At 37.1% G+C, this 72089-nt stretch overlaps 3 protein-coding genes and 1 long non-coding RNA gene across 5 annotated transcripts in view; all 4 read right to left on the reverse strand.

Annotated features, from left to right (window-relative positions):
* The window catches only part of LOC105449918, a 57205-nt gene extending 49945 nt beyond the window's left edge, over window positions 1–7260 (reverse strand). Inside the window, exon 1 of the mRNA XM_011689377.1 lies at window positions 6963–7260. Within this exon, the coding sequence (XP_011687679.1) occupies window positions 6963–7053 (91 nt within the window). The 5' untranslated portion in view covers window positions 7054–7260. The remainder of the gene's footprint in view (window positions 1–6962) is intronic.
* Window positions 7261–30831: 23571 nt separating this feature from the next.
* On the reverse strand, window positions 30832–34056 carry LOC105449917. Its single transcript, XM_011689376.1, has 2 exons — window positions 33583–34056; window positions 30832–31786 (listed from the first exon to the last, which is right to left on the reverse strand). The coding sequence occupies exons 1-2, from the start codon at window positions 33919–33921 to the stop codon at window positions 31460–31462; spliced, it is 666 nt and encodes a 221-aa protein (XP_011687678.1). The 5' UTR covers window positions 33922–34056; the 3' UTR covers window positions 30832–31459.
* A 2477-nt stretch (window positions 34057–36533) lies between these two features.
* LOC105449916 lies at window positions 36534–57848 on the reverse strand. Of its 2 annotated transcripts, none has more exons than XM_011689374.1 (4): window positions 57167–57848; window positions 40601–40881; window positions 39362–39628; window positions 36534–39059 (listed from the first exon to the last, which is right to left on the reverse strand). In XM_011689374.1, exons 1-4 carry the CDS (start codon window positions 57219–57221, stop codon window positions 38625–38627), a joined length of 1038 nt encoding a protein of 345 aa, XP_011687676.1. In that variant the 5' UTR covers window positions 57222–57848; the 3' UTR covers window positions 36534–38624. The 2 variants fall into 2 exon arrangements, with proteins under 2 accessions (XP_011687676.1, XP_011687677.1); XM_011689375.1 differs by lacking the exon at window positions 57167–57848 and adding an exon at window positions 48379–48460.
* A 5905-nt stretch (window positions 57849–63753) lies between these two features.
* LOC105449915 lies at window positions 63754–65817 on the reverse strand. The gene is made up of 3 exons (XR_974387.1): window positions 65649–65817; window positions 65216–65401; window positions 63754–63958 (listed from the first exon to the last, which is right to left on the reverse strand). It is a non-coding gene; the product is annotated as an uncharacterized LOC105449915 (long non-coding RNA).
* Between the last annotated feature and the right edge of the window lie 6272 nt (window positions 65818–72089).

The raw sequence follows: 72089 nt of genomic DNA on the forward strand, positions 1-72089 counted from the left end.
TGTATGCAGGAAGCTTATGTTTTACTTAGGTATGCAAAGACGAACAAGGAAATGTACGTAATCTCTCTATTTCACCCGGAGACAGCGCTTTTGCTTTTTTTTTGCTACGTATCGGCGCATTTCCATCGCCGAAAATGGTGAACGTCGGTAAAACTAGTCAATCGGCATCCTATTGCGTTCGCGTGAATTGCACGTTTCTATTTATCCAAACACGTAGGTAAACTGCAATTGCATTCTACATCGTAACAGCAAGTCTACGTACTGTATTATTATGTGTATTTTTTGAAGTTAACTTTTTTAATTTTTTTTTATAACCAGAACATTTGGAACATTTAGTTTGGTACATTTTTTAATTTGCATATAAATATGTTTATTAGTAACATTATTAAAATAATTAGAAATATATAATTTTATTAATTTTTTTTTAATGTGCAAGTGTAAGCACTCATATGAGAAATGATAGTACAATACAATAATAAGAGCAGAAAAATATCCAAATTATTATTTTAAAAATTTAAAGAATATTATTTTTTTCGTTTATAATAAGTACGTCGGATTAGTCATTTATCAAGGAAATCAAGTGGACAATTACGAACTGCATTCTAGCCTATATGCGACCAAACGTCGTGTAGTTTATACGCGTTCACCATGCGTAATTACTTATTAGGTGCAATGTAAGTCCGACCTAGAAAACCGGCATCGGGGCCGACAGGCGATATTGGTCGCGGTTAGAACCTCTATGGATCGTTGCCACATGCAACTTATCGGTATATATGTATATCGCTAAATAAAACGTGCAAGAATTCGCTACCGGCAAACGCGCGTATTTCTCGGGTATTTACTTACTTCGCATGGAAACGCAAAGAAAACGCGTTAACAACGTCGTGTATTGCGATTTATCGTGGATAAGTCATTCCTTGTTTAGGAATAAGGCTTATTATTAGTGCTTTAATTTCGAAGGCCTTTACAAGCGGCGGATAGAGCATCCAATTACAGTTAAGCTGGCGATGCAATTAAGCAGCCGAGAAAACAGAAATATCGTTATTCTCTCTTTGCAGTCATTTTTTTTTATCTCACTCTTGGTACTACGTGTTACGATACGCGCGAGGAACTTTATCGCGTTGAGACACGGCATATAAAGTAACCAGATAAAGTACTGTTTAGTGTAACTAATTTAATACTAATTGCAGGAAGAAATTTATATATGTTTAGATCAGTTGTTATATTATTATTATTATACCTATATCGTAAAATTCTAATGAATTACATTAGTAAATTACACAAGAACAGAATAAAGTAATATTATATACTATGTTAATACGTAATAATTTATTTTATAAATTACTCCGGTAATAACTTATTGCCTGCTGTGTCAATTAGGTAAAACATATGATTGAAAGACCAACCAAATGTTTGCTCCATTAAAGAAACGATTATATGCAAGATGTTGCATTGCTCTTAGTGCAATATACATATATGTTACATAACTGTTATAATAACGAATAACGATTCTCTCATACATAAAGTATCGAGAACTGCGAAAGCCGTATCTCAAGTAACTCGACTTATCGTAGCGCGACGGTAACGCGCGGCTGGTGCACGTGACCACGTGCAGCGTATTGCACTGCTCGTCACGTGCATCGGACAGTGCACCGGCCGCCACGCTCTCGTGCACGTGAATTCTGCATAAAAGCGAACGAGAATAAACGTACTTATTGCGGAAATTTCTATTATAGGTGCTGTACAGCGTAAGGGAAGTGTAATGATTCACACAAGAAAGCCAGTATTAGTTTTATATACATATAGAAAATCTTCTGTATATTATGTGCAATGTCTGTAAACGCGAACACATGCAATACTTACATTAGCGATTAAGGATAGAAAAATATTATTTTACTATTAAATTAATATTAACGTAAAATAACAAGAGTTACAAAAGTTTACCGCAAATGAATTTAATTAAAAATTTAATTTAAAAAAAATTTAATTAAAAAAAATTACAAGTTTAATTTACTTATATATACCTATTTATTTGGCAAATAGAGTTAATTGGAAATAAGTTGATTTATTGGAAACAATAAATCTCATTAAAATATGCGCAACCACTTTTATAAGTTGGATTGTATCGCGAGTTATACATCGCAGTGTGCAACAGGAAATAGTTTTGCAGTTCCCATGTCTACTCTAGATGTAAATGGAATAACAATGAGGTTTTCGTATCGATTTCACAAACGCAGTGAGTAGAAAGGAGAAGAAAGAGGGCTAGCTTGCGGTGCAATCGGTGATGGCGGACCAATCACGATTCAATAATTGCCGAGAAAGAATTCGCCGTTCTTATGATAAAACAAAAACTACATCAGCAAAGGAACGAGGTGGAGTCGATCTCCATTTTAAAATGCGCCATCAATCACCGTGCAGTTGCTGTATTGACAGTTTAACAATGTTAATTGCTCGAATTAAGTTGAATCACGCGGTCCTTTGGGGGTCCTTTCTTTACCGGCTTAATTAACATATTCGAATTACCGTAAATCTGTCTGACGTGCGGTCGCGCACGTTGATACTAATAACATTGATTATGGTCGAACTACCGTAGAAAGTTGGCGTTTAAATTCACATACTTATCGCCACTATTAAGTAAACGGTAGTATTAGCAGGCGCTTTAAAAATCCCATGGGTACTGAATCATGATCATGGATTGTGGAAAGTTGAACTAAAAAGGACTTGTATTTATCTAGATATTATTAAGAAAGATAGTAAATGTAGACGCGACCTAATGAAATCATTGATTAATTGTTCTTGTATACTAAAGCGTCACTAAAACCATAACTTTTTTTTCTTTAGAGCTAATTAATATTTTAAGATATTTATCGTACTTTCATATTTACCGATTTATCCTTTATATAAATAGTTATTATATCAATCTATAAATTAATAGAGAATAAGACATAAGTTTTCACTTATTAAATAATTCAGTAATATAAATGATTCGTTAAATAAGGCATCATAAAAATTTGATATTTAACAAGCGTGAAAAATACAAAAACATTTATTTTTATTCACACTTATGCATACAAAGCGTTTGATTATTTAAATTATTATACTTATTGTTAGAAATATACAGCAGTTAATTTATATTTTAAAAAGTTTGGCAATTTTATTTTGCTAATCGTGTATGATCTCGCGGCAATTCCTCTAACTGCAATACTAGGACAAAGTCATGCTGCATCCGGGGAATGGAAGGTCAGTTTACTAAGGCCAGTTTACGCACTTTTATCGTATACGCACGTTTCTCTAATCATTTCTTGCGTAAATTATTTTTGCGGCGCAGCACGTGTTATGATTTATGTAGGTGCATTTCAACTGTGCTCTCGATGAATAATGACGCATCAATTACTTTTGTACGCAGTAAAACCGTGGGACTTTAATGCGTAACTAATCCGCGGTTTTGCTGATAGCTTACCCGGTGCTTTCAACCAGCAATACAACAAAAGCGAAAGAACAACGTTAATAAAAATTATAATTTCTTGAACGTGCCCACGCCGCAATACTTCATTTCTTTGTATTTTCCGAATGGAGAAAGTGCTTGTATCAAACGATTGTATCGGCGGAAGTTGCAGTCGACGAAAAATTTAAGCGATACGATATCGCAGACTATATGAATATTATATCGAGATTAGTCATGCGCTAGTTAATTCACCCTGGGCACCTTATATGTAGGATATTATAAATTTAACTCTCGGCTCTCCTTACACCAGCGCGCTAGATACGAGAAAGCGAATCAGTGTCAATGACAGACGTGTCGCCGTTCCATTTTTTGCCGCGAGAATGTCATTATTCGATACGCTGCAATCTCACCTGAATTTCTCACACTTTCTCCGTCTCCACTAGTAGTTTGCAAGTTCAACGACGTGCTGTATCTACTTGTTTTACAACTAGTTAGTTGCTTGTTCAAGGTTAATTTAAAACATGCAGTGTCAATGTCAAAGTGTTGGTAGAATCTTATTCTTCCCAGAAGAGAATTACTTTATTCGCATCTTTTTCTGTCATAATAAATATATTGTCTTCTTCTTTTCAGAAGATAATTATTTTTAATTCGCATCTTTTTCCATTATATTGAATATATACCTGATCAAAGAGATAAGAGTGAAAGATTCAGAATATTTTTTAGACTTTTAATTAGAATTAAAAGTGAAACTTCATCATGCAATTCTTTTTGAAAATAAATTGAACATATAGTTGCGAGCGATCTATAAATTATTATCTTCACAAACATCATCTTTGTGGCACGAGGGATGATATCGCGGAATTCGAGGAATTTCTGAGGAATCGAAATCTTCGCGTTGGCGAACGGGTTTTATCGCGACCTTGCCGGTGGACCGGCGCCGCGGTGAACAGACGGAGCTGACCGAGAAGACGTCGCACGGTCGTTAATTGACAGAATGTGGACGGTCGCGTGATTCGAGGCGAGCGGCTAACGCATGCACGTGACTCGATCGGACTTTTCCCTCGATGGCATTAATCCGTACGGAGGAAAGGCGTATGAGCGCAGTTCTCTTTCTCCATCTTTCTTGTGCTCGCGCCGATCGGCAATAACCAGCACGTGCAAAAGCACGTGTTATCACGTGCGGCACGTGATATTCGCTCTCGTGCGCGAGTACAGGAATTGTTATTATCGTCCATGCCCTAGTGTCTACGCAACGGCATTGATTTTACGGCACGCGTGTAGGTGTGAGCGCTACAATTATTAGACGGTTGCGAGATCGCATTTGCGACACAACTACGCTATGAAGGATTGATCTTACTATAGAATCAATTTGCAAAAATGTATGCATAGACTCTTTCATATATTCTATAGATACATTCTTTAATTTTTTCAAAGATCCGATCTTTATTTAATCTTAAAATAGATTTTTCTTCTTACAAGAATACCAGCTAAGTTCCAATTGCTTTCAAGTATGAATCTAACATATTGGAAAAATTTTATAAATTAAAGCTCTCAAAAATAATTAACAAAATGTTGCTTGTAACTTAGATTTCATGTAAACTATGTTTATGAAATTTTAAATTAGAAATTAAATAAAATGATTAAATTAAACATTATAAAGTTGTAAAAAATCGACATTATATTTATGAAAAAATCTATGAACAAAATGAAGTATGTGGAATTAGAAACAATTTGCATAGAGAATGAATTTTAAATATCAAAGTCACAACGTAATCGATTTCATAAATGAATATTATTGAGCTTATTAAATTTAACATTCTTTTGTCATACGTCTTAATATTCAATATAAATGCAGCACGTATTTAAATTTTAAACCTTCAAATTATTGTCATTTGAGAAATTAATACCTCTTCAATACATAGTTATTTATTAATTTAATAATCACTAAATTTGTTACAAAAAGTTGAGAAATTTATTTTTTGTTTAAATTTTTTCTTCAAAAAAAAAATGTTTTGATTATAAAACGGTACTTTCTGATTGCAATATACAAATCCCGCTACGTCTGGCGACCCTGCTTCTACGTCAGTGTTTCTAACAAAAATGCAGCAAAGTTGCAGTCCTTGTAGGCAGTGGTATTCACGTACAGCGACGGCTGTATGTACGCGTAGGCGGTGAATCTCGTGAACGTAGTTCGCGACGAGTCGGGACTCACGTGCTTATGCAGACAGCCGTTTTGCAGGCCTTTTCGCGGTTTCCCATACATTTGAACGATACGTGTTGTAATACCTATTTTACCGATGTTTATTCGACAAATGTCAGAGTCCTGGATACGAAGCAAAAAGAGAATGATGTTTTGAAAAGATCGCTCGTGGGATATAGTGGCAGAAGCGAGAAATCTGCATTGCAGCAGTTTTGAGCGCTGTCACGTCTCAGAGAGACGGCATACTCTCCGAGGTTATCAGGATTAGCATCTGTAGAAGGAAGTGTTCCACTTTCGTGAATGAAGGCTGGAGGAAGGTGGAGACATAATTATGCGGGATAAAGCCAGACGTAATAACTATAATAGAACAAAATGCAAAGAAAGATAGCGCAGTAGCGGGAGCAACTCAGATTACCATTCTCGAAGAATTATGATGAAATTGCAAAATGTTCTCATCTTCAGCATAATAGCATAAGTCGTATGAAAGAAAATATTCCGTAATTATCACAGAGTGTCAGCACATTAGTCTGTACTTCATGTTTTCTTAAATTACGTGACAGTTTATGTAAAGAAATTACAGCTATTATTTCTCCTTTTAAATTAATTTTAAAGATTTATTTCGAATAATACTTTAGTTAATTAATTTTTTTGCCTATGAAAAATAATTTAAAAAGTTTTTTAAATATATGTGTTATTTTTATTGATAATTAAACTTTACATTAGAATAAAACCGTCACACTTATATTGAATTGAAATAAAATGAAAATTAATAATATAAATAGGTAAATTATTCTCTATTGTTAAGAATGATTGAATGTAGATTCAGCTACGTAATGGTGAGAAAAAATAACGAAATGTCTTCGAACACGCCTTATTACGAGTTGTGTAAAGTTCAGCCATGAACTTTAAATTATCTCTAGCTTTGCCGTTTAGTCGTTACTAATGTGACTGACGAGATAGAGGCGCGATTTTTTTTCTTAACTTGTATTTTTGTTATTCACACGAATATACACTAATAAATTATGTGTTAACAACTGGTATTAATTGACAACAAATTAATGCTGGGAATGTTTATTAAATTAATTTTTCACAAAAGACATATGAGAAATTCTTGTATTTTCGTATGGATACTCATACAGGATATTCGAATTACATCATGAATTCTTATACAATTATTCAAATTTTGTTGATGGTACATAGAAGAATAATGTCCTACTTGGAATAATTAAAGAAAAATAATTAGGAATGAAGCGAAGCCTATTTAAAACGATAGAAAATGAAAAATCATGTAAACATGCAATAATATTAGAAACGTACCTGGCATTAATCTTTCCTGTGGGGGATGTCCTAAAATTTCGGTACCAGCGAATAACAGAATAGTCAAGATTCCAACAAGATGCATCCTCATGATCACTCCCGATCTAAGCTATCCTGATCACAATCAACAGGAAATTCGCGAACACGTGAACGGCGAACTTAAGCACGACGCGGTCAATTTTCAAAATTATTTTGTTTCAACATGCGAATTTACGCGAGAAATTCTCAGGTGTTAAATCTAAGTCCGCCGTACTGTTTGTCGGCAGAGCTCCTATCGCTGTCGGACGGTGCGGTAGTCTGGAGGGCCGCCTGGCGCTTTCACTGGCTTTATACGTGCGCACGAAAGCACCTCTTCTGAAAGAGGGGATTCTATACTGCTCTCATGCACGTCGCTGGACGTATCACGAGTCATCGTGGAGAATCATGAAATTTCGTGGCACTTACATTTACAGTATATTACATTACAGTATAGTACATTTATATATGTATTTTTAACTTGAGAATTGGAATAAAATAAAGAACATTATTTTTCTAATTGCTCCAAAAGTAAAAAATTAATATATGCAAGCAAATGATACTAGATTTTAAATGCTATATTAGAATTATTAACAAATTTTTGTCATTCTTTGTAATTAAAGTTTTAGTTTTATTTGACAGTAAAAAAATTATTGTATTATTGGAATGATTACAGTGAATTTTTGTTCTAATTGCTAACATTGAACAGTGAAAAAAATGCGATAAAACATGTCATATTCTGATATCTGAAATATTATGATAAAATAATGGAAATTTGTTTTAAACACAGAAAAATATGCGGATACATAGTTAGACAATTTGATAATGACTCATTTAAGCGTTTTAATTTGTGTTTGAGCACTGTCAATTTAACAATTAATCTTCCGCTGCATGTTATTGCGATTGCTTTTCTTTCTAATAGGCGTAGTAAACTCGATTTACTGCAAATTACTCAATAACTTATTTAGGGCCGAGTTTGATGTCGTATAATCAACGATATAAATTGAAGGAGAAGTTTATTGCGTCGTTTTATAGTTAACAAACGATCTTCAACTTCATTATTTTTTTAAATATCTGGATATAAATAGGCGTTTTACACTACTTATGTAACTGCTTCCGATTAGTGGTGAACCGGAGTAATTGGTGAAACCGAAAGCAAATACGCGAAAACATAATTACAAGCGCAGAATTGCAGGCATATGTTCCGCACTATCGATTACATGGTCGATGAGTCGTCGATCGTATAGTTAGCCACAATGCCGGTGTCATTACCAAAGCAACCACTCATTATCGCACGCTATTCTATGATTAATCGCCGATATAACCGGGAAATGAGTGATGAAAGATAGACTAAAATTTTTACGAGTTCTTTTATTTACCGTTTGAATTGTCATTATTACTCTCACTGAAACGATATACATATTCGCGTGAGAAAATACAATTCATGAACATACAATACGCTATTTTTAGATCTTTCTAAAATGTGTCATGGGAACGTTGCATAATGCAACGAACAACAAATGACGATAAATTATATGCTACATATACCATATAGAAATTCACTTTTAATTGACAAAAATAGTTTACTAAAAATAATGAATAACGAAATGCACTTAATGTCTGTCGTTCTTCGTAATGAATGCCTACGTCAATATTCAAGATTTTCTCACGTTTTGAAAAGAATCCGATCTGGTTTAATTTTTGCAAAAAGTGTATATGCTTTATAGTGTTAGGTCATGAAACAAACCTGCAGTTTGATTCATTGTCTATTGCACCTTGCCGGTCAGTCGCTGTCCTAGATGAATCATTACTGCACCCGAGATCATTATCCTTGGTCGTTGGAAATAATTCGTTCGCATGTTTCGAAAGCTTCGACAATCCTCCCGAGTTATACGTTTTATATTGCTTAATGCATAACTCTCCGAGGCGCCAATCTAATTCATAAGCTTGAAGTACTCGGGTCACTTTCATGATCGTGCATCAATGTCGTAAAGTAGATATGTGCACTAGTAAATGGCCTTAATGACGATATTGTTTTATATGTAATTTATAATTAGATATTTTATTTTTGCTAAAAGAATTATTAATGTTTGTCACATGCCTACTTTTGGTATCCGTTAATTAAGTAGATATCAATTAGAATTTAAATTTTTGAGGGAAGAAGGTAATTAATATCTAAATTACGTATTTTGTGAAATGCAATCTACGAAATGAGATTTCATGCAAATATGTGGGAGAAGAGGATACCGAGAAAGGTCTATAAACCGGTTTCTGCACTTCCTCGATTTAGCAAGCCTCATTATTTTGAAGTCGGGCAAGATTTTGTTTATCGTTAATCATTCTCGACTGCAGGAAGAAGAGAGATCCTCGAATGATTTTCGTCAAGTTACGAGAGGTTACAAGCACGTTATTTATTACTAGGTGTTCACACGTCTTAATCTGTAACCTCATTAAGCATAGGGACGCTAAAAATAAAACGAAACAAATTCGCATTAGATTTATTACTGCTTTAAAAACTGATGGAAACAAATCCGTAAATTCGTTTTGGAATTAGTTATGCTCTCGTAGTGATTATTTAGAAAACACTCCGTATAACTACTAATTACTTTTTGGAAACGGAATTGTATACGAGTAACATAGTATTCGCATAAGTGATAAGTATAAGATAGCAATCAGTAGAAACGTGAAAGTAGTCATAATAAATCGTACATATTAAGTCGATGTGTGGATTATATCATAGTAATGTTTTATATTTTTATTTTTTATCATCGGTATGGTGATAGTTGCTGTTGCAACCTGAGCCGTGCGTATTGAGCCGAATCAGATTGATCGATCTTGGATTGACGCAAATTCCAAGTTACGCTAAAATCCAATTACGCTTGATTATCGCAACAATTCTATATCTAAACTGTTTATTGGATTGGGTAGTAATATGTTACTATCAGGATAACAAAGGATTATATCTTACGAATCGTCTCCGGATTGACAGGTTCACGGTTCTTACAGCAGCGCGAAGGCACTTAATTCGCCTCTCTGAACTTATAAACGATCTATTGCAGCTCCCTACAACTGCTTTGCCATCGCAAGAATGTTTCTTATACGGATGAAAAGTAAATGAAGCTATTTCATAATATGTACATGCTCGGTTTCAAGCAATGTATTTTTACGAAATACGAATAGTTGTAATCATTAGATTATTATGATTGAGTCTGCAATAATCTCGTAAGTGCATTTCCTTATGATCTATTTTAACTCTCGTTAAATTCGAATTTGATCGAAGAGAAGGTTGACATAAATATAAGTTGGTACAAAAGTTGCTGAAACAATTTTTTATCACGTTGACAGATGTGCAATTTAAAATAATTTAAAATATAAAAACTTGGCATTTTATCACACAGCAATGAAAATTATATTATGTTTGATATAAATATGTCCAATTCTTATCAAATTAAAACAAATTATATATTAATCGGAATATTTGTTTGTATTTACAGCACAATAGATATTTACTCAAACTGGAAATGTGTCGAAACATTATATGATTCAGAGATATGGAAGGTATATAATTATATGTTAATAAACTTTCAAGAAAAAAAAATAGGAGAAAAATCGATAAAATCGCAATGTTAATTAATAATGTCTGATTTTGGACGCTGATTTAATTTAAATGGTATTTCTCAGCAGCCTCCTTTCTCTCGAGTCGATAATGTCTCGGTAAGACTATGAGTTCGTGCTGATACCTGACACATTAATCTCGGGTGGTGCAAACATCCTTAATAATTAGCCACGCTAAGGGAAGTGTCGACACACACACTCGGCAATGCTCGGCGCCTCTCCCGTTCTAACGTTTTTCCTTTTAATTGCATTCCCACATTGCGATTCTTTCGCAATAGCCCGAGTGTGTCAAAGTACTTGATCCAGATCTTAAGTAGCGCAAAAATCGTGGCAACAAAATTAAAGCTTTAGTTTGTTTAGCGATTTCTTTTCTTGATTTCAAACGCACGCCGTGTGATTCTTATTCCGGAAAGTTTACGAGCATACTCGAGATACGTCACTTCGGGCAGTTTATTCAAACGAATAAGCATTCCTTTTACTAAACGTCCATCGATCATTAATCAGTATAAACGTAAAAAAATTTTTATCGGCTTTTAATGACTTCTGTAGTTCAAATTCTGGCGCAATTTAAGTTGGTGCAATATCGACGCAGCTATGTGGCACTCCGCTTTCTGATAGCTTATTTAAATCTTTGCGATTCATTCAACTTGAATTGTGCAACGATTTCCATAAGGAATAAGTCGTTAATACAATTAATATGTGTCTGTCACTGCTAATAGACAAATCCTGAATGTCCGAGGAAATTCATATATGTATAAATATTGCACTTTTAAGATTAGACTGATAAAAATTTCTTTGTTCTGAAAGAAATTAAAAAGAAAGACTATTCTATGAATTGCATCCATGATTTTTTTACCTAAATATGACTATCATATTATTTCGAAGCTGTTTTCTTATTAAGCCATAATAATTATATTTAAACATGATCATTTTGTTATATTAATATTTATTAATATATTTATATAATTGATTAAAACGGTATAATTTTTAAAGAAATTTACAGTAGTAAAGTTTCGAGTTAATTTTTTTTTGTATTAAAAAAACTTAAGCCATTATATTATAGGTTATCTTATTATGCATTTTTATTAGAAATTTATTAAAATTCTTTGCTGAAATGAGGCAATCTTCTATTATTAATCTCTCATAAAATATTTACAAGCTTTTGAAATGATGTGACTTGTAATATGAGATAGTAGGGGTGGAGTAACCATCTACATATTTGCGGAATTAAAATTTTTTTCCGGATACTATAGAGTAGTGTAGACCAGTTAACGTTTTTCGACCCGGAAGAATTTTGTATTGTTTTCAAGCTAAATTCCTCCAAGAAGTCATTAAATATTCACGAGACTTTGCAGTGCACGACAATATTGCATATTTATGTGTCTATTTTGATTTTTTTTTATATTTCTAAGGACATTTTAAATATACGTTAATCTTTATAGATATTAATTGATATTTTGCGTGGGAGTGGTCGACGATTTCAATGCTTCATGTAACAGAAAAAACGTGCGCATATGTTTTACGACGAATTGATCGATCGATTTGTTTCTCAGTATCGCTTGCGGCTCGATGTTAACGCAAAGTGGCTGTTGATTTATTGCTGAATAATTAATAAATATTTATCAATAATAAATATTAAAGTCTTGTTGGATAATCTTTATGGCGTGTTAAGTCAAGTCATTATAAAGTTCTCAAAATGATTTAGAAAGTCGGCTTTCGACTCCTAAGGACTGTCACCTGGATTTATTTGCCGATTAAAAAACGTTCTTGCTAAAAATACAGATTGCACGTTGTTAATGGCCATTATATAGATAGTAAATATCGTTTAATCGCATTGACGCAGTTTTCGGAACATGCTACACAAGGTTTGCGAACAAAATGTGATGTCGACTAACAGCTGCTCATATTGCTCATATTCACGTAATTAATTTCATTTTTCGCAATTTTTCTAGATACTATCTAATTAAAACGCAAGAACGTGCATAATTGGCATGTTGCGCGATAATGCGAGTTTTTACGTTCGATCATTGTTTATTGCAGAGGCGTAGATTTAATTTCTCTCCGCGGAATACCACCTTTCCTTCGTTCGTGTTGGAGGTGCACGTCGGAACTCGGCTAATTAGCTAATCAATTATCAAGACGTTTCAGAAAACGCTGCTATATCGCACTTCTGGCGAGACATGCCATCGAACCAGGCTCCGCGTTATTAATTATCTTAACGAGAAACTTGCACGATTTCGCGGTTACCGCGGCGGCGTTTACCATTTACTGCCATCAGAGAAAGAACTGCAGGTGATACACGTAGGCAGATCTATGCGAGGCGATTGATGAAACTGCGGAACATTCTAAATCCCAGACATCTTACACGAGCATGCATTTTGTAATACGAGTTCTCTTAATCTGTTTTACAGTTAATGCAAATTCTCATTTAACATATATCACTTTAGTAATTTTCAGTCTTAAAAGCTAAAAATAGAGGCTATAAAATGTATGCTAATTTGAGAATAAATAGCATTTCCGCAATATGACTAGATTTGACAGTTGTAATACATTAGATTATAAAATGAATATTTCTTTATCTTAAATATGAAAACTTTATTTTAACTTTATCTTAATTTTAGCTTTTACAATTAATATTAAAAGGGAGGATGGCAGGAGGAGAGAGAACATATTTTGTTACATCTAAATAATTCCTTAATTAAATAAAATTTAAGAGTATATGTTTAAGTTAAACAAAATTTTTTTTAAACAACTTACACCGTTTAACCGACTGATGCCTTTAAATGCTAGCCTATTTACCGCTTCTTAACCGTAGTCAGTAATTTTGCCATTCAGACAGGTTCATTAAAGCAACATGGCATGAAGTCACGATCGAGTGCAATTACTCCTTTCATAGCGACTACAATGAGCCGTTACATGATAATAGATACCTAACATCTTTGAAGCTAGCACCTCACCCCTTCAAAGTTTCGATGTAATTGAGAGAATTCTAACTCTTCCCTAAAGAGTTATAGAGTTTCTCATGTAGCTTCTTATTTTTATACAACAGTTAAATGGAAAATAATTTCGATCATATACGCATGTTGGCTACTAATTAGAGACAGACACGTCAATTATGATCGAATTTAATCTCAGTTTATCAATCATGTTTTCTGCAAAGACATGCGAAACTTGTTCTTTTGCATTTCATAATTATCCAAACGCTATGAATACTTAGTACTTATTTATAGCTTAATGAATAGTCGACTATTAATCATGCCAGAAATGCTACTTCTGTGTAAAATGTCGGTAGCACATGTTAGATGTCTGTCAAACAATTTAAAAATATATAATATTATGTACTGAACAAAAATCCCATCTACTTGTAATTATAACCAATTAATAATGTCTTTCAAACGCATACGAATTTCTTGAAGTATTTTATTACAATCTTTTGAATAAGTCTTTTTTGTGATCAGAAAAGATGCGAACATATTGCACTTTATTATGGAGACATGTAACATAATTTACAATTAGGACTGAAAATTTATTTTTATGAAATTCTGTACCAATATATTAAATACTTTAAGAATATCGTTGATTAGGAATACATAGGTGTACTACTACAAGTAATGGCGTAAAATGAATACATTCTGTTACCCTATATGGTGGTCAAAGCAAAGAGATCTGCAGATTATCGAAGATTATCGTATATAAGAGATTCACTTATCCTTAATCCACACACTGTAATAGAGCTCATCTTTGCTTGCCAATTAATACCGATTATTATTAGAAAGTTTAAAAGGTAACTGTCTCATTAATGTCTCAAGGTAAAATAAGGTTCGCCACGATAATCGCGTGATTTCGAAATTGCATACGAATGACGAGTGGGAAACTCAATTATCGTGGGCTAAATACAAGTCGGTAAATAATACAAGTCGCGATAATTCGAACTTTCTCTCTTTCCCTCTCTTTTTCATTCTATCTACACCTCGCCAGAACTGATAAAAATGGAAAATCTATGGAACTTATATGTGATTGTAAGCTAGGCGCAACTTCCATGTATAGCCGTTTGCCCGGATTGATCTGTGATTGATATACCACTAGCATATTTCAGCCGCACTCAAAGACAGACATTCCGTGTGTTCGATCTACCGTGATCGATTATTACTTCGCCTATTAATCCTCCGTGCGATCCAGGCCTCGATTTCGTTTTCCCGAAGGGAAATAACGACCGGACTGTAGCGAACTAATGAATTTTGATACGTTGACCAGCCGTACTCGAATGACATTGTGTATCTGTGTGAATAATGCATTACCATAATATTTATCTCATTGCTTACGCATTATTAATGGTCGTGAAAATGTTCGCTATGACTATTATCTGGTTGTACACCTCTCGAGAGGCCTTGGCTATTTTAATAATTATCACCCATGTCTAGTGTTTCACGCTTTTGCTTTCAAGTCTTGTGAGTTTCTTGAAGAATATTTTTTTATGTCAGTCGTTATATATAAAAAATGTAGTAAGGATGATAAGTGAATATTATAACATAGTGCATATAGGTATAATATATTACAGATTTATTAAAAATTGAAAAATTAAAGAAGAACATTTAAGTATCTCTGTCATAAATAATGAGAAAGTACGGAGTGATATAATTTTATATAAAAATTTTGAAAGTCTTTGTTGTGTTTTTATTTTTATTTTTTTTAAATATATTATGTTTTACATTCTGTTTTTGTATGCACTCAATTGTATAATTTTAATTTACATTTTGTTCTGATCCTTCACCATAATTACTTTAATTACTTGTCCTTTGTCGTTCAATGCTCCTGCATATGATTCATATGAACAAATGTCATTGTCATCTTGAGAACTGCCACAATAGAGGTGGAAATAATGATGATGTGACCTTAGACGCGGAAGTTTCTTCTAAAATATGTGCTCTACGACGCGTAACTTTCTAGTTATGCTACAGTCCGCGAAATAAAATAATTTTACAATTTTCTATAAATAGAATAGTTTTTGGGGTAATTAATGATTTTAATTACATAAAGAAAAATGAATTACTGATTAAGAGAAAGTTAAACGAATTTCGTATAAATGTAAAAAATTGTGGATAATTTAAATTTCTTTTCGCGTAACATTATTGTTTAAATTACATAAAAATAAGATTGTGAAACAAAGTCAAGACAAAGAAGAATCTTTTTGGTTAATGCAATCGATGTACCTTTATATCTTTGTTCTAGATCTGTTAGTGCGGGTCCCTTGTTGTTACCAAAGTGTAATTGCGCGTACAAAGAGTTGTGAACTGTTGCAATGACAAATCGATCGTTACACGCATTTTAAAGATTGTAAGTCAATATTTATCACTTGTGATTATTATTAATGAATACGATGGCAATGTATTGTACATGTTACAATTATCTATGGAATCGATTGCATCGATTTTGTTAGTTATCTTAAGTTTCAAACTTATTTAGATTACTTAGGAATTTAGAATCATTTATGAACTTACATTTTCTATTCGAAGTTTTCCTGAAGAAATTATATAACAGGACATTTCAACATTTTGCAACTTCGTAGAAAATGTAGGATATTTTTTACATATGCGATTGTATAATTAAATTAAAGCAGACATAGTACAATACGCAACTTTAACGATATCTTTTAGTACCATCTAGTTAGTATCTCATATTGTTGAGAAAATATCATCTCATGAGAAGTACCATCTTATATTGTGCGATAAAAAACTTTGTTTTATAACGCTTTCATCACATGTGCCTCATAACATCTATGTCGTAAGCTGCTTTAACAAAATCAGATGCTCTATTTATTATACAATTATAATTATTGATATGAATTATGTTTTCCATAGAACCATTTCTTGTAATGAACGTATAACAATTAGGCTGTTTTTTTTACAGAAAAATTTCTATGAGAAACATACTTAGAATTTCTTAATGCTTTTATAATTAATGGACACACAAGCAGATATAGGAAATTATTTTACATTGCATACTCAAAAGATATTTATAACTTTGAAAGAGATGGTTTTTTTAAAACATATCTATATATACAGCAATTATATTCTACATGGATGATATTTTACATGAATTATGTACCTCCTTTTCTTTGTAAATATGTATTTCGATAAAATTTTCAATCAATAGTACTTTTTATTAGACATGATCTTGTCTAGACGTGATTATGACGAATATAAACATAAACTTGTATATCGTACGACGTCGGAAAAAGAAACGTAACTCGAGTATGCAAATTGATTATTGCGAAACTGAAACCCGCGGAAAATCTTTCTATTTCTAATTGCAATCCAATCGTTCCACGTTAGTACTTTGGCTTTATATTTTTGTATAGCTTGTACATATAAAATCGATCGCGGTAAAAGTGAATAGTATACCGATATCATAAATGGGTCAGAGTGTCTCGCTTGCTCATTCGGGTAGATCACACGTGTCGAATCGAAGAAGTTATTAGCTATCGATTTCGAAGTACGCGTGTTTTCAAATGCTGATAAAGATTACAGTACAACGAACAATCGTATAAGCCGATGAATATTAAATGCGATCGATCCTCGAGCGAGTGTGCCTACATTGCGCAAGGCTGAGCCACGCTAACAATGGCTATAGTGTTTTGTGGGCCGATATTCGTCCGGTATTTACCGTTCGCTTCCTTCGTTCGACACAGTTAACGCTCTTTAGTCCCAGGGATCCTTCGCATTCCAACTCAGACTGGTTCGTCGATGAAGGTCGAGCCGTGTCGTTCTCCAGTTGCCAAATGCGAGGCAATCGTTTCAAAGCACGTGCTCCGATTAATTCTTGATCTTGATGTTAATCACAACCTGATCTCGTTCGACGTACTAAAATTTTACTACGTAACCTTGAAAGTTACAACACATACCGTTATAAAGCGCAATAAAATGGCATGGCAGCCTGATGGAATTAGATTTGATAAATTCTTGGCATCAATGAGTACGTACTGCTTGACCTGATTGGACTTGCCTGTATTTTCTTCAGCACGAGTCTGACTCACAATTCGATATCGCTCTATCATCGGTTGGTTTGTCTGTCAAAACAACGCCCAATACATATAATATATGTAATTGCTCGCGGGTTAGTAATCCGGGATAAGAGAGTGACAGTATCGTAAGGCAATCACAAGAACGAGTATTACTCACTCGACAAGGTGTTCCATTGTAACCAGGCTGATGACAAAATAGCAAGATTAATCTTGCTATTTGCCTGTCTGTCTTTAAATGTTATTTTATCTATTACTAATTTTTCAGCACGTATTAGCCGTATCTTATCTCTTGACATATATTTTAAATTAATGATATAATAAATATGCAGCATTTTTTGTGAATAACACGACGTTTATTTATTTGCACGCATCTGGTTACAGCACGATGGTGCTTTCGTATTAAATAAAGTTGTAGTAGCAGAGGGACATAAATGTCGAATCGCAAGCCGGCGTAACAGTAGTAAATCGAATGTCATTACCATTCATGCCTTGCTTGGTGATTTGATATCGATGAATCTTGCCACTTGCGCAATAATGTTTCCGGAGTTTACATAATGCACGCAAGTGCGTGCCTACCTGCTTACTTGTAAGAGTTATCTGGCATGTGGGGCGACAATGATTTTACCTACGCAATCCTCGCTATTGTTCGCGGATAATCTTATGTAATTCCTCGGTCGTCTCACATCGCCGTTACATCGCTCGGAATGTAAGCTGATTAAAGCGCTTCAACGAGTCACCAATACATCGTGAGATTGTCTAATTAAAGATGTAAAAGATTTCCGTATCGCTGTATCCGTTATTACAAATAGTTTTTATATGAATATTTTCCAACGAGTTACATCCGAGTGCGCGCGCGCAGGCGCGCACGTTAGTGTGAAGTACATGAGTATAATGCTTTCACTGTACATACGTTGATTGCTTCCATCGTAGAGAGCGGTCGACGGGTCACAGATGTTACTCGACAAGGTAAGGCATAACTTTCTTCTTGAGAAATGATGACGACTACTTCTCAATCGCATCTGACTAACAAATGTCTAACTGACTCTTCAAAAGCGGTCGCATTTACAAAGGAATATAGCAACGTTCATTTCGTCAGGGATTCTCTTTTTATTAAATGACACAAGTGAACGGAAATCCTGTTCGAAGTTTTTTTTTTAAATCTCGTTTGCATATATCAAAAGGAGGATTTGAAAGGCATGAGCCTGAATTAAAGCATTTGGTTGGTAAAGTTACTAATTTATCTCAGTACGTGTACTAAAAGCTGAAATATTTGTAAATTCAGAATGATTTACAGGATTTAATGATGCTAAATGAGTTGTATGAGAACTTGAGTTATTAAGATCTTTTAATAAAACGGTAGCGAAAGCGACAGCGAAATATTTTATAATTCAATTATTCAGTATAATGTCTTAATATAATTCATAGTCGGATTTATCAATGCGTTTACACGGAATATAAAAAGCTTCTTAACTTGAAGATTCGATTACGCAATTTGTACAGAAACCTTCTTAAATTTTATTCAAATAATTTATGATCGTATTGGAATTATTATATACATAAATGTTTTCATTTATTTTTTTTTAAGAAGTTTGAAGACGTTGCTGCAAAAATAAATATTGTTATATAGATTTTATGCAATATGAGAGAGTAATTTTTTATGAAACTGTATTATTTCTTACTACAGCTTTATTTGTATTTAATTATGATTAAATCAACACGTTGAAGATCGATAAAAAGAGAAGAGTGAATGCGTTGAGATTAGATCTTCTGCGTTTCAATATATTTTTTATGATTAAAGGTAATTTGATTTCCACAATGAATATCAAGATATCTTGACACTGTTTTGAAAGTAATTAAAGTTCTAATGAATTAATTAGAAAACTTGCAAGTGAATCGGAATAATTATAAAATATTTCACAATATAATCTCTAATTAGCTATTTCTTAGCTATAAATAGTAATTACTAGTTAGAAAATTACTATTGATTCTTAACTAGGTCGTATTCTGCTTGTATTTTCAACATCTAAATGCAACAAGCATTTCTAGTTTAGTTTCTAGTTTCAGTTTCACTCACGTGACTTTAAGCGACTTGTGGCTTGTGCACGTTCGGCGGAGAAGGTGCACGTGCCTTTATCGACTCGCCATTAAAGCAGCCGTAGTGAATCCGGCGCTGAATAGGTCAATGCACATCTCTCACCATTGTATACCTTATCTAGCAGCCACGCGTGAGCTGCTTGAGTCGTGTATTAATGGCATATCGTGTCATTGCTCGAAGGCACCTGTGTATTTAACGTTCCCATGCATCTCATACATTGAATTCTTGTCGCGTGAACTTTCCAGACCTTTTCGAAGTAGCGTCGTTACTACATAGGTATCGTCGTATTGATGTCAAACGGCGATCTTTAGTCTTCTGAAGAAAAAATAAATTGTGTTAACTAAATAATCTGTCGCAAGTGTTGTTTCGGATGATTGACAAAGAAAGAATTATTCTCTATATAAGCGACGGTAATTAATACACGGTTTACTTTTCATTTTTGCACACAATTTACATGTACTGGCAAATAATTTGTTGTATTTGATTAGAAATTGCATTGTATTGTATGACATCAACATATTAACGTAATTTTTTATTATAAGAGTGGAATTTACAAATTAATTCACCAAGATAAAATAATTTTATTTTCATGTATTCGTAGCACATATTTAGATTGCACTCTTTTATATAGTTAAATGTATTTTACTGGAGAAAAACGATATAATTAAATTTTTAATTGCGATTTGATGGAATTTTATAGAAATACAAAGCGACTGTAGTATCATAAATATACACAAATATCAATCTGGCGTCAGCAAAAAGGAGCAGCATTAACTATGTAAGGAATATCAATGATAACAAGATATATGTATATTTTATGATTTGTCTTTGGATATACGGTCGTATAAATTATAGCGTGATATAAAACACAGTCGATTCGAGTTTCGAGCGAGGAATGTGCGTAATATAAAAGCACGGGGAGACTTGAGAAGGCGCAGGTTGCGATCCGCGCGAGGCATAATTAGCAATTGCGCGATACAGAAATAGAGGGTGGCCGTAAAGCGTCGCTAAGCTGCGCCCAAGCAATAACTTCTGTCTTCGGCGAGAGATTAGCTCGATGACGTATACATCTTGCGTACGCCGCCACTTACGCGCTTATTATTCCCGCACGCGAATGTATGTCTGCTCACGCGTCATTTGTCGATGACTAGAAACGTAAAAACTGGCTGCGAGCTCGTAAAAGATCGGCAGTACTTAACGCGACGCTCTGTCGAGAAGGATGTATTTTCATCTTCAGCTAGATTGAGATACCGAAACGTACTCTATTCCAGGCCGTGACGTGACACTTTATAGCAGATTTAGATGCCACTTAAAATTAAATTTACGAGCTCGAGTGGCGGATAAATTAAATTATTGGCAAGTCGCGCGTAACTTTATCGAGATAGATTTCCACACATTGTGCCGGAGACAGAGAAATTTTCAAACGCACGCGTCAATGAATTGGAGAAAGTGAAAGTGACGATTAATGAGATAAATTCGTCTTACTACGCTGCGTAAATTTCCAATGAGAAAGGTGTAATCACGGACAGTGATACACGATGTCTCAAATCGCCAAACGATCCGTATTTTCTTCGCCAAACCAACGTAACCAACGCGCTTCCTTCATTAACCCACAGCCTCCACACGTGCAGCAAACGCCACGACTCCTTTTCTCCGGCTTTCCATTTTGTTCTCACGTGCGTGTCCAATTGACAAACTTATTGCTAGTAAATCAGCGCAGCGCCTGTCGATCAATACAACTCCATCGATCGCCGCCGTCTTCGCGGACGAGGGGAGAAGAGTCTCGACTCCGCGCTTCCTAGTTTCTCCTTGAAAACGGGACGGTCGATGCTCCTCCGACGCTCCGTACCTTTCCACGAGTGTCTCATCGGCATAATGGCGATATTATAACGCCGCCGACGCGACGACGACGAGGATGCGGCGAGGCAGGTACCAGCCAACTCGTGCCCTTGCATTCCCGACAATCGCCGTCCCAAATGCCAGGACGCTCCCTCTTCCACTCGTCTTTCACCCGCGTGCTGAGTCGAGCGCTGAAGTACAATGCAGCCACGGCGCTCAACACCGGTCGTCGACATGCGCCAAGATACAGGCGGTCTTTGTTTATTGCATCGTTCCCCCGATAGGTTTGCATAATTGCGCTCACGTGCGGGAATGTATTTTCCCGTCGAGGGTCCGTTAACGCGCAATGCGTACAAATCGCTTGACGTACGTACTCTTTAGGAACGGCTCCTTCGCAAATTCTTTAATAATTATCCAAGATAATTTCTACCTTAAATGCTCAATCACAGTCATAATTACACTTTGATGTAATCGTTAATCACCTCACGCGGATATCTTAATTATTTTTTAATATTTATTATTTTTTAATCTTCAACTGAATGAACAAGTAGCTCGCGAGACTAATGGGTTTCGGTGAGTTTCTCATTTTGATGTACATCTTCGATTATAATGCAAAAGCATAGCGGTAAAACGCTGCAATTACGTCTAATGCGCTTACATGAAGTGCACGATATTTCTTCGGAACAATGAGAGATCTATTACCTACGTGATCTGATCTTGAAACAGATGCATCAATTAGATGGATCGTTGGTATAATGATCAAGAACGTTAGACGTTAGACATTATTGTTGATGATATCCAATTAATTAACGAGAGACCGACTTGCTTATCCAAAATGAGAGATGATGCGTAATGACCGTACGTGAACGGCATACGGACGTACAGCGGTGATGTGCATCTCTCGAGATGCACTTTCCCGGTTTCTTGTCCGACCGCGCAATAAATCGCACTGGCAGAAGTAAAAAGCTGAAAAATCGGAGAACATCGATGACAGCGAGGGAATACGTGAAGATGGCCGTGCAGATAAGAATGAAGATCCGGCATGGAGCTTTGTTGAGCACATGAGTCGCAGAAACCGAATCGGCATTTAGAAGTAAACCTTTTCAGCCGGCACTCCCACGTTGAATCTATCGTTTTGTATCTTGTAACTTCTTATCTTCGTTTACTGTAGCCTACCGGCGGAGCAGAAGAAAAGCGGAAACCAATCCGTTGTATTGCGCTCGTGACGGTTCGTGATTATTTGCTCAATTAAATTATAGTTGTTGAGATTAGAGTCCCCTCCCTCGCCACGAACGCGGAACTCAGGTAATTACAATGTTATAGGGGGGGAAGAAAATCGAAAATCGAAAAGTAATGTTCGTAACGGGTCATTGCGTTCGCGTTTCTCCGTCTCAAGAAACGTCCACATCGAACGAGCGAAGGCTAATGATATTTTTTTTTACAACTTGCGGCTAGTCGAGATTCTGTCGATGGTATAATTGTGTTTTATAATTCAAATTCCGATGTATTACCTAGATTATTCGAATTGTGGATTTCGTATGATTAATCCTGTTACTATATACGACCGTCGCAAGTAAATGATGGTAGAACGGCAGTTGCCATTTTACGAGATTGCGATTGCGGCATATAGCCTCGCACTCTTTGAAATACCGTAACTACGTACACATTATATGCTCGCGAGGTCACCAATTTATTATGGATTTTCTTCGTTCTTTGGAATATTCGTGACAGATGAGCTATTGACTTAAATGAGAAACAAAAGCCCCACGCCTCATGGGATTAATCGTCTGATTACTCAAGTAACGTCAACTATCTCGGCTTGACGCGAGAAAGATTAATGCTCTAATGCTCTGAGTCTTGAACCTCCATATGAGACATTTAGCCTTCTTCATCGACCTCTTCTTCATGCGCGTATAATACGACAGGTTTTTGTAACCGATTTCCATAGAACTTGATATATCTTGAATTATAATGGGTGAAAAGAGTAAGTAGTATCATATATTTCTATGATTTACACCTACAGACATTTACAGGCACATTTGTATATTTATTCTTTATTTAATTCTAGTTTTTATTTAACATTTGGATAAAATATGTTTGAGTATTACAAGTAATTAAACTGTTACTGTATTTTTTTATCAATCACTTTTTAGTATAAATTATTTTACACTGCCGAAAATTTAATAAAAAAGAAAAGCAGATTTATTTAGAGAGAATTTTTAAAATATGATTTTCTATTTTAGATTAAAATTTTAACAAAAAATTTATTTAAGGTTTAGCGAAAAAATGTAATTTTAATTTTAAAATAAAGACTACAATAAATTATTTCTTTTAATATTCTTGCTGAAGAAAAATTAATTCTAAATTCGTCAAAGAATGTAAAAACTTTCTCGACCGGTTTGAAATCTATTCTTGAAATCGCATAACAACCTCGTAACGTTTCAATAATATACATTTATTATGAATTACTGTTCTACAACAGTTGTAATAGCATTATAAATATACATAAACGGAGGTAGAGAAAAATAATAAATAACTTAGAATACTTAGATAAAAAAAAGTTCACCTGTTTTGTAGCTCAGGCACGTTGCGTCACGGCAATTAATCGATAGTAATTATAATTAGGAGAAACTTTCCGGAGGATTTTTATTGAGATTCCTGACCCACGGGTTATACCACTTTACCGAGTCGGAACTCAGTTCACCGACTACCGGTTGCGTTTTCTCGATTTCTGGATTCCAGACTTGTCGACGGATAGCAGAACATATTTTTTTTTTCTTACTTGTAGCACGAACGTAGCACGTACTTTTAGCAGAGCCATTGCGAAATACATCAGTGACATAAGTATTATCTGATGTCTAGGCGCCCGCGCGATACCCGACCAAATCTTCCATCTCGTAACTGGGAAAGCGATCGATTACAGCTACTTTCTGATGTACACATTTGTAGCATCGGCATTACGCGAGCTAAAACCGGGATACCGTGTTGTCAATCTGTCTTTAATGTATGGAAGATAAAACTTCAGATCAAAAACTTAAACCACATCTTTCTAATATGTTAAGGCGATTAACCATTGATTGTGCAATTTTTTCAAATATTGGACGCAAACGTATGGACATATCTAACGTATACATATTATATATCTAAAGTAACTCATAAATTTGAATATACATAATTCATGATTATCGATAGTTACTTTCACGATTTCACATTTTACTCGTGAGATCGAAGTTTTTGTAATTATGATCGATGAAGTTGTATCTATGCTCTTGTCTTATTCCTGAGCTGCGATGTGCTGCTACAGATCCGTACATCTGAAAATAACATTGCAGAGGCTTCATATCGTTAAATTAGAAGTAATTGCTGAGGTAATATAATTATATAGTAGTTGCCAGGAGTGTAACGTGATTCTAAGTCGGCAGATCTGATAGGATTTATGGATTTAGGTACGTGTAAGATTTATGCGAATATGTCGGACAAAACGATTACTACCTGTATGACGACACGCGTCATCCGTGACATGGGCGCAACCACAAAACGGCTTTCTCATTCTTGGGTGCAGGAAGGGGCCTCACGAAGATTGCATCGACATCTCGAAACGTTTCCGCACAGCTGATAGATGCAACCTGTACGGAATGATCGTGCAAGCGACATTTCACGCGAACACATCTCGAGAAATGCGCATACGATTAGACTTCGCGCTTTTAGATTTGTATACATGATTTAACATTATAGTGGAAAGTAAAAGTCTGTAGTTACGTAGATTTTCGTTCGTGCAAGATCCCTCTTTTGATTTAACAGGAAATTACAAGAACTATTAAGTTAGATCGAATGCCGTCGGGAAGAGCAATGGAATAGTGCTAATTATCTTTAGTTGGAGACGCATTTTATATTTCTTTCAAATCAATCATATCGCTGCAATAATATTTTACGTTAAAGTATAAGATCTCCATCTTTTCTCTCGTATGTGACGAACATATTCCACAGGCGTGATTCATATTAAGTGAAGGTAAGAACCTTCCGGCAATTTCGCACGGTGCGAACGTCTGGATTATTGCGCGATGCCGAGATTGTCTCTTCATGGGCGGTACCACGAATTATAATGACAAAGATCATTGCGCGTTCTATTCTCGCAGGCAGCACGCTGGTAACGATATCAACGTCAGTGCGACCATTGTTGTTGATTGACGACGTGTCATCCCCAATAGCCTGTTCGCTTTTCAAATGTAAGATCAGTCGAAAGAGGTCACGGTCGTTCGAAATATTATTAACCCTTGTCACGAGAGATTTCCATGACATCAGCATACATTATTCTTTACATAACTCAATAATTGCAATTTGATAATTAACGACGCGAGACATGAAGAGACATTCCTCTTATGATTTTTTCTTCTTCTTTGAGATTATCCGTTATTATCCGTTCGAAGTGTCAAGTAATGCAAAATGACGTCCCTGCACCTTCCGGTGTCACCATGTTCTTTTTTAGTTCATGGTTCTTCTCACGACGTCTGCTGATAAATCACGACGACGGATAATGACTATCGACTACCAACCGATCTCGCTTACTCGATACACTATTCGTGAGCATCCCGTGCCATCTAATTATTGCGATCCGTGCAGATACGAGGCATATATACGATGGACTGCCTTTGTAGATGTACGGCGGTAACCATCTGTAGAAGTGTAATTCTCGGCGTGGAAACTGGCGAACAAAGAGCTGGCATTTGAATGCCAGCGACTACGATTCACATCTGCTATGATCGGGCACGGACTTCGTGATCTTACAGAATCGAGGCTTCTCCGTTTTAAATCCTCACCTTTTAATTTAAGTATTAAATCCATTTCAATATATATAATTCACGAAGTAAATTGGATAGAATTTTGCATAATATACGATTGCTCTTTTTTTTGCCGATTTTTCTTTTTTTACTCAGACAGATTTAATGTAAATAATGCGTTGCAATAAAGAAATGTAAAATAGATTTTTTAAAAATCTACTGAAATTGAGAAAATTTCAATATATAGATTGTGTTTTAATAATAAAATGGCAATAATAATATGACAAAAATTTTACTAAAAATTGTATGCTATCGTGTAAAGTTACATAACATTTATAATTATCTTTCTTTTATTCATTTTTGCGTTTATCAAGCATTTTTAACCGTTTCTGAATTAATTAAGACTACTAATTTCTTTGGCAACTAGTCTCCAGCCACTTTGAAATTTAAAAATGATATCTCTTTTATTTATTATTTATAATAACATAAATTTGTTAAATATTAACTAAACAGTAAAAAAAAGATTTAATTATCATTAAATGTTAAAATACAATTGCGAATTTATTCGCACGTTAAATGTAATATTACTTTCCCATCGCAGCGTCTAAATCTTGAACTTTATTGACCTGGTCTGAAATGGCAATACTATGTATGGTTAACGCCCAGCGGAATCCCCTTTCCATTAGTGAATAAATCGCCGTTAAAGATTTAAAACACCACGCCACGTACGCAGCAATTTAGTGCTAAATCGCAACTGTTGACGGTATGCTTTACGATACCTTTCTTCACGCTTAATAAAAGCTTAGCGCCTTAGATTATACTTTATCGTTTGTGTAACCAGGAAATGAACTAATATCTATACTTAGGCTCTAACAACAGGAAAAAATAAGCACCGTGTCACAGTTTAATTTTTTACTTCTAGATAATATGTTTTTACTTAAATATACTTTATATGCATCGATTTATGCATTTATATTTCTCGATTAATATATATAAAATATCTAAAATATATAAAGTAGTAAAATAGTAAAATATATAAAGTATCTAAAATCACTTGTTTAAAATGTTAATATTAGTTGCTTGAAAATGAAAATGAAGCTGTTTCTCACGAAGAGAAATTGCTCTTGTTTCTTTTATTTTATGTCAAATATCAAATTTTTTACGCTGATATGTTTATGCTAATTTATATTTTTTTGTGAAATATAGAAATTTAATTTACCTCAAATGGTACGTACAGACAAAGAGAGAAAACAGAATTTTTAGAAAACAGAATTTATATAGAATATAAAATTAATAGTATATGATATATTTAAACATTTTTAACATTTTTAAAAATTATTATACGTTATTATGTTCTCTTTTGTGTTATTAAATTTCGTATTACTTTCACAGCGAAATAAAATTGTTTCCTACTCATTTCCCATCTGCTTGATGGGAGATGTGTCACACAATCAGAAACATAACTGTATCATACGCAGAGAAAGTAAAATAGTGTTGTCTGCGCAGGTCAATGACCATTGGTTTTGAAATCTCATTAATACTGATCTGTGGCAGAGGAAGTTGCGTGGTGTAGTATTAGCCATCTGACGTGTTATAGAAATACTAGTTCCGCTTCGGAATGCATATTAATTTATTATACCGCGATCTCTAAATTATTGGCCATGTTGGTTATTCAACGAATATTGCTCGCTATTTTTAAAGCATATTTTAAAAGCGACAAGAATAAATAATGCAAGAAAAAGAAAAATAGAATTTTAATAAATCGATAAAGTTAATTAATTGCGTCGTGGCAATCCTCAAAATATGTAATCTCTAATGCAGTAGTATTAAAGTGGAACTGTTGCTCTTCATATATTCCCTAGCATGAAGACGAAAGGGCCATACATTGTATGTATGGTTAAATACATGTTCGTGTGGTACATCATCCTTCTTAAACGAAATAATGAAACTGTAAGCATTGTAGTATGGAGATCTTCCCACGTAGCAGATAATTCAAGTGTCTTGTTAAAAAATATTTAATCATGAGATAATCAAGTGTTAGGCTCTTCTTTCACATTACGAGAAATCACAAGGATGAAAGTTACGGATTCTAGTTCCGATAACAACAGTTGGCACAAAGAGAAATCTCTGTATCATTCATTCTTGGGAAACATTTTAATTTAGAATACGTGGGTAAGAGATCTTAATTGTGTGTCTGTATACGACTTCTAAATACCGTGTAATTATATAAATTGTATGTAGCTTAAAATTCTTTAGTGGTCTTTATCAATTATTTTGTTAATATATTTTTAATATTTATTTTAATAATAATTATGCACATTAATTAAAGCATACTGATGTGCTCGTCAGATATTGACTTAAATAATTACATCAATATATTGTTATCTATAGAAAGTCATGTATGCAAGACGTCTGTACGTAAAACAATGGCAAGTCTAACCAGTTTTGTTCCCCCGCAATAGTGAAGCATGAATCATTAATGATTAAACAAACAATAAAATGCATTATCGAGTAAATATCACTAATACGTTAATCTAATTAGCATTTAATCACTAATGCTACTTAATTCTGACGTACAATAAATTTTTTTAATAGGTTCATAACTACTATATTTCTTATTTTTACTATTGAGAAATTTCTGGTATTTATTGTTTGTTAAAAAATTTGAATATCTTCTTTTATATAGTAAATGAATTTATATTCATATAATTACATTAGAAATCGACAATATTTCTTACGATTATTATTTGTAGTAACTTATCGTACGAATTTATGCTTGTTTTATGTAGAACAGAATATAAATGCTCTGTAGAAATACTTATGGAACACTCGTGAAAAATACGAAATCACTACAGTGAGAGTGACTACGTAATGTGCTCGTTTTCTTCCGTCAAACTCAAATCTTTTCACGTCCATTTCAATTTCCTCATCATCTTTACCTTTGCCACCCACGTTTATACGCATCTGCTTGTATAACAGAATGATTTTGTTATGACATGAGCACGTACCTAATTCACTCTCGCTAGATATTCCATTCAAATCATAATGCATCTTTCTATAGATCTTTCGTTTATTATGGTAGATAAATGACACATTGATTTGGTTGAAAAGTGTTTCTCTCTCTCTCTCTCTCTCTCTCTCTCTCTCTCTTTCTCTCTCTCTCTTTCTCACTCACTTTTTTCTTTCTTTCTTTGTAATTTAAGTTATTTATACATATATGATTATTTGTGATTAATTATATTGTTAATTATTTTTAATACATTTATTTAATTTTTTCAAAAAATTACAAATAAAAATATAGAATTTTTCTATATCAGATTTTATTTTTTTACGTAAAAATAGATATTTTTATATATTATACATATCCAACAATTAAATAAAATTAAGTTAAATTAAATAATACATGCATAGAGTTTATCGAATATATAATTATATTATATTTTCCATCGATAATGTATTACTTACTATCGATAATTTACTCTCAGTTGGCAATTAGACATCAACCATAGAGATTATCGTAATTTTAAACTTTTAATTTTTTTTATTTTATAATAAAATTAAGATTTTCTAGTGATAAAATATAACATTGTTTTTTGCACAAAATAATTTATTTAATTGGGATTTAAATTTTATTATTGTAAATCAATATTTTTTGTGAAAATAATGAGATTTCAGAAACAAAGTACGTAATAATTTTTAACATATTATTTGTTATTAATTTTACATATTACTGTATTATAATTATTCCAATATTTACTGAACGTATGTGTATTACATATATACATATCTATCACACAGTGATATTATTGCAAGTATATCTTTTTTTACTGCTATTTATTTTATAATTATAATATTTTCCAAAAAAGCAAATATATAATGAATTTTTTAAGCTACATAAATTCCCTTGCAGCAAAAATTGGGCCAATTCATCTGTCAAGAGAGATCAACTGTTGACCAATCAATTTGTGTTGCATGGGTTGTTATTACGAAATTAATAATTTTTAATATAATTTCAGAGATTAAAACTTTGTTTGATAAAAACTATTTTATTTGAATCAATTGATTTTTTTAAATCGTGTGCGTCTATGTTCGCAGATGTAGCAATTGAACTTCTTTAACATATCGTGGCGCTACTTTACAAAATCCAAAGTATTTACCATGCGATAAAATTAGCGACTTTATTGAAAATATGAATAATTTTCTACAGATATTATATTGTCACCCCGTATCTTTTAAAATATTGTTCAATATTTAAAGTTATAATATTTTATACGATGTCATTTTTCTTGAAGAATAATTACGATGTAAGTTTTACCTGTAGAGACATCTACCGTAATCCTCTTACATCAATGTAACATAGGATTTACAAGGATCAGTAAGGAATCGAATGATAACGAAAACAGTTTCAAACATTATGTTTAATAAATTATTTTTATTGCGAGTTTTTTATATTTATAAAATTTACGAATAAGTTACTAAAAGTACAAATAAAATATATAAATATATTACATCTTGCTTTGAGTTATAAATATATAATACTGCGCGAAAAATAAAAATCATTTCTTTTACAAATAATGTCTTTTGTAAATAATCTATAAGTGATCACTTGTCACAAGGATGCAACAATTACAATTGTCATAGTGACTGATTATCACAAAGTGCAACCGATTATCTTATAAGTCGATACCGGTTGCGTAGTACCTCTCAGAAGGTACAATTGGTAAAGGTACTATCGATCCGAATAAATAAATAATTAATTTACCAAATAAATAATTTGCTACGTGTAAAAATAAATACTAGACGCTATACATGTTCAATCGTGCGCCGCGAGAATAAATAATTGCTTCAATAAATAATTTTGAGAAATTATCACGGTGTAAGGCGGATTCATAGTCTTCGCAGATTTCGTAATAATCGCTACATGACCAACGATTATTGTCAGTAACTTCAACGTGTACTGCGTCGTCATGCAGATAGTGATGCGATTTTATGGCTACAGTCGCGACAGGTGCTAAATCAATTTACATCGGTGGCATACGCCGCCCGATAGTCTGATGTATCTTGTGTCATCCTCTGATGAAAATAATCGATGACCCGCTGACGACAGTCAATTTAATACTTCTTTTCTTTATCTTTAATAGTCGAATACGTGCCTCCAAGCGTGCAGGTAGTCTCGGTACTTGAGAATTACGCCCCAGTCCCTGATGAGCCTCCGCGTCTCGTCGACGGGGTTTCGCTCGGTATGGCTCATGATGTCTCGTTCCACGCGTGTCGGGAGTCGTATGGTGGTGGGCAAGGAGACAATGTTGCTTTCGACCTCGCATAACATCATAGTTAAGTACGACTGAGTCGCCTTAAGAGCTTGCCGAATTTGAGAGCTAGGCTCGTCCACGATCAGTTCTTCGAACGCCACGGCGAATTTCTGAAGATCCATGTGCATCTTCGGGTAATGGTTGACAATCTGCAAAAAAAAAAACGGTTATTACGAAATTATTACTTTGTTTTAATATTTAAATATTTAAATATTGCTGTAACCGCTGACTTAAGCTTGCTCATTAATATTTATGTGATTCTCTCCATGATATTAAAACTTTGACGTAAAAGCAAGCGATTACGAAGCATTACGTCTTCTCTTACGTAGTTGATGAAACTGTTAATGTCGACTGCAAATATTGCCCCGTTAGAAATTATTCTATCACATCCATTATTAATATTTATGAATTTCGTGTAATGCTAATTTTAGTATTGTTTAAAGAATTGAAATAGAAAATCTGACAAAAGTTTTCACAGAGAATTATCTAAATATATAAATTCAGCGGTACCCTTCTGAGTTCAAGTATAACAATTTAACTTGTCTTTCCATCTTAATACATTAAATTGTGCGATGGGATGAGTTAAATAATTTCATAATATCGAATGTGATTAAATACTTTAAATTACATTTATGCATTTATTAATATATTAAATATATTAAATATATTAAATAATATATTAATATATTAAATATATTAAATATATTAAATAATATATTAATATCTTAAATAATTTATTAAATTTATGCATTTAACAGAACTTATCAAAGCGGATGTGCTCATCATAATTTTAAAAGTATTTTATCTAGCGTCATACACAAATTTAAAAAAACACGCGCGAAAAACGTGTTTGGAGTACGTAGATATTGCGAGTCACTATCAAGTCAATCGAATAACAATTTTATGCTCGACGAGACCTTATTTCCGTTCGCGTTATCAGCGATTGCGAACTTAATCGCCGCGAAATACTCAAGTTTCCCCTGTAAAATCCCACCTTCCGAGAACGTGCAACTGAAACCCCAACAAAGTGCAACGCCGAGGATCAATGTTGCTGCAGTCCGCGGCGATCGGGGCGTGGCAGAGAGAGGGAAGGGGGCTGCGAATGCCGGCATCCGGGGAGTACCGCGGGTCGCGATATCAGCCTTGCGTTATCAGCGTGCTCGCATCGAGGAGGCAGACGAGCGCGATTACGCAGCCGCACGACCCGGCGAACATGAGTGCACACGTACGGTCGCGTTGCGCGCGCACTGCACGAAAGACCGCGCTCGCTCCTGCTCGCCTGCTACTTTATAATAATTACCGTCTCATTAAAATTTGTTATTTAACGTTGCGTTAATCAATTGCAACCGGGTGGTCAGCCGGCCGGTCGGCCGCTGAAAACGCGACGGTGGCCTGCAACACTGCTCTCTCTTTTCCGCGCACTTGTTATCCGTCTCTCCCCTGCACGCGGTAGTATCTTGCATGGATTGCTCTTTCATTTCTGCTACACGGTAACGAACGACGGTTACGAACGATGAATATTAACGATTGAGAAGAAACTAATGGCCTGAGATGTAATGTCGCGAATGTCGACGGTGGAGGAAGTACGGCTGTGATAGAGCCAAGAAAACTAATGTAGCTAACAATGTTGCAATGAGAAGTATCATTGTAATATCACATAGGATCTAAAAGAGAGAAACGAAGTAGAATCTCGACTAGAAATAAGATCTAATTTACAAAAATTTATCTATATAGGAGCTTTCAAAGAAATTTCTGCTATTGCAACATATCTATTCAGCGAAATAATGGCCAATTGGTAGCGCAATTGGTGTCACGTATTTATGTTAAGAGTTCTTGATGGCTGGACAAAACCGTTTGAAACACTTAATAACGGCAAACTCAAGTTGCGGTTCAAAACATGTACGATCTAAACGAGTAACAATGTTAATTGAATGACTGTACTCACCATTGGAGTATTAGCGGTGGCCAGTTTTCTTATAAGGTTCACATCCTTCTTGCCGGGTACCCAATTAGGTATGTACTGGTGGTCGTCGACGCCGATCCTAACTCTTTCGTACAGGTATTCGTAGTCTCGATTCAAGTAGTCGTTCATCGTCAGCTGATGTTGCAGCCTAAGATTCGCCAGACTGGTCTTCATTTCCTCCTCGAGATTCTTCAAAGAGACGGCTGGCGAACTGGGTTCTCCACATGGTATATGCCACGTTGGCATCGACCCGGATATCCTCGGAGCCGCAAGAGCAACGGCGATGACAGCTGAGATCAGGCAAACTCTCTCGAGGAACATGTTTGAATTTATTGTCGCAAAATTTTCACGATTATTCTTCCCGGTAATTCAGTAACGGTCTCGTCGAATCGACTTGGAAAAATGATAACGATAAGGCACTGAGTGATATTCTCGATCGACGTGAGATCGTGAACTGAGATTGTCAAACTCTCGTGCTTCCTCCTTATATATGGGATTGTGTAAACAATCGTACATACGCACGCATGTTCGACGTCTCGTGCGGAGACGGTGGGGTTGCAGCGAAGGTTTTGTCCACGTTTTTTTTTATTGTATCGCCAGTGAAGCCTCGGGAAATCGTATTACAGACAGGCCTCTTTTGAAGCGGACATATCTTTTTCTTAAGCATTTTTAAACCATAATATCGTCAATATTCGTGATATAATTTGAGCTTTCATAGGTCTTTAATATGTAACGATTGTATAGTATTCTTTTACGATACTTATTTCTTTTAGTTAACAACGATATTATTGCGAAAATCAACTTTATACCATAAATCTTTACATAATATTTATTTTAATATAATTAGAATAAGCTATTATAATCATAGTTTTTATATTGCATTTTTATTTTATATTTGGTTATTCCATAAACGCTTACGTATTAATGAATTTACATTTATCATAGATCTCTCTTGTCATGCAACTATCCAAATTTATCTAAGTGACGTGTTCACTTAGCAGTAATAGTCCCTATTGGTTATACTTCGCGGATCTCGCCCACATGTATAGATGTTACGATTTTCCTCGAAACACGAACGGTACCTATCGTCACGCGTTTATGGTATCTGCATGTGCCTCTTTCGTACGCGCAATTCCGTCAGAAATCTCTCGGATACCGCGCAGACTATTCAGACGCAAACACCGTTGTGTTTGCACTATGAATCAATTGGGAAAGCCATGTCGTCAAACGAATCGTTAGATATCCGTGATCGACATCTCGTCATACTTATCACATATTTATACTTATCACTACTGTTATATCTATTTGTAACAAGCTTAATGATTATTATTCAAAAGGTTCGTGCAGCTATAATTGGAATCGAAAAGAATGAGGCTGAAAAATATTTATAATACGAGGCATCGACTTCTTTCAACATCCATTGCATCTGCTATTTTGAGATATGGCATATGATTTCGGAAAATTCAATGCATATATTAATTAATATTCAAATTTTTAAAATAATTATATATATATATATCAGATAGAAAATTTATTTATAATTATTATACATACAACGTATTTTTTTATTCGGCAATTCATTTGTGTTGCAATTTAAAAAAATAATATATATATATGTATAATTTGTTAAACAATTGCATTTGCACGAACAAGAAAAATCTCTATATTTTTTTATAAATATGTTACGATAGCATATTTAATTGTATTAGAAAAAATAAAATAATTTCTATGCACTTTTGCATTTTTACGCGTGCAAACGATGTCTAATTCCGATCTGATCTGGCCCATAAGGAATTTTGACGTCAGGAGGTCAATTCTTTCCCGTTGAAATATGGAGAAGAAGATGGTGACAAAAACTTCTGAATGAAGTAGACGTAACGAACGTATACGTCGACGCGTACGTCGATGCGTTCGTTGTACCGCGTAAGGGATACGCCATAAAAGGCAATACTATAATTAGATTCGTGAATTCACCGAACTAAGATTAGAGATCTTCTCACGCCCGATTAAGTTGCAACGCGTCGCGCGTCGTGACGTGTTATTTCGCGATCGTATATATCATGAACAAGGAAAACAAATAACGACCTGATTCCAAACGCAGAAGCGCATCCATGCGCATTGGTGCGATACCAAAGAATGTTGGAATAATTTCAATACGCTTGAATGAATTGCGATGGTTAATTCAATACTTTTTAATAAAATATCGTGTAAATATAGCATTTATACTGTAATGTACACAGTAAAATTATAATATTACGCGTTAGTGAAGAGAGTAATAAATAAAAAAGAATAACAAACGTTATTGTTCTTGGTGACAAAATGATATGTAAATATTAGTTAAGAGACTGATTGTGAATATTATTTAAAATTATACGTATAATTATGCTAAAATTATGGTAAAATATTTAAATGAATTAATGCTTGCATATTTATTTACAAACGAGATTGAATTGAACAGACAGGTATCTTAGTTTTTTACATAACGAACAATTTATTAATGCAGCTGCGCCGGACAGTTGAATTACAGCAAATAGATTTATATCCGTTATAAACGCAAAATGCAGTGAGGAGCAATTACAACCTATCCACTCTTCGTGTACTCCTATTACAACGTTTGATGCGTCTGGGAAATCCTGTTCACAATAATGAAACTGCATTATGATGCTGGCCTAATCACTTTACTTACAGAAAAATAGTAAATTAAGTACAGAATAATATTTTAAATTTATAAATTAAATATGATTTTAAAATTTTCAGTAAAAAAAATTATAACTGTTAAATAAGTAAAAAAAAATTGATAGTGATATTATCATGATTATTACAATTACGCTTTTGCTGTTTTAAAAATAAAATATAGCTAAATATACCTTTAAATAAATGTTATAAATAAGGATAATTATGTCACTATATGCGAAAGCAACGATAAAGTAGCATTGCGATATAGCGATGTATTTATAGCACGTACATAAATACATAATGGCAGTTACAAAAAATTTTCGTCGCCTTGCATTATTTAATCCTGCTTATCTAATCAATCCCTTAAAATATTGCTACGATGAGTCATGTTTGTTGCATTTTAAATAGCACGTTCTTATCTATTATTTTTGCGTTATATACATTACGGATAATGATCGAATGCCATGCTGAATGAACATCCTTCATGCACTCCTGATATTTCCGGTTGAATGTTCATGTAAAACATACAATATTGTGTGAAATTAAACTATTACGTGGATTATAAAGGTATATCTCTGTCATCCAAACATCAGTTCGATACAAAACATTGAATTTATTCGAGATGATCACATATAAGTAGAGACATGACAATAAATAGTATATGCAATGGTAACGTGATACAATAAATAGAACAGAACGCTATGCATATACGCCCGAATAAATATTCTATGTGTATTGTGTAAAATGCATAATGGTCTTAAATTTATGTGCGCGTTTACGAACAATTTGCATCGCGTCGTGTGCATACATCTTAGAACATATACTAATAAATAATATATGTTCTATATAAGGCATACATAGTACATTCGTAACGCTAAGCTATGAACTTAAGTACTGCTTCAGTATCGAAAATATCGAATCTGCATCGATATACATAAATATATTTTAATCTATCGCAAAAAAAGGAGAGACGGTCACATTGTTATGTGTGCTGACAGGCACATAACAACATGATGCGTGTATAAAATACAAGATTTACTTAAACGATTCTCAATAAAATTCGTAATGGTCCCTTATCGATTAGCACACTTGCGTATAATTTGATCGAAAGCGAGACGAAAGAAATCGTGAAAAATCCACGTAATTCGTCTCCGCTAAAACGCTTCTATATACGCGCTTATAACGCTTACAACGCGAGTGATTCGAGTGGACTTAACTATAAAGGGTAAAATTGTCATGTGTTTTCCCACGACAAGGCGAGATTCTTCGGTAAAACACACCGGAAAGGAAGAGAGAATCATCTACGTCTACCGTATGGTACGCGTCAACGCACGATACCTATCTATGTAAGTGTATTGTGTATGTGCACATATGCGCCTATGTTATAAACGTAGGAACTCTGTACGTCCGCGTACGCTCGGGATATCACAGCTAAACGACATTTAAGTTTTCTCGCCATCCGCTTAAAGCTAGAATAAATAAGTTTTCACGAGCCGCCTAAACTCGTCGTCGAGCCTTTCACGTACTACCGACATCTGCGCGTATCGCAGTCTCCGTCAATTTTAATCGAATGAACTCAAATCCGTGACCGTGTAACAAGCCGCCTTGGCCGTGAGCGTGAATCTGAATTGCTGGCAATATCGATATAAATATCGGGCGGCCAATCTTAAACGTGACAAGTACATCTGTGAATTTATTCTCTCTATATTTCTTTCTCTTTCTCTCCTTCGCATTTCCATAACGTACTGTTTTTTTTTTTCGTCGTTCTCAGATTGTTGAGTGCCTGAATAAAAATGGAGTTTTTACATTCCTTTTATATACACACAACACGATAAGATTATGTGTGCATTTCCAGGTGCACTTTAACGGCGGCTGTAATCCATTGGACCGATATTTCGCGAGTCCAATCGATTCGAGCGCGCCGTGTACTTCGAAACATTATTATCAACATTATGGGCTATGCTCGGTATATTTTATGTATGTTATTAGATATAATACTGTTCTGAAGTAGATCTTTTAATACTGGTCCCTAGTATGCAGCCGCGTATTGTCGATAAAATACTTCGATTACCATAATCCAATAGTGTTTAGCCGAAATGATTTGATTAAACGATTTTTTACGGCTGCTGAGATACATAATCGTAGTACAATAGCACGATTCCGTTGGCAAATCTGCGAAAAACGAGTGAAACTATTCAAAATGGACATGATTGCGATAATGGAATAAATATAAAAAGTTATGTTAGTGAGAGATAGTATACGATTCGACGCTGTATAGAGCGGTGTCTTTAAATTATCAGCAGATCTCGTCGATACTAAAACGCAAACTTCTTCAGGTTCGACATGGTCTATGTTCGTAACGTAGGTCGTAATGTGGACTTTTTCTTCTTCATCAGTCTGTTCCTTTCAGACCCCTTTCGCAGGTTCTGACGCACGGAATTGTTTCGACCGCCGGGCTTCCTCGTCGATTTATGTTTCCTCGGTGTTCTCGTTCGGTGTTCTCCCTTTTGGAACAATTTTTTCGCCTGCTTTTGCGTAAGAGCAATAGACTTTATGTTACGATCGCAGCTGTTGTCGTTGGCACTGGTGGCGTTGCGGAAGACCTTTATCCAATCTTTCAGAAAAGTATGATAGAGCTTTAACACGCCCCAATCCTGAATCAACATTAGAGTCAGATCGCCCTCTTTGGCCCATTGCACGTTATCCGTTATGATGAATGCGTCGTTTAGAGTTGAAGTTCTCAATTCCAGATTTATCATAGCGGCTTCGACTTCGCACAGCAACTGCAATCATATAAACGAGAAGCGTTGTTACTTTTACACGTTTGCACTTTCACTCAAAAGATTGATGTTGCTCGCCGTGCCTACATGCCTGGATAGGTTTTATGGCAACTTGACCCAAAGTGGCAAGTCAGAGTAATAAAGTATTCATAGTTTTATATTCTTGTGTTTCGCTGAACGATTAATTCGATTTACGAGCAATTCTAACGGGTGATAATAAATGACGATTCTAACGCGTATATAAATACAATTTTCAATTAATATCACGTTAACACAGATCTTGTCAGAAGCAAAGCAGTGCTTACCCTAAGAACTTGGTTATGCGCTTTATCGATGATCCTGGTCCGCCTCTTAATTATGCCCCGAGTGACATCGATATTAGAGTCGAGGCGATATTCTCTAAGAAAATGGAACGTAATCGAAAATTTCTGAAGCGCATCATATAGACGTGGAAGAGCACGCTCCGCTTTCTTTCCCCTTTCCAAACACCAAAGTTCCGTATGGTACCACTCGAGTTGCTTTTTTGGCAACCAATTCATCTTGTACTGCTCCTTTAGCAGCACTCTGTACACCTGTGACAGAAAGATGAAATAGTATTTAATTATGTGAGTTTCGTAACTATACGACTGGGTCGATTTAATGTAATACAATTTTTTTTCGATTTTTTTTTTGTAATTTTGCATAGATTGTGATTTTCCATTTTATTGGAGGTCTAAGGTTGTGTCACGCGCATGTAATTTATTAGTTGGTTATATGTATCATTGAATACAAAATTTATGACTATACAAGTCTCAACTAGTGCCGTTATGTTGCATAAATACAGATGGAAATTACAAATGACCGTCATACATTTATGAATTATTTAATATATTATCTGGCATAACATACATTTACTGGCGTAAGCAATCTTGTCTGTTTATATCTAGTCTAGTACTACGGTGTCAAAAATCGTAATATTACAAATCTGTCTCGGAATGCAGCCATGCGTGTCTGAAGTAAGCTTCAAAGTGATAAAAGTCGATAAACAAAATATATCGCTCTATCCAAGCCGTTGCGATCCGCGCGGGATAAACTTGATCTTAGGCTCTCTCTCTAGTAGACCAAACAATAATATTTATCATCTCGTTATAACGACGTTATAAACAAGTAAAAGCCTCATATGTAAATGTATTCCCTTATCTTCGTCTCGTGAGGATGTTTAATAATAATTTTGCGATAACGACATTTTTAATATTAAGCAAGCGACGCGTTTCGTTCTGCAACGCGACGGGAAGCGATTTGTCATCAAATCTGTGAGACGTCTGGACTGCGCGCCGCGGGACTGTATAAGAAAAAGTAATTATGCTGGATGTGCGTGGCACATCGTAACCAATGCAAATTGCCGGCGGAAAATAGGACTGTGCGCTAGCATCGCGATGCGTTGCATCGCGCGCACGTGCGAGTCCCCCTCGAGCGAGCACTGCCCACGCGGTTTTACCCCGACGACGCCGCGCTGCAATTAATTACGGAATCGCGGTCGCGAGTGGAGCGCACTCGTCTCTCACCTTCGAGTAAACTATGCGCACGTCCTTGAAAGTCTTGTTGAAGTGATTTTGCGCGACTCGCAATTGCGTTCGCACCCTCTTCATGATATTGTTCGAATCGCTGGAATTGTGCATCCTTCGCGAGGCCGCCAGCCGGGTGCCACAAGGCTGAAACCAGGGCTCTATGTCACTGGTGTTTGGCACAAATTGCAGATCGTTTGCGGACGTTCCCGACGCCGAGTTCAGCCACGAGGTCAGGAAGAAGGCAAAACTCGTAAGAGTAATCGTTTGTGCCACTGAGTCTGTAATCGAAAATAGGAACTGTCGTCAGAAAGATATTGAAAGGCATTTAAGCGTAATTGAATAAAAATAAAGCTTGTGCAACTATTTTGCGTTTTCTAATTATTTTTGCAAAAATATTGCATTGGTTCTAATATAAACTTAAGGATCACAAAGTTTAATTTTCAGAAGATGGCATTCGTAATTGGTTTCTTAGCGATGAATCTACAGATATGATGTTATAGTAGATATTTGCGAAGTAGTTGCAGCAAGTATATATTGAAATTTAAGATGAAATTTATACTTATATTCGTCAAATTCATGTTAAATCGATTATAGATTGTAATCCGCGATTAAAGTCAACGATTGGAGAAAGATCCCGCGCTATTTTGCACGTAAGAGTAACAAAAGGGAAAGGGAGAGATGAAGTCCTTCCGACTTTCACGCTCGGCGTACCTACACGGATACGTAGGTACCTCCATTGCACCTACGCATCAATTTAACAGCGACCAATCGTCGCCCCCGCAGTAGGAAATGGGTTGCAAATCGGAGAATCAAGATTTATTGCACAATTAAACGTCATAGCTTACGACTTTCCTCGTGATTCCACGCCGCGAACTTATCCGGAGACAAACCTTTCGAAATTTTTCCGCGCGTAATTTACAACATTTGATAGCGAAATAAATACAGTAATGATAATAAACTTCCTATAAAATTCGAGGACAGAAAAGCTCTATTAAAGGTACGAAACAGAAAAAAAAATTTTATTTTTAATTAGTTAGCAATCGAAGAAGAAAAAAGAATACAATATTTTATCTTCCTACGTGCACTGTTAAGATTTGAATGGCGTCGCGGTATCGCATAATATTTAGCACCGCATCATGTAGCAAACACATCGTATCGAATCAATTCTTGATCAATAACCATTCAGCGCCCGTGAAGTCCAGCGTGGATACACTGGTAGTGCCGTAAAGATTTCAAGACCGACAAAGACTTCATGGACCACTATGTGGGCAATTAACGCGCGTTGATAGTTCGTGCGTGCTGCACAGAAAACCACGTGTAAATTCATTCGAAGCGACGGTGCGAGCGCTCTCAGGTGCGAGCCGTAATGGCAATTCGATACGATAGTTCGTACAATTCGCACGTCGGTCACGCGTGGACTTACGTGCGTGGCACAGTCATCGTGCGGCAATAGCGCACACGCGCTACGTGATTCCGCGTGTACCACGTGTCCATTCTCCAAGCATTAATACCCGACGCGACGCTTTAAGGATAATAGGTTGAGATGTCACACAGCTTGTCGCGCTCATTATTTATATTTTCGGTCATTTAAAAATAAAAAGATTTCAGGTTTGCACTAGATTTCGATCAATAAGTATCTCAACATTTCTCTTCGCCATAAAGTATTATGAACTTGGTGTTTATTTACGTTTATGTATATACGCAATTACAATTATTTTTTGCAATTTTTCTGTTTTCGTTTCTTCGAGTAGACGATTGAGTAATCGCTCCATTATTGATTTATCTTATTGCAAATATTTTACAGTACCGACGAAACGAGAGTACGTAAATTCTCGGTTATCGTAATTTCTGTACGCGAGGCGATATCTAACGAATCTCCGGGCGACACGTAACAATAAGTCCCAATTCGATTAACCCGCTGGCGCGAAACACCGGAGGAAGCCAGTTGCGTGGCTGTGTGTATCTTATCGTAAACTCACGCCTCCTCTTACTTCTCCCGGAGTTGCCCCGAGCCAGCAGTTTCAGGCATCCTGTACCGTCGGCTACGCACGTCGCGTGGGTGTATACGGTAAAGGTGCACCCAATATTATATACACTCTAACGACCATCGCCCCCAACTATATCAATTTACGTCCTTACCTACCAGTTACCCATTTCCTGCGTATATTATCTCGTATCTAAGGGTGGACAGCGACAAAGTACCTTTACGCGATGTTACCCGTTTTTGACAGGCTACGATTTAATTTCGCTGTAGCGCGACATAAATCGGTAGAACAAACACACGCTGGAAAATTGATAACGCGAGATAATTGAAAGTAATAAATCTATAAATTATTATTACATCAACAATTTCCACACGCGTTTATGTGAATCTATTTTATAGATATTATGAGACAAGTCTGTTTCGCAATTAATGAGCTTTTAGCACAAATAATCAATAACAAATTACAATTGATTGATACGATTATAAGAATAAAACAAAATTCCGTGCGGAGAGTATAACGTATTTTTTTCGTGGCATAATATCCCTGTAATCGCGCGGCCTACCACCTATGGGTTACTAAATCGCACGCAATAACCACGTTATTCCTATAGGGTTTCACCACATGCAATTATTCGAGCAGGTGCCTCATTTCATCCTTACGGTGCACTCTCATTACACGCGATAATGTCGATTCAAAACGCATTTCAGAACGAAACGTCCATCATTCATACGGGGGAATTATCCCAAAATATACTTCTTTTCAACCATATTCGCATTCCGGGCAGTGTCGTGTCGACGCGGTAGTTGCCTCCGCGAGTTTAATGCATGCCTTCCTCGTCTCTCGATAGGCACTGCCAAGGTGGATTCGCGGCTGGATTCTCGCGATGGATTCCCCGGATGCCAGTAGTCGGCCGATCGGTCGGCCCTCCGGTGATTTGGCGAAAAGGGGCGGGGTAACGGGGCGCGGGGAGGGCAGTGCTCTTTTTTCCGCGGCACTGGACGAAGATTGTTGGTTTTGCAGCACCGGTACCGCGGTGGTGAATGCCCCAGGGCGGCAAAAGGCGGTTGCTGGCTTTCTGGGAACGGGTCGGAGTCCCGGCCGCACCGGGAGCGGTGATTGCGTGGTGATTAGCCTCCACCTTCGCCTCTTTGGACCGACGAGTGGAAGACGGAAAGGAGAAAAGGAGCGAGAGTGCAGGCGAGGGAGCATACCGCACGGGCGGAAAGAGATGCAAGTGGTACCGGGAGAAAGAGCGCAATATCATCGCCGTGCGGGCGAGTGTGGGAGCGAGGTGCCCGATACCAGCCCGTTCGGGCTGGCCTCGCGGATCTCGTATCGGAGAGCGAGACCGCCGACGTGCGTTCAAAAGTGCACGCACGCATAGAGATAAGTACGTAGCGAGAAAAGGGTAGATAATAGAAGATCGCGATTCGCGCGCGCGTCGCGTTTGCACATACGCTATATAGAGAGAGGTGTTATATTATTTTACGCGGAGCCCGAAGTAGTGCCTGAAGGTAGTGCTATAGTCAACGAGGTATTTCTTATCGATTGCGAAACACTAAAGTAAATATCATATGAAAAGCGTCCGAAGGTACGCTTCACGTTAATATCGTCTGCATAATTTCCATTTGCGGATTACGAATTAGAAAATTAGACTGAATTGTAAATCGCTCTGTTATACGTATGTTGTAAACAACAAAAACTTATTCCGTAAGAGATCATTAGTCGATATAATGATGCATCTTAGATGGCCCAGAGACACCGTACCGCGCAAAGTGACACGTGACTATCGGATATACGATTTATTGTGAAAAACGCGCGCCTTTCATTATTGCAACGTCATTCATAGAGGTATGTGGGACGCATAGTCGCGTCTCTCTTTCTACACCTCCTCAGGAGTAACATACGTATATACGTACGCGCTAACAACCGTGTACGCGTAAGTCATGTTTATACGCCGGGGAAACGCTACTCTAATCGGCACCTACAGCGAGTATCGCACCGCGGGTGAACGCACGGTGAGCACCACAGAAAAGATAGATTATGCGTAGCTCGCAACATTTGATACGGTATGCGCATAAGGGATCGTCGGGAGTGTAGTCTGCAGAGGCGTCGGGTTTCCTCCTCGCTTGAGTTCTGAATCGGGCGATGATTAAAAAGTCGAGGGGAAATAAAGGAACCGATCCAAGAGTACCGAGACTTAATTACCGTCGTAATTGAGTTAACGCTTCGACACAAGCGGCAACCGGTAAATGCCAATTATGATATTTAGCGGTGTATAAACGTCATTATACATATATAAACATATAAATGCAATTAATCTCGAGATTGCCCGTTTATAACGTTCCCGTTTTGTAATTATTAACGAGTACTAAAACTTAAATGAATGATTAGATCACTTGTGACACATTGGCACGTTATCTCAACCTTTAATCTCCGCTTAGACCGGTTTTTCTGCCGAGTCTCCGACCGAGTGTGCGGTCGCCGCAGCTTCCCGCATATTCAGCTTTCGCTGAATATGAATCAGGCAGGGTGCGTCAGTTCGACGATCGCCCGCCAGACATACAAGACCCCGACTTCCTTCCTGCACAGCACACTAGAGTCGGGCCGCAGTCCTCTCCTCCGCGGACGACTTTGATTTACGAGGTACGCGGGAAAACTCGAGGCTACCCGCGCGCGCGCGCGCGCGCGTCCGTGCTCACGGCCCCGCAGTCTCCGCCAATGGGTCCCGACCTCACGGATGCACCAGACAGATTAGCGGGGCGCGCGCAGATTTGCATTTTGTCTGGCCCGGGACTACTAGGCGCATTGGATAGTCCTCCGTCCGGTGAGGGCGACCCCACCCATAAAATACCGCTGAAGGGTTTTAAGTTGCCAGAGTTGCGCGTTAACATCCTTTACCTCCTCTCGCCAATTCCGCCTTCGCGTGCTCCTTTTGTTTTCTTCCTCGGCATTTAGCCCCGTCCTCCTTTCTCCCCCTCCCCGCGTCTCTCCTTTAGTCCTATACCTGCCGCGTCGCCGACGCATCGAATTATCAAAGGTGTCTCTACGCTGACGCGTCGTAAAGTGTCTGTAATACGCGAGCGAGGCGCCTTACGGTGTTACGACGATATGGATCACTGATGTCATACTGACGTCACCCGTCGTTTATATCCAGAGGTGACAACCTACCGTTGGCATCGGTGCAGGAATCGATCTGAAACGACGTTCTGCCACCGCAACGCGGGAAAGAAGACGAGGGGGGTAAGGAGGGAGGGGGGCGCACAGCGCGCAGGAATGCACGCGGTCAGTTACTACGGCATTCAATGTCATCGTCGATTACGTTATCTCGATTCTTCGGTCGGCGATAGGCCGCACACGCGTGTGCACACGTGCGTAAGAAAACGCCCGCAGAGGCCGATTGTGTATGTACGTTTAATCGCTGCGGTATCGCCTGATGGTAGCGCGACGCGACGGTGTCTTCGTTTCTCTTTCCTTTACTCTCTCTCTGCTCCCCCCTCTCTCTCTCTCTCTCTCTTCTTTCTTCTTCCTTTTCTTCGACCGATGGCGAAGATTACGTAAGTCACTCGGTTTTTTTGCCGCGACAGAGAACGGAAAGTATCTGCCGTTAAATGACTTGTTCTTGCGCGTTAGTTCGTTGCAAGAGATATCCGTTTCAAGAAATGTGAGGGATTTTATGAATCTTAACGCCTTGTTTATTCCTATGAATATCTATGATAAACTAGGCGTAATTTCTGACGATAATATCTGATATTGATATAGCAATGAGACATTTAATATTAATTAATGCACAACGTTGTCCAAGATTAGTAATTTCAGACATGCTCTCTTACGAATTGATTTTTTTTCAATCTTTTTTGACGTTATCGTATAATTAATCGCATCAGAACGATACGACACTTTTTAAGGACGGAAGCCTGGTAGACGGTTTACGGTCGGATTAATTATCTTATCACATTTGCGACGATGTATAATGTTTCCAGATCGATATGCGTTTACATCCGGAGATAAATCATCTTGATCCAGACTTAATAACAGTTTGTAAGGCATGCGTGGACGTACGAGAGAAAGCTCGGTGCTGAATTATATTGTTAACTGAGACAGTAGGAGGATCTCGCGGAAGAAAACGTAGTAAGTAATCACGTTGTTATTCCGGAGCACTGACGCGCGCGTCCGAGAAGGAGATAATTACAATCTTACAATGATCCGATATTATCATGTTCCGAAACCTGTGGCTTTAATTTCAATCATAGACCCTTCGGTGAATTTCAAATTAATTTTCAAAGAAGATTGATCACAATGATTGTTGCGAACGTTTAGTATTTTTCAGTATTATTGAATATTTTTCAACATAATATCAACATGTAAAATTTTAGAAAAACGAACATATTTAAAGTTTTTAAACATATTTAAACGAACAAATTTCAAATTTGATATTAAATGAAATTCTATAACCATCTTTTTTTAGAAGTTAATCTACTTTAAAATATGATAGAATGCTTTATTATATTATATCTTGAAAAATTAAAAATTGTCAATTAGAAGCTTTTCAATCTGTTCCAAATTTTGTAGATAACTTATAATTAGCAATTATGATTTACTATAAGAAAGAAGTTTTGTCTGTAATGTTACATATTCTTAACAAAATGATATCACATTCTTATTCTGCCACAACTTTTTTTGTTTTTATAAAATAGAAGTCATTTATATTAATGAATTAACGCAAATGTTTGACATTAATGGCAGTAAGATATATTATGCTAGGAATTGAGAGTATCACTTCAATGCAAATGATATAATGCGATAAAATCGGTATAGCAATTGATAATGAGCATGCATTATTCATTGCGTGCATTCCTGTCAGTCGGAATAATCCAGGTGAAACGTTCTTTTAAAAAAAAAAGTTTATTAAAAATATATAAGAATTTAATTTATATTTATATAAGCACTCCTTTTTATATTTCGTTTAGCTCTTTCTCTATCATGTCAATGAATTTAATTATTACGCACTTATTTCTGCTGAAAATGTTATATTGAAGAATCGTTATCTTTCAAATCGTACTCTGCGTTGCGCATCTTCTCGAATATAACAGTACAGAAGAAATTTAGCGAAATCTTGAAACTTCTGTTTAGCCATTAGACCCGCGAACGGTATGTACTGACGGGTAAGAAACTGGTCATTCGGTTCTCGTCGCAGCCGAGAATAATTCGCTAGTCGATTTCGCGATGTCTCTTTTACGAGCGACTGGACAAGAGAGCGGGCCGAAGAGTCTCCGTTTTCTCTCCCGCATTTGTACTTTGAAATCCGCGCGAATGATGACTTCGATAACGGGCGAGTACACGCACGCGAATACGAGAACGCAAGATGACAATGTTTCCCCGCGAAACGAGACTATCGTGCGCGGGACTATAAAAACGCGCGTACACAGCACCGTGTTAAAGAAAGCAGAAACCATCGTGTGACTAACGGCGGGCGGTCCCCGACTGGGACGAACATAAAATCGAACTCTCACGCCGCGGCCTATAGAGGCTCTTTACGACGATCTCGCGCGCCGTGAATATACAGAGACGTCAGCGGGGTCCTCAGATGGAACTACGTGTACCACGCCCCCGTCGACCCTTTGGGCCCTTTACGATTTCCTTGCGTAGTGAAACACGCCGACCCGATAACGGCCTCGACCCCGGATCGTAAAGACGGATAGATTCTGTCATCGCCCGGGTGACCAAGCGTCCGTTTTAGATTGACATAGAAAAGTCTTCACGTCCCGATATACTATACGGTTTACGTACCGCGTATCATATTCGGCCGTTGACGATCGACTTTTCGTAAACTGGATAAGTCCAGTGAATGTGTCACGTAGAAAGCACTAACATATTGCTGGTGAAAGGCACACTGGAAATTATCCGAAAACATTCGTTGACAGTGTTTATTTGGTATTGCTTTTATTATCATGTTTACCTCACACTGTCGTGACTGATTTCATCTGCCACAATAATTGGCGCTTTAAAAGGCGCGAGTTTAACTCGCCTTAACGCGCTAGAAGATTACTAAGAAGATTACGCTATTGATTACGATATTCAGCTAAATGTACTGATAATAATTTAGTTTTTTTAATAAAAATATTTGTTATATGTATTTACATTTAACGATTTATCAATACGCGTTTTTCTCGATAAGCACGTAGAACTTGGTTTAGCGTGATTTTCGTAGCTTCGATATAAATTTAAATTCAATGAATTTATATTAGTTTTCACCTAGAGAACTCCTCGGCGTTCAAGTAAAGATCGAATCATTGCGTAAGGAAGGAACGAGCGCACGCTCGGTGCATATTGGATGCCCAGCGGTGAGAGATTAACCCTTTAGCCTTCGTGTCTGATGTAAATCCCTCGTATGCATGCGCGAGGAGTAGAAAAAGTCCGTCGCTTCGGTCGATCGGCGTCGGAGTCGTAACATACATAACCGGGAGCACGATCGAGCGGTGCCGCGAGCACGTGGTGCTCCGTGTGTAAACGTGACTCGTTCGGCCGCGGCTATAGTGGATCGCGACGCGCGTACGTGTGTTTTGCGTGCGCGCGTCGTCGTTACAGGACTGAGCTGAGCGACGGTGCAGGTCGCGCGATCGCCGGTGTGTCGCGCCGATCATTGAACCGCGGGCCCTCCAACAATCGCAGTGAATCAAAGTTGTCGGTGGTCAGGCACAAACCCGGCCCCGCTTCCACCCACGATGTCGCGCGAACGAGTACTCCGATACGTAACCGATTTTACGAAGCGTCCACGAAATGAATTTTTTTCGCCGGGCCGCTTTCGCAGCGACGACTGCTGCCTACGCGCCGCGGGCTATTCGTATTGTTCCTTTTTAACGACGCGGCAATGCAGTTAGTTACGAAACTTGTGTTGCGGTGATAGGTTTAGTGTAGCCCAAACACGCAAGCGCTAGCACAACCAGGTTCGTTTTCGATCTGAGAAATGGTCGAGACAGATTATAAAAAAGGAATTAAGCGCGTAACCGAGCATTGGATTAATCGATCTCCATCGATTTGAGGGTCACAACTTGATGGCCCTGGATGCTATAAAAAATTTGACCATTTCGTCGGAGAGGCGTTATTTGAAACCGATTTTTATTTATATTGTATGGAAGAAGATGACGTTACGATCAACTCTATTCTCGGTGAAACGAAAGTCGATTTCGTATGAGATCAAAAAGGAAAGTGTTGCTACTTAAGGCAACGGTTGCGCTTGGGAAGCGCGTTATCAGCACTGTTGTGTCATTCCATCTTTATCGTTCGTTAAACGTAAAACAAAGATAGAATGACGTAATAGCGCCGATAGCGCGCCTCCCGAACGCAGTCATTGACGCCGAGCTTTAGCCCCCCCCTGTCCTGTATACACAATACTGAATCGATCCCTTGTCGCATTTCATCGCGTGCTTTCCTCACCTTCCACCCACAGCCGCGCTTTAGGTATCATGACGCCGGGACGTTAAGTATCTGCCACCTTCGCTTTGGAATAATAAACAGGTCGACAGGCCGCAGCATCGGCGAACTCGCACCTGGCATTCTTCAACGAGAACACGGCCCGGGGTTTTCTGCCGGCATCATCTCCCCGGATCGATCGTCGTGTAACACTCCGTCTGTATATCATGACGAGCACATTCAACCCGCTCGACACCACGGAGCTCGGGGCCCGTGTACATCGGCATGAATGAACGCATCGCTCATTGCGCACGCGGCCTCAAGAGAATAGTAATCAGCCGCACGATGGATGGCGTCAGGTGGTAGGAGATCGTATAGATGTGGTGCCCCTCGTCCCCGAGCTCCGTCGTGTCGAGCAGCCATTGCTCGAGTGCGCGTGTTTCGTAATTGGCTAGACTTGTTGGGAAAACCGATACGTAACGACTTTCGTTTGCTACTTGTAATTGGCTAAATTTTCTTCTAACGCCACCGTCCACGTTGGAATAATAGATTTTCCCGGATTGAAACACGTCATGGCGGAAATAATATTGAATTGAGAACGAAGCGTGGTGAGGCGCTTTGATGCGACACCTCAGCTCATTGCGCGCACTCCCACTTAGAATCCTACTTATAAAGCGGTCGACGCATTAAAGTCTTCCTCCAACGACGATTGTTTCGTCTCGGGGGAATAAGAGAGATACGCGTTATAATTTCCACGTGTCGTGCTTGGTTGCGGAAGTGAGCACACGTTATTGTAGTGCGCCAGCGGTGCTCGCTTCGGGCTCTGTAATTGCTATCGTAGGTGGTGAAACGGAAGAGTTCGTGGCGGGGCCTCTCGTAAAGCACGGTTCGCTATGCAGCGTGTAATTTAAACATTGCCTCACTTCTGTACGGCGTACCACCCGCATTGTGAACTTTTAGGTCCGAGCGAAAATGTGACCGCGATGTAATAACCCGTTAATGGTAATAATCGAAAGCTGATCAAACGCGGAGAATGGACGGGATCGGGTTTGAAAAATTTCCTACGGAAAATACGAAACGCGCGTTATATCCAATTGGGGATAACTAGGATTCGTTACAGGCCGGCTTCAAGCTGGTTATTAAGCAATCAGTTAGTGTACCGTATGATTTACTGTAATATGAGGGAAATAATATCGTTAAATTAAATTCTTCAATCGGGTTATCAAACACGGGGTAATCAAGCACCGGCCGATCTTTAATGTAATCCTCTAAAGATGTCGGCAAAATGGAACGTAAAAAGAAAATGCCGCGGGATATATCGAGAGTCGGAAGAGTCACCTTGAGAAAGCAATGCGAACGATCCGCCGACGCGCCTTAAACACGATATAGAAAGAGTTGCCGATACTTAACGCGCTCGTAAATCCGAATAATTAGCGACTCGTTACGGATAACAAAACCACGGGTAATTCTAAATTACAATACAGGGAATATTATCTGCTTCGCAACTGAATTAATCGACGAGTCGCTTCTTACGATTGTAGTAAATTTACTCATCTACGATTTTTTTTTCGAATGCATATAAAAGCAAATTACGACGCTAAATAAACGAGTTTTATTCATACCTGACAAGGATCGTGCTAATTCTAAAACTTGCCAACGAGGTAGTAGTTGCATAATTTTTTTTATGATCATAATTATTATCTATCCTTTTTCTGTTAATTGAAGATAAAGAAATAATTATTTTTTTACAAGAATACTCGATACCTGATAAAATGTTACACTCGCTTATTTTGTAAAAAAACAAAAAATATTTTGCAAGTAATTGTGCATGTAATCGTTATCTTACATGATAGAGATGATTCAGCAACATGTATTGCATTTGGTTGTATCTTGCTCATACAAATAGTTCTACTATATAATAATTAATATATGTATAACGTTAGAACGTGGTTTCTTCACGCCTGTCGCACCACAATTAATATGTTGTATCACATATTGAATAACTGTTATTATATATAATTTTTTTCCGCTCGTATCACAATATAGACGCCGTTTCACTTAAATTTTTATCGCGCAAAGCATACAAGTATGTATATTTTTCTCGAAAAAAAGCTTTCTTGCTTTCTGCGGCATTGCATAAATTGGCGCGGTTAAAGACGCAAGAAATCGCGAGAAAGTGTTACCCTGATATTTGTAAAACTTCCGCACGCGCGATCGATTTTATCGAATCGGTAAATCATGAAATGACACGAAGTCGCCCTTGTTCCAGAACTGTGATTTCACAAAAGTCGCGTACCATGCCGGAGTCTAGGAGCTAGATCGGATCGGTAGCTGGTTAGTATTTAGTAATCGGAAAAGAGAACCTGTCAGAAAAGTATACAGGAATGTATAATACTGAATTTATTTTCGTGCCTTGTCTTATTAGCAAACTATTTCTCTCTCTCTCTCTCTCTTTCTCTCTCTCTCTTTCTCTCTCTCTCTCTCTCTGTTTCTCTTTTTCCTTGCTGATACATGTTCGTGTTACTTCTTCGATTATAAGCATGATTAACAAATTGCACAAAAAATTGCCCCGAAGCGTCGGACAAATCACTCGATGCTTCATCGCCGATGTACATATTGGTATCCTGTCATATCTAGATGCAAACTAGTTACTACCTATCAGATAATGATGTAAAAAAGAAGTAGCAAGAAGTTTTATATGGGTGAAAATATAGAAAAGTTACGTCAAAACATGATGATTATCTTAATTGAAAATGTATTAATGAGGAAGAATATTGCTTACATATACACTTAAGGATTTAAAATGATGAAGATATATATATTGCGATTAATATAAACTGCATCTTATATCATTTAATTTCAAAGAACCGAATATAATTTAGAAAGAACGTATTAAAGCAATTCAGCTATTTTTTTATATATGATTTAATTTTTAATTGATGAAAACTTGAAAAATTGTAGTCGACATGATCCTTATATTTAACGGAAAGATGGTAAATCATGGCATTAGGTCAACATTTAATGTTATAGGGAGAAATATTACTCTATTGTCTAATCTTTATCTTAGATCGAATCTTAATGGCTGCAGACATTGATCAACTGAGAGTCAATGTGATCTTTTCATAAAAATTGATTCGCGCGGCAACAGAATTATTCCGTTACGAAATATGAATCTTCGATTTTTATATGCATACAGTAATTCTCGTGTCACGCGTGGTACGGCAGTCTGAGCGTTGGCATAATATTTTCATTTCACGCTGGAGTGCTCGTCTGTCCCATAATATGTCCAGTGAACCCTGCTGAACCCAAAACCACAACCCAGTACGCGTCCAAGTCGCTCTGGGCCCTTACTTTCCTTTTATTTCTGTCGTAGGACGTAAGTCACTCGGTGACACTAAGGGACGTACAAAAATTCCACGATGTATCTCGTCATCAGAAACTTCGTGCTGTATAGGGTGCCGCAAAAGATATTTTGTGTTATGCATATGAAGAATTAACGTTCGATATCGACCGATCTCTCGGATGAATGGCAATTATTTCAATAACGGTCGAAAACATCGACGTCAACAAGTTTTGAGCTATAGTGATTGAAATAGCGAGAAAAAAAAGTGCGCCGTCGGCGGAATTAATGCCTTATAATGACTATGACCGGACCAAAATGGAAATTACGCGGTTGCTAGTAGAATCTAAAGCCGCTTCCCGGCGGCTCGGCTCGACCTGACAAAAGAGAAGAAGGTTTGTCTGAGCGTTGTTTGACTCCTCCTTCCCGCTCGTTCTTTCCCACCTCCATGAGAGATCGCTTTCGTCTCGCGTACGTACGAAAGTAGTGAACTTCTCTTTTGGCCCTCTCTTGGCAAGGCGGTATCGGAGAGCGAAAACACACGGTGTGATACACGCCTGAGCTCTAGAAGATGGCCAGGCGGCATCGACGTCGCCGTCGTCCTCATCCGCTCTGACCGCGTCGTCGCCACTTTCAGCAACGATGGGGACCACCTCCGGGGCGCACGAGTGTTTAATAAACCGGTTAAGGCCCGTCCCCGGATCTGTTTGCCTTCGGCTTTTGTAACTTTACTAGTGTTGTGACTCGAGTCGGGGCCTACATGAAAAAAAGGGTCCGCGATGGTACCCGAGCAAACAGTCCGTGTGTGTCCCGTATCAACACGACGCGCGCCTTCTATCGGCGGCCGTACCTTCCACAGAGAGGTGGAGAACGTGGAGGTGGAGAACAGGCGGCTCGGTGACGAATTCAAATTTGTCAACCCAAAGTTAGATTCAAATCCTTTGAAGGGAAGAATTTTATCGTGTAAGGATACAACATCGCAGATTTGTTCTACTATTTACGGTTCAGATCAATGTCTCCTTAAGCACTACTGCAATTATTTTCTTACAATATTTTAAATCTATTTTAATTTACTTAGGATATAGAAAGAGAATATGGATTGTGTATCTTACTTTCTATTCATTGTTCGATGGGCACAGTGAGTTTGAGAAATTCTACTTTTGAGTCTGTTTACTCGTTATTGATTAGTATAATTACTATATTATTTGTACTAAATTAATTGCGAATTAATTATCAAAACTCAAATAGTAATTTATAATGAGTTGAAAATGTAGGTAAGCATGAATGGATTAAATAAATAGCAATGAGTAAGGCAAGTTCGAAGATAGCAATGACGCGGAACAACGGTTATTGTGGTTAAAAAAATTTTAATCCGCAGAAAATGGATACAAATGAATAAACGTGGCTGAATAAATTATTCATTGCGGTTAATATTATGCGTAGATAAGAAAGTAGTCGAAATAACTAATGACATCAATCTTACAAATTTGTATCAGCTAATGTGCACCTAATAAAATAAATAAATTTATTGTATATTCGTTAAATTTTTGTTTTTGCATAGATAGAAATATATTCTAAACAATTATGATCTGCTATTTTCTACATTAACGACATACTCTTTTTTTGTAAATGTTATAAAGAAATATATAAAGTATTGCATTGTTCTTACATTTATAAAAATTTACCTAGTAACACAATCAAACAAATCAATGAATGTGTGAAGTACTAATGGTAGAGATCAGAATATCAGAGATAGAGAGTTAATAGATGAATTGAGCTGTTGATATCTACTTTAGTTCCGAGACCGAAGCCAAATAAACACATCAGCAACCTAATCTCATGCACTGACTCAGTTTATCGCTTAGTCATTAATTAGCTAAACAAGAATTTTTTAAGCGCGCGAGTCAACAATCTTGACATTACAAACCGAAGTCAATTAACATAAAAAACTCGAAAATAATTTTTTTACTCATTATAAAAATGTTCTACTAATCATAAAAAAATATATAACACAACAAAGTATGAATATTAGCTAAAATTTTTCAAGAGAAGCCTGGATTAGGACTATGAATGAAATAAAATTTGCGTTACATAAATGTTGTATTATTTGCGCAAATAACGGAATCATAAATCTTTTAGACATTAATTTTTCAATGTTATATTGAAAAACTTAATATGTTGTTATCTAAAGAAAATAAATCTCAAACGTATTTGTCACTTGAGTTTGGAATTAAATTAATATAATAGTTTATACAACTGCTATATTGACTAATTCTTTTGAATAAAATATTTTTATACTTGATCCTTTTTTAGAGATTAAACAGGTAGATAGATATATAGATAGATAGAAATAGAAAGAGGGATAGAGAGAGAGAGAGAGAGAGAGAGAGAGAGATACTGCGGTTCAAAATTTAATAAATTTATCCATATTGTTAAGATTGATGTATAATCTGGCATTTCTGCAATTATATAATATAATTATTATGGAGTTAGAGTAGTTAATTATTCACTATAATGTTTTATTTAGGAATATATAGGTAAGATATATTATAGTACATATAGTACATATCACATAATATTAAATATTTAAGTTTAATTCTTTATTATAATCAACATTATGTCGCATCACTGTTAATAGTAAAGAAATAGAATAAAGTGACATAAACTCTAATTTGGAGTTGTATTCAACGAGAATATGAAGTCTAGTAGATTAATGAAATGGATTTTAATTTAAAATTATAGTTGAGATATAGACTCGCGGTAGACGTATCGTCAACTCTTTTAGATGAATAAAACTTGCATATTTAATTAATTTTTCTTTCTAAGCAAAATTGTGCGTATCATGATTATAATAATTTATATGATAATAAAATACTCGAACGTAGTATGTAATTACCGATTATCATACAAATGTAATTACGATGTAAGAAGTTGACCTTGGGTTCTTTTTCTAGTACTTTACGGGTTGTTCTGTGACAGAAATGATCCTGTTTGAATAGAGAAAAGTAAAAAAGCGTGTTGAGCAAAGAAGCAATTCTTTAACAAAAACTGCAAAAGACATGCTCGTTTATAGCTATAGGCAAGCACGCAGATGCAAATTGAATAGGAACCTATATAAATATCAAATTTAAATAAATATACACTAATAACGTAAATTATAGGCACGCCCTGAATTGTTTTATCCGCTTGCTGTGAAACGCGATCCAATTATCTTTTTCTTTTCTAACCGTCCGTCTGCCGGGCAAGACCCGTTGAACGCAATCGATGACAACGACAAAGAACAGCACGTGTAGAGAAACGGTAAAACGCTGCGCGAATTCTTCACATGTCATTGCATCATTATACATGTTTCAGTAAAACTTGTCGTCGATCAGGCGAATGCGAACGACCGTTTTCTTTCGTTGGGTTTCCGCGAACTAGCCGCGTGACAGAAATGCACCGCGACTTTTATCCTCCGGAAAGCGCAATGGGATCTCGCGGAGACGTCAATGCCAGGAGCGAAGTAACGTTATAACATATGTATGCCGGGAAGCCGCGAGTGGAGCGAAATACGCGCCAAACGTGGTGTAATATCCGCGAGTCGTTTTCTTCTGTTGCAGCAAATGTTTGCGTGCCGAATACCTCGTCTCCGCGAGATGACTTGGTGCGAAAGCGGGATAAGACACACACATACACACGTGTGTATATATATATATATATATATATATATATAGATATATATATGTATATATTGTGTGTGTATATATATATATATATATATATATATATATATATGTGCACATATACGTATTAGAGAAAGTGGATAGAATTCAGCAATGTACACACACCGCCTTAGTGTGGCGAGGGCGAACGCTCCGGCCACCAGCAGCACGAAGATCATCTCTTCCTCGTCCTCCTGCAGGAGAGTCCTCGGCTGCTCCGGATGACAGTTTCCGCTCGCATCCACTTGCGCACTCGCGATCTTTCCGTGAATCGACTGGTTGCTCCGGAAAAACGGCGTTGTCGTCCGTTATCATTCACCGTCGCGTCCCGCTGCTGGGACGAACTGTCACGCGAGGATATTGTAGTCCCCGGGATATCGAAACCGCGACGCGCGCCGGAAACCGTATGGGGACGTATATTCTGAGACACCGGTATCGTTACTGTGCGTCAGATGGACGTCAAAGTGACATAACAGCGCACCAGAACTCTCCACATCGTCAGCGTTCCCGCGAGATGATTCTGATCAATCGGCCAGTCTATTCTCCGTCGGGAAATTGAAGCGACGCGATTGTCCATCCACCTGCGCCGCGATCGAATCGAGATAATCGTGGACGATCGCGTCCGTTGACATTCGAAGGTCTAATCTGCGCCTGACCCAGGGTCCCTGCAGGAGGCCCCTCTTCAACTAGTTGCAGACTTTTCAGAAGAACCACCGGCGCGGTTGACCATTCGGCTTGCCGATCTCGTGGTGACTGAGTGGATCCCCCAGTTGCGACTCCCAGTTACTCACTCGAGCTCACGGACTCACTATTCACCTCGTCCTCTCGCTCTCGCACTCTCGCTCGCGCTCACCGGCACTCGGTCCCACCTCCATCCCTCCTGCTTCCTCCAGCCCCCTTCCGTAGCCCCACCGTAATCCTCAGTCTGCCAGTACGTCCTCCCTGTCCTCCCACCTGCGCGCACACCACCCTCGCTGCGCGATCTTTGCGTGGGGAGACATACGGCAGACTGTATACATTGGACCCCCCCGGGCCATGTCAATTTCATTAATCGTACGAAATGTCATTAAACGCACTGGTCGCTTTGCGGATCCAAACAGAGATGTGTTAAGTATTTGTGCGATAAGTAGATAGCGACATGCAATTAGCAAAAATTGTATAACACAGTTGAGAGTATGTATGTTCAACGAATTATTTCATAAAAGAAGCGTTAATTCCAATTGAACAGGATAAATAATAATGATATGCGTTGAGAGTAAATATGCGTTGAGGAAAGAATGATCGCAAAATAGAATTTTTCAGTAGAATATATTGGTCACGCAGATTAAAGATAAAGAAATATTAACAATTGAAATGTCAAAGTGATTAAATGATCGTATGTGAATTATCGAGAAATTCATGGTAGAATCAACGTTTGAAACAGTAATATACCACTTCCGTTTATTTTAAACGGTGGCTATTGTTTCTAATCTGCCGAAGGCATTGTAACGTAAAGTTTATCAGACACGAAGATGTAGTCATTTAGGGAAATAACTGCAACAATATATGCGGAAACTAATCGCAAAACCAGGAAAGTAAGTTTCTGTGTCGGGCACGTGGCTCGTAAATCAGTGTTCGGAGGAAGATGTATATTCTTCACACGTTGATGACTAAGTCCGCTACGTATGTACGTCTGCTAAAATGCTTAATATGCAGTCCGTCTGTTAGTCGGTGTTTATATTTAACATTACATCCGTATATCTTAGTAAGATATTTTTAAGTGGCTACCTTACATTAAAATATTTCACATAATTATGTCACGCATATAAATTTCAACTTACTGCGTATTTCGTATTCCGCTTGATTTATCACGTCGTTAATATTACACGTCGATCGCACCATTATTATTATTAATTATTATTAATTATCATCGGTAAAATTCAAATAATTATAAAAAATGAGATATCTCTCGACTACACTATTTTATAAAAGTTTGCAAACAACGTATGTTCGCGCGAAGATAACGCACGAGACATGTCAGATAAGTCAGTTGCGAAGAGTGGGAGAATTAAAGAATTGCTTGTGATACGTCATTGATAAGATATATCCGCGATTAGATTAATCGATTTCGATCTTATCGATTTAACTATAAAAGTTGCATACTCATATGAAATTACAACGTTTCAGGCGCCAAAAGAAGATTTCTCGATGATATCGGATAATCGTAAAATCGATAATTAAATATATATTGAGCTAGGTATTTACGCATTTTCATCATCATAATTAAACTTTTTCGAAGATACTTTCCGTATTTGTGTTTGTTTGCTCCGATTTCCGGTGACTTCGTCTGACACCTATTGGGTCGAATCATTTTTATTGCACGCAAATATTTGCAAGGTAGTTCCGTGCGTCGTAGCCGACGAGGGACCCACGGCCGGTTCCATTAACGCGTGCAAATTATTCGAATATTATGCGCTACAAATTAGACGGCCAGCGCTGGGATGGCCCGCTGCGGGCCACGTCGGTGCCGGTGAATGCCTCGGGATTTTAATTTAACGATGTGCACGCGGTCGCTTAACTCGGAGAGCCCAGAAACTGCGCGAGCTTCCCCGGAGGATCCGACCGTAAGAGGATCGAATTACCGCACCAATTATAGTGTCACGTCGTTAATTGACCGGTAATCCGTCCTACGGCGAAACGACGTCTGCACGCGAAAAGCGAAGACTTCGAAATGCGCGTTAAAGCCGTTGTTGCGATATCTAGCGGGCGAGAAACACGGATGTGCATTTTTCACTGGTCTATTTTTTAACATTATAAATTTTTCGTGTCACGTAAGACGATAATTTTCTACGCGGAATAAAGAATGTACGTCATGGAATAAATTAGCGTGCATGTACGTATAATTTATATTTGAAGATGCAAGACGTCATACTGGAGAAGTGTATATGCAACGAGGATGAAACGTAAAAAATGATTCACAATTGTTGAAGCGTTTACGATTTTGCGACAACTTCTCGCAATGTATTCATGAATATAGTTAGACTTCAACATATCTTTTTAAAGCTGAATTTTAATTTTCTTAGGTTGTTGATATATAAACGCTTGAGATATATATACCTATATACATATGGACGCTATATCCTGTTATGCATCTTTATCGCGCATTTACATATCTAAAATACCCGTTTACGTATTCGCGCTTTATCGAAACCGCATCGAAGACGGCTGCATTGACGTTATAAAGTTTTCCGATAAGAATCGATGGCGTCAAGGAAAAATAGCAGTGGGCTTCCCCGAGTTTCTGTAGATTGCAGACTTTTAACGTTTCTCCTCCCTCCCTCTGTTATGTAATGCACCGAGCAAAGCTGCAGGCTTTTTCTGAGCACACGGCGCTATCTCACTTTTTCTCACTCGTTCTCTTTCTCTTTCTCTCCTTTAGTAGGAGAAAATGGAAAATTCACGCTACGCTCGACTAACTCTTAAAATTGGTTGATCTGTCGACACAACGTACGTTTCCGAGTTTAATCCCACTATCGATAGTAATGTCGAGTTTTTGCCAGCCGGCAGAACGGAAATGCCTTCTACTCTTGCGCTACTTGGTCCTTGGCTCGATTCACTTAAAGTTTCTTTTTTTTTCTTTGCTGTCCCGCCATCTTTAGTACCAATTGATTTGATTGGTTTGGTCTCATTGCTGACTGCTCGTTTCGATTGGTCGGCATCAAAGATATTATAAACTTATGTACGCTAATAACATATGTGAGAAAGGTAAAGTAGGAGTGAACATTACGTGAAGGACCGTCCTACTCGGGTCCTCTTTACATTAAATTTTCTCATCGGTAAAATTTTGTCATATTTCTAAAATTTACACCATGTACAATAATATAATACAAATACAGTAAGGAACTACATAAATTAACAATTAATTAAATTAATTGTTGTTAATCTTTACTTCCTGTGTGTATACAGATATATCGATTTCGACTTAATTTATTCGTTTACAACATGATAAGATTAAGTCCATCAATAAGTTGATTCAAATTAATATACATGCGTGTATTTTGACGTATACTTCGTATTGTATTCATGTAAATATGTCGAATGCCACGTCACGAGTAACATCGGAATCATACTTGTATTAATCGGCATCGCGATAAAGACGATAGTTGACAGGTAGCTGTCAAGATGGAACAAGCGCCACGAAGATGATTCACAGTGATAAGTGTGCCGCGCGCGCGCAAGTCGCGTTTATTCGTTGCGAAATTGTCAACTTGTTTCTATTATTGAGCGAGTTTGATCTATTACTATAATTGATCGAAAAACAATATGATGCAAGTGAGATCGATTTATGTGAAATGCACCGATCAGCTTTTACAGGCGATGCGCGCAGATGCGACAGAGAAATGGAGATTCGATAGAAAAAAAATCATTAAATTAGTGCACTACGGTAGTGGACACCGCGTGTTGTGCAAAACCACTCGCGCAGTTACTGCCGGCCAATTTCTCGACCATAGCATTCCGCGGCTTGTCGCAGAAAAACGCTAGATGAAGCGCCGTTTCTTTCGACGGGAACAAAGGAACGGCGAAAGATCGCGATTTCTGCTGGATAACACTATCGTACTTCGAACGTTCTTCGAAGCACCACCGCGTAAGCAATTTGCCGCAGGTGTATTTGCGCCAGTCCCTGATACGAGACGAGCCGTGAAATTCATCGGTTCCATTAAAAACGGAGACTTTTTTTTTAGAAATACCATTCCTGAAGTGCCGCTATTAATGGAGAAAAAGGTCCGAATTATACTTCTTCCGAGCTCAGTTTATTGCAAAGAAGCGCAATATATCGCGATTTAAATAAGAACGAAACATTATACGAAGGCGTTCTTATTTAATCGATCATAATTGTTCTTATATCAATAATTTTTATTAATTTATACTCTTTAAAAGTGAATCAGTAGAATTATCACTGATTTGCTGTGTATATCATTTTCCAGTAGCATACTTAGAACTGTGACAAACAGTGAGTATTTTAATATTCTTTTAATGAGAATTAGTAAATATCACTGAAAAACAGTGAGTTTTACTGTCAAACAAATTTGTGAACTAAAATTTATTGTCTTTCAGTGATATTCACTGTTCGAATCAGTTTTATCACTGAAACAACATTGAAATACTTACTGATTATTTATCACAGTTCTAAGTATGCCACTGGAAAATAGTATACACTGCAAATCAGTGGTAATTCCACTGATTCACTTTTAGAAAGTAATCAATATAAATAACTAAACTATTAAAATATAATTAATAGAATTATTAGTTATAATTATGATTGCAAGTAATGAGTTATTCATATTAGATGATTTTTATCGGGCGTTTAAGTATCGTGTAAATATCATCGGATCAAAGAATTCCATTAAACTATTTTTTTTAATTATTTTTGATGACCATATTACATTGTGGGGGCTTTTTAATATGAATGCATATTAAAGAATCTTTGTTAAAATAACTGGATCAGAGAAATGTCGCTGTTTAACGCGTTCAATGACATTTTCACAAATAAGATTCCCGTATTAAATTTCCACTTTTTGTCCTGTTGAATGCTCATTCTGACGAGACGGGTTCTGTTTCTTAGAACGTTCGTCTGAAACCGAGTCTGATCGTGAGTCATTCTTACCTATCCACATTCTGCGTGTTCGATGTTAATTCACCTTGTCGACTACTTTGTACTCCTCGATCTCACGTGCCATAGGACGAGCAACACATGTGTGACACGCACACGCGGGCGAGCTCAAAGCGGGTCACTCGAGTGATCAAGAGCTACGATCAGCGCACACTCCGTAAGGACACTCCCGCCGTATTAATGAATGACTAGACTGGAGTGGAACTATGAATGAACTCCGCATAGCACTAGAGTACTATATAACCGCGCACCTTGTGGGCGTCCTCCGCTCTCGGCCAATAAGAATAAGGCCCCCTGTGGTGACTTGTACGCCGCATTACGTCCGGGCGCCGTAATTTTTTTTCTTTTTTTCTTAGAAGTTGACATCAAGCCGATCGAGACGATTGGATAGAGGAATCCCTGTATCGACATCGTCAAACATGTGTGTCATTTTGATAGGATCCTCTCTTTGCTGGAGCCGTCTTCTAATTGGCAGTAACACTAGAATTGATTTTAAATAAACTTCGAGAAAAACAAAAACAAAACATTAATAAAATCTTATGATATTATTGGATTAACTTGATATTATAATAAATAATATATAATTATTTTTAAATATTTTATTGTAATATTATAATTATTTTAATAATAAATTTCAGTTTATATTCTTTATTAATTGAATTTATATTTATACATCTTAACATTTATATATCTTTCGATTTATAATCGCTTCAATATTCACAAACTTAATTTTTATTGATTTTCCCTTTCCGATAAAGATATTTTTTTTAATATTCTTTTTTTTTGTTAAAAATTTATCTTCTTTTTTTATTATTTCTGCAAAATTTTTATTTTGCATACGCGTATTGTTAAAATAAAAATACGAGAGGAAAAAATTGAAAATAGCAAAATTGTGTTTTTCGTTGAATAAAGAAGAGTTTCGATTTTTATTTTAAATCTACTTTGTACGAGATTAATGAAGAATTGAGTTTTTATTCAATATATATTGAATAAATAAAATAGCAAATTCAAATCTGTAAATCGTGTAAACTGCTTAAATTAAAACAATTCTCATTATAAATAGAAATTGTTTTATTAAATGATGACAGCAGTACACACATTTATTGTTGCAAAAATTTCGAAGTTAACATTTAGTCTTGTATGAATCATAGTTATCTTTGCAGAGCTTCAGCAGCGCGATATCTTGTTATCAGTTACATCATTGCTCACGTACGCTAGGTCAACTTCCCAACAGTCGTGCACAGTGCTGCATCTCGATCTTTGTCGCTGTGTCATGTACAATATTGATCATCGCAAATAAACATTTTATTGTGTAAAATTTTCATAAAATTGTGCATAATTTTATGTGTTCCAGACAACACTTAATTATGACGCTATTATTACTGCGCTTACATAATGAATTAGAAAACATGTGGAAACAAAAGCATGATGATTTTGTAAGAAATCATTGATATCGTAACAAATTTTATTCGCTGAGATTATCTATTAGATAGATGTAATACTTTTTATTTACAATATTGTGCGTATGCACTTTTGTGTTTATAAGTTTTACTTCATTAAGTTTTATAATGAATATTTACATTTGAAAACATCGGACTAGAATATCCCGATTATGTAACTTAAATGTGAATGGAAATTTTAACTCTTTATTTAAAATTAACTTAATTATAAAACAACCACAAATGACGAATACAAGCAACTAAGAGTCATAAACGCATAACTTAATATGTAAAACTTCTTTGAATTATATTCCAAACCTTGTTACATATTATTGGAAAACTCCACTCAAGTGGAGTTTTCCAATGATCATCAATTAGTTTTGCGTTTATGACTCTTATTTGCCTGATTCATCATTTGTGGTTATTTTAAAATGAGACTCAGACACAATATATACTGCTTTTATTAACTGAATTACAATAGGGCTAAATAAATTTCTAATTTAATAATTAGAATATATGTTGTTCAAATAGAAGGAAATTCCCAATAGAGAACCAATAAGGATATATGCTGACAGAAAGATAACTGCAAATTTTTCTAACAATAAGAAAACTTATTGTTAGAAAGCGAGCTCGTTACAATCGACGGGATAAAAATAGGATACTTTAGTATTTGTATTGTCACATAGCGACAGTTAGCTTAATAAATTTTAAATAAACGAAAATATTAAACGTCATGCAAACAATAGCTTGTGAGGAGAAAATAATTATAAATTTCTAATTTAAATTAGAAATTTATAATTATTTTCTCTTTACAAGCTATTGTTTGCATGACGTTTAATATTTTTGTTTATTTAAAATTTATTAAGCAAACTATATTGCTATGTGACAATACAAATACTAATGTATCCTATTCAGGTTTTTATCCTGTCGATTGTAACGAACTCGCTTTTTAACAATAAGTTTTCTTATTGTTAGAAAAATTTGCAGTTATCTTTCTGTCAGCATATATCCTTCTTGGTTCTCTATTGGGAATTTCCTTCCATTTGAACAACCGGCGGCAAGATGATAGGATATGCATACACACAGTGAAGTTAGTCGATCGAGTTAGTCGGTTCCTCAAACGTATCCTTTTATCTGATCTGTGTGGCCCACCGACTGGCACACAGGATACTGGCGACCGCGTTGTCAAAGTCTATCCCGAGCGAATCTTCGATCCCCCGTGGCGCGTTTGTTCATTGTTGTTTCGTTTTGGTCTGCCTCGCAGGTCTACCTACAGAAAGAACAGCGATTGGTCCGCTATAACTTATTAATATGTCTCTTCCTTCTTTCGTTCCTCCCGACTACACGGGCAAATCTTACAGCGCTAGTCGGATCTGTCACCCCGTGGGAACGGTTGCGAGAGCACCGATAGCGAGCGCGCGAGGAACGGCGGAAACGCGATTAGAGGAAGATCCGAGCGTTTGGAACAAGAACATCGCGGACAGATGCGATTCTATTTTTCTGAGAAAGGTGCTCACGTTTTCAATGAGTAAAGAAGAAATTGTGCAAGAAAAATGAGAACGCCTGTGCGAGAATATTCGCACATAAGGTTAGCGTGCCTGTGCGGTACTAATGATATCGGCACTGATGAGGCAAAAAAAGTTGAAGTTGCATGAAGTTGACATATATTGCATGTTTTTCTATATGCGACGCTTATGGCAGCGTATGTATAAATTACGTCTTGCTGATATGGTTGCTTGATTATCCACGCGTTAACTCGAAATGACTACAGATTTTCTGTCGTGATCGCGATTCACTTGGATTTCAATTGCTCACGAAGGCAAGATCGCGGGTTGTAATAGATTCCACGAACGGATACGGATGACAGAGGTATCGAGATAGTTTGCGAAAATGCGTGCGTCTCTCGCACGCACACCTATCGGCTCGGTTCGGTTAAGACATCGTCCGGTAGCTAGACAGGTTGACAGGGGCTGAACCAATTACACGGATTATTATCCCGCCGACGATTTGCACTCCCCTGCAATCACCGTGATTAGTGTTGCGCCGACGCTCGTGTACACGCATCTCGTAACTGCGGCTAATTTGTAAACTCTCGCGCGTATTACACGCACACACAGACGCGCGACGGATAACTTATATAATTAGATAGGATCGTTCGGTCGGATGCGAAAGAGCTGGTCGTCGCGGATCGAGTGTGCAAAGCGCAACTATATGCCACTGGGAATTATTCGTGAGAGTAAAGATTTGGTTAAGAAAAGGTCTCGTCGTTTAACTTGATTTCTAGTCTTAATTAACGCAAACTGCGTTGTATACACGTGTTTGAATCGCAAACGAATGTTTGTATTCGTGACGAGCTTGAGGAATATTCGCGTAAATGCATGGTTCGCCTTGTTTGAATTGTCGATCGGAATTGTTGATTGGAAAACAGGATTTATTTATTTATTAACAGTCGTATGTAAATGTACTTATTTGAAAAACTTGATTTTGGCATGACTTACGATTAAACAATCTATATGATTTTTTTTTAATTTGATGCAATCTATTAAATATAATTATCTCTCATATTTTGAGAGATAAAGCATTTCAAAAAACGATAGCTATAAGTGTAGAATCATGTACTAGACATTCTAAATTACGATAGACCTTTCAACTGCATGTCGACTTTCTGTCAAGTGATTTAAAATGGTAGCTACGTATGTCACTTGATTTATCGGTGCTCGACGTTTGCTGAATTCCGCACGTAGCAAAAATCGCATATCGCAAAAATTAGTATCGCAAAATCGTATCCGTAATAATCCCACAACTGCGCTGTCTTTTAGCTCGCGAGGTTCCACGACAGGCAAGCGGGCAGGTAGGTATAAGGTAGGTTCCTACCTGGAAACAGGTAACTACTTATTGTCACCTCTAACGAGGCTGCAGCAAAAACTCAGCTATTCGCAGGTGGGAATGCTGCCAGGTTATGAAAGTATCAATTACCTTCTACGTTCAGTTCCCTAATGAGGGGAAAAGAACCACAGATTACGAGAGGGTTCGCGAGAGTCGCTCCATAGTCGGGGTTCTTAGATCCGTTTCGATTTTTTCCGAAATTCCGTTCGCAGTCATCGAGAAGCATGATAAAATGTATTATGATTCAACTTGCACATTTCGTAATTTATCCGCGATATCTAATCTTACATTATACTGTTATTTTCCTCTTCTAGTACAGGGTGTTCCAATAAAAGGTAACCGATTTGTTCTTGTAATACTTCGAGAAATAAATAAAAAAGTTTGCATTTTTTGCATATACGGGGTATAATTAAAATAAGATAACTTCCAGGGCGAGCTCTCCACACCAGACTATGAAAAAAGTTTATACGAACTAATATCCGCAAATCCACCGTTACTAATATACAACTCGGAATGTTTATTAATGGAAAATAAAAAAGTAATATTTATTATTATTTAATATTATTTATTTTCAATTTTTAATTACAACAGATGTTTAATGCTCCCAATTGATTCAATACACGTATGAACACATCGGATGGATTGTCGCACTCTTTTAAAGATCCCGGGACGAGAAGTAACAGTTTGCAGACAATATTCATATAAACATTTTTGTTTTGTGTTTTGATGTGGAGAAGACGTTCTCGAAGTTTGTTATCTTATTTTATTTACTGTATTTTTTACAGAGATTATGCCGTTAGACATAGAATACGATGCTAAATGATCTGTTAAATGATTGTCTCAACAGGTATAGATTCTTTTGACAAAATTTTTCAATACTTTAAGCCATAATTGGGACTCTATTTTTGCGGACTGATTGAATGTTATCTTTTAGCTGTTAAATCCTCATCAGGTTGTTTGCATAGACCTTTCCTTTAAACACAGCAAAAGAAAAGGTCGAATGGGATCAAATTACAATTGATAAAAATCTTGATCAAAATATCCCATACTTGCCAGATGAGTCGAGGCGGCCATTTAACCGAAATTGTCTTCCATGTCTAATAAAATCTATTGTAGGCTTAATAAAAAATATATGCAAAAAATACAGACTTTTGTTTACTTCTCGAGGTACAAAAACAAGTCGGCTATCTCTTGTTGGAACACCCTGTATATGAGTGTGCAGACATATTCGTATAACAAAAAAGATATCTACTGCATTCGAACTTGCAGAGAAGGTCCGGGTATGATTTTCATATGGGATTATAAGTAGTATACAGATTTTTATACAACTTTATCTCAATCGATCTACGTAGGTACAGGCACGAACTCTCGAGTTTGAAAACCATAGAAGGCAGGATTCGATGTCGTATTCAGTGACGTCATTCACTTTTCTGGTGTCCCATTGTTCACAGGCAAGCGTATATCGCTAGACGAAGAAGAAGGCGAGCAAGAGTCATTGCAGTTCGAACGGCAGACCGGTAGGTTCTCTCCTGCGGAGGAAGGCGGTAGGTTGGAACATGAGTCCTGCGTTGGTCGCAAACTAATCATTCAGCAATACTATTAGTATTGGTTAACAGAAGCTAATAACAAAAAATATATATTTTTTAGCCTGTGAATTATAAAACGTAAATAATAATATATCAAACGTAACTTGTAATAACTTATTTTGCTTTTAAATGCAGGTCTCAGATATTTTAGCAGTATTAAGCGAGATGAAAGAGCTAATTTTTCTCGAACTTTTCTCTTCATGGACTATTCTTTCTTGAACTTCTAGTATTTAAAGGTCATTGGAAAGTTCTGGGATTCGGCACGCGTCTCTGATCCAGAATCGACAGAGACCATGACCATGGTAGCGATGATGTCATCGTCATCGCGCGGGGACTTTCTCTTCCGCGAACTTTCGTACGCGGGCGGTATCTCTCCGTGAGCATGGAGGTGTAGCGGCTCAAGAGCCTTTCCATTCATGAATTCAGCCTGTCCTCGGAGGTGGGAATAGTTCAATAGTGTGTAGGAGATAAGAGAGAGCATCACACGTGAGTGTGCGAGATTGCGAATAGAGAGATCGAGAATATGTAGATTTCAACCACGTGCAATGTACTTTGTGATAAGGTTAATTTTAATATTTTCTTATTAATTATTAATATCTCTGCTATCCGACGATTGCAATTGCAGGGATAATTGAACCGGGACAATTGAGCGGGATCATTTTTGTGTTGAGACCGATACACGACTTATTGGCATGTCAATCGATACGTCAAAGAAATGAGTCAGTGTACTTACGCGAGGTTTTACGATGTCTAGCAGATAAGAGCCCAGTGCATTGGCAAATAAACGAATGAGTCAACGTTTTAATTGCGGACATTTTACGATCTAGTCTCTTCAGCAGCCAAATTAATTCCGCGGTAACATATCGTGCTAGCTTTCACTTGGTTTTACATGCGTGATAATTTGTTGCAACGAAAGTTCACTGAGCCCTTTGTAGGACTATACAGATTGGAAGAGGCCTCTTGCGGATGAACCCTCGAAAATACTTACGTATCTAATCGTAAGTGAAAAACCGGTCGGGGAGTGCAGACCGCGGAACGAGCAATAACGTGTCGAGGTATATAGAACACGCGGGTCCTCTTGAGTGCGACTTAAGAAATAATTCCCAGTGTTCTCGGTGATTGCACAAATACGTCCGATACATCCTTCATTCGCGACATATGGAAGTAGATGGTAGAGTTTTACGATGACAGAAGCGCTATCAGCGCGAGCACGGTGGTCGCTGGTTTCGAGTGTCTTAAGCCGCTTCATTTTTTTTCGATTATATCGAATGCCACCCGGTATCAGCCGTCATTCAACATCCTCGATACCTAATGGCTCGTATTAATCGACCAGTGCAGTGATTATCTGCGTCACCAGTCGAAAGTTAACCAAGGCACCGATTACGTGACTGAATTAGGTCGCCCGCGGCTGCAATTAATAACGGGATGACACGTCCATTAGCCAAGAGCCGATGCCGGTCTGTCTGAATGTCCTGCTGACAAACTTCCACCCCGTATGCATATATCTTCATAAATATTCCACGGTTGCGTATTACGAGGGCAGAGGGAAATATATATCTTGAAATACTCGCTACTTCGCGTGATCTATTTCATTAACAGGTAAAAGACCTTTGAAAGACCGTATCTGGTATCAAGGAAAATGTTTTAATAATTACAACAAGTTTTGATAAATTTATATATAAATTTATATATAAAAGATTAGGCATGATAATCAAATTGTTCGATTATGATTAAGCGGCGAAATATTTCCGTTCTGTAAAAACTGCTGAAATTATTTTTCATTTTATTGTGTGATATAATCGTGACATTGTTTGAATAGGAAATTAAGATTCTTACAGTATTTCTTACAACTTCCTAGTAGCTTAAAAAAGTAAAGTTTTTAAATAAATTTTATCGTAGAAACAATCGTGTTTTTAATTGCCAGAAAGAATTTCTTTCTACGTAACGTTTAATTAATGTAGGTACATTCTATACCTCGCAATAATAGAACAATATAATAGTCTATTACGATCAGAAACGTATTATCTTGAAAATCAGTCATAAAGTTCATGTCCGTCAGACTTTCTTCTGTCTGCTAGAACGCGAGTAATCTCCACTATTTCACACTTTCTCGTCGTAGTACGCGAGACGAGCCCGTGTGCTAAAAATAGAAGAAACGCCGCCTCTGCAAGCTACAAGCATCCCTCATTGTATACTCCGCTTGCATGAACGAGCGGCCGGTCATGTCTCATCGAAGCGTCCTTGCGTCATCATCAATACGACGTCACGATGACGTCGCGACGATGTTGCATGACAGCGTCTAAATATTTACCCGCGATCGAATCGGACCTTCCGGGAAGAGATCCACGCGCGCCCACATCGTATCACCATAATTGGAAGAGGATCGACCGGAAGCAGTATGACACAATTGTGCACGTACATACGTCTGTCATTTCCGACTTTTCGCGTAAGACGCAAATTACCGTCTATCCGATAATCTAGGAAATCCCCGGCCTTGTGTACATAACGAAGAAATCTGTTCACACTGTTTATATAATTTTCTTTAAACTCGTACTTCGCGTCATCCGACTTCAAACACCGATTTGCGTTAACATATGCCGATGCGATGATAATAATAAGAGTATTTTTTGCAATCGGGCATGCTTTATTTCTAATTGAAAAATATCTTCTCCTGAAATTCACGCAAATTCAATGTAGATGAGAAACCATTTGTTCATGTGCGTTACGATTATTTGCTATACGCAATTCTTCGCGCGTAAATGATCGCGTCGCAATGTAAAATTCATGGATCACAGTTGCATATTCGCGCGATGTCTTCGTCTGAGCGGATTTCGTGATAAGATGCGGACGAGGATAAACTGTCCTATCGCCTACGCTTCGAACGCATCGCGGTGAACGTAAAGTCCGCGATCAAGGATGTAATGGTTGCATTTAGATGTGTATAAGTCACTCGTAAAATTGGCCGGTGCGCTGTATCGCCGCTCTGCGACTGCATAAGAAATCTCGACGGCGATGTCTTCGTGAGGCGCACGCTCTCTTAGGAGCCTTTTAGATCGATAAAGCGATGGACGCAACGCGTGCGCGCGCGCGTTCACGCTGCGGAACGAATTAATTCTAGTCGCGCCGGCACCCGCAGACTGGTTACGATACACCAGCGATCTTGGCAGTACACTTGACAGTAGCCGCGATCCTTCACGATCTTCACAATTGATCGGAGCTTCCGTGAGACTCCTCTTCAATACAACGGGCCGATTCTCCGCGTGGTAGAATACGAGTCATGGGCGCAGGGGCGCATTCACGTGCAGATAATGCCGCGGGATTTACGACCGGATATAGATACATACAGCATACGTTTATCCGTTAATGCTCGAGTCAGTTTCTTGCAATAAAAGTACGACCGATATAATCTTTTATGCGCATTTTTTTGCGCATATAGATAATATAGATTTTGTGCAGTAAAATGTGATAAAGCGTGTAAAGTAATGC

Source organism: Wasmannia auropunctata, unplaced genomic scaffold (genome assembly GCF_000956235.1).
Source record: "Wasmannia auropunctata unplaced genomic scaffold, wasmannia.A_1.0 LD336071.1, whole genome shotgun sequence".
Classification (NCBI taxonomy): domain Eukaryota; kingdom Metazoa; phylum Arthropoda; class Insecta; order Hymenoptera; family Formicidae; genus Wasmannia; species Wasmannia auropunctata.

Excerpts from the sequence above, each read along its gene's own strand:
- LOC105449917 (XM_011689376.1), bottom strand. The coding sequence starts at position 33,921 with ATGTTCCTCGAGAGAGTTTGCCTGATCTCAGCTGTCATCGCCGTTGCT. Across the intron at positions 31,787-33,582 it reads CCACCGCTAATACTCCAATG|ATTGTCAACCATTACCCGAA; the intron begins GTGAGTACAGTC and ends TTTTTTTTGCAG.
- LOC105449916 (XM_011689374.1), bottom strand. The coding sequence starts at position 57,221 with ATGATCTTCGTGCTGCTGGTGGCCGGAGCGTTCGCCCTCGCCACACTA. Across the intron at positions 39,629-40,600 it reads TGCGCATAGTTTACTCGAAG|GTGTACAGAGTGCTGCTAAA; the intron begins GTGAGAGACGAG and ends TTTCTGTCACAG. Across the intron at positions 39,060-39,361 it reads CGCATAACCAAGTTCTTAGG|TTGCTGTGCGAAGTCGAAGC; the intron begins GTAAGCACTGCT and ends ATATGATTGCAG.